The 50,506-nt window shown below is 46.3% G+C and overlaps 2 protein-coding genes and 1 long non-coding RNA gene across 10 annotated transcripts; 1 reads left to right on the top strand and 2 right to left on the bottom strand.

The window, feature by feature from the left end:
- Positions 1–349: 349 nt before the first annotated feature.
- On the bottom strand, positions 350–26,328 carry LOC101120029 (phospholipase A and acyltransferase 3-like). The gene is made up of 4 exons (XM_027959689.3): positions 26,267–26,328; positions 19,705–19,807; positions 13,561–13,829; positions 350–1,099 (listed from the first exon to the last, which is right to left on the bottom strand). Exons 1-4 carry the CDS (start codon positions 26,273–26,275, stop codon positions 1,019–1,021), a joined length of 462 nt encoding a protein of 153 aa, XP_027815490.1. The 5' UTR covers positions 26,276–26,328; the 3' UTR covers positions 350–1,018.
- On the top strand, positions 25,792–32,317 carry LOC121817565 (uncharacterized). Its single transcript, XR_006057538.2, has 3 exons — positions 25,792–25,950; positions 27,062–27,266; positions 31,341–32,317. It is a non-coding gene; the product is annotated as an uncharacterized LOC121817565 (long non-coding RNA).
- Positions 32,318–33,236: 919 nt separating this feature from the next.
- On the bottom strand, positions 33,237–49,888 carry LGALS12 (galectin 12). 8 transcript variants are annotated; one of them, XR_009597836.1, is made up of 10 exons: positions 47,861–49,888; positions 47,551–47,764; positions 46,427–46,546; positions 45,462–45,500; positions 44,844–44,870; positions 44,314–44,384; positions 44,142–44,231; positions 41,753–41,903; positions 40,291–41,265; positions 38,411–39,241 (listed from the first exon to the last, which is right to left on the bottom strand). XR_009597836.1 is itself a non-coding variant. In XM_060404060.1 (10 exons), the coding sequence occupies exons 2-10, from the start codon at positions 47,899–47,901 to the stop codon at positions 41,119–41,121; spliced, it is 900 nt and encodes a 299-aa protein (XP_060260043.1). In that variant the 5' UTR covers positions 47,902–47,949; positions 48,820–49,888; the 3' UTR covers positions 38,411–41,118. The 8 variants fall into 8 exon arrangements, 7 of the variants coding, with proteins under 7 accessions (XP_060260042.1, XP_060260044.1, XP_060260043.1 ...); XM_060404060.1 differs by having other exon boundaries at positions 38,411–41,265; positions 47,861–47,949; positions 48,820–49,888; XM_060404057.1 differs by having other exon boundaries at positions 38,411–41,265; positions 47,861–48,939; positions 49,605–49,888.
- Between the last annotated feature and the right edge of the window lie 618 nt (positions 49,889–50,506).

Raw genomic sequence — 50,506 nt, 5'->3', positions numbered from 1 at the left:
AAACACCCATTACTTGAGATAACCAGTGCTGGACTTTGTTTCCTACAGGTAAAGAACACAGCCCACAAAAAAAAGTGAGAGAAAATCACCAAAGAACCAGAGCACAGCCTGGCATCAGCAGGAACAGAGCCTCGCTGCAATCTCAACAGACTTCATGCCAGGCAGATCTTGATGCATGTCCTCTATAAAATCTTCCCTTATTGGGTTTTGTTTTTATTATTGTAAGAAAAATGAAATCCACAAACCAAACCAGAAACTGATAGCTCATGGTGTTTGGTGTCGAATTTGTGGTCTGCAAAGGAGAAGATTTAACTCCAGGACCAAAGATGCAGTCTCAGTCACTCAGAGCTTTGTGCAGCAAAGATTTTAATTTAACATAAAAGGATAGAGAAAGCTTCTGGCATAGATATCAGAAGGGGGTAGAAAGAGGGCCCATCTTACTAATTTAAGCAAGGCATTATATATTTTTCAACTGGCTGCTGAGAATAGATAAAAAGAAAACCTCAAGACTGAGAAAGTTTTATCCACCCCCTTTCCCGCAACATACATATTGAGATAACATTGGCCCAAGGCTAGTGTGGAAGAATGGGTTTCAAGCACTCCGTCCCTGGGAGAGATGTATTATTGTTGTGTAAGCAGCGAGGAAACAGGCTCCCAGGCAACATTTGTTACAATTTTAATGACTAACATAGAGACACAGAATCTGAGAAAACCATACCCAGGAGTAAGATATATTATGCTAAAAAGGCCAGTTTTGAAATGAAATAGATTGTTGCAAATTAACACAGAACTTTAAAATAAGCATGTCCTTGAGCAAGACGTATCAGAGCTCACAGGGCCTATGAGACTAAGGCAAAAGAATATGAAAAAGAAGGAAAGTTTACTTCCTCCTTAAAGGGGCCTTGGACTGCCTATCAACCTACCTATTAATTCTCTCAAAACTGTCTAGCAAAACAAGACTCCCCTGAATGTCTAATGCCACTGCTGACAAGACACTCCGTTCGGGTCATTGATTTTGCTAGTTTCTTGAGAACACGGCTCCAGCGAATATGGCTATCACACCCAGTGCCACGGTGATAGCTGCTGCAAAACGTCTGGCCTGCAAGAGAGAGGAGAGTGAGTCAGACTCTGTGTCAGTAAGCTGAGTACAGACTGTACATTCAACAAAGATGTTCAGCTCAGGGTGCTTCATGTGCCTCATAGCCTCTTTGACAAACTCAGGAGTCAACAAATATTGGCAGGGAAATGCAGAGAGGAGGGCAGCATGGGGAAGGAATTTGTGAATGGGGCAGCTGGCCAATGACATACACAGGCCTGAAGAGGGAAATTCCCTTCAGCCTGTGGGTTTTTAAAGCAGACATATCCCTAAAGGGTGACTGTGGAAAGGACAGGGAGATGAAGCCAGATGGTTGAAATCCTGGCTGATCAACAGGGAGCTCTTGAGATATGTATAAAGTTGATGAGGAATTGCTATTGAATCCTCAGTGAACTCTGACCTGGGTCCTAACAGAACCCTCACTTGTCTTCATCTTTCCTGTATCCCCAGTGCCCAGACCTGCCAGGCGCCAAGTGCTCTCTGCATGTTCTTCAATAAATGACTCAGCTATGAAAAAGAGTGGTGATGTTATATTTAAATTATTAAGATATCTTACTTATATTGCTTGTACTAGAAAAAAAAGAAACCTGCAAAAGTAAAAGTAAGTTTCAGGGTAAAAACAGAACATGTATCAAATTTCAATGCTTCCTGAACTCCAAATAAAAATAAAGTAAGACATTAGTTTTAGGCATAATTCCACTAGGACTCAGAGAACACTAAAGGCTAAGGCAGCTGTAGAAAAAGCTGAATATAAATCCTAAATACAGCAAGTCCCATACATACTAACCTGGTCAGTTCTGAGAGCACGTTCTTAAGTCCAGTTTGTTTGTAAGTTCAACAAAGTTAGCTTGGGTACCCAAGTAACACAATCAACTATACAGTACTGTACTGTAAAAGATTTATAATAGTTTTCATACAAAAAATACTAAAAAACAAAAACAAAGAATAAAGAATACATTTTTTTTCTTTACTTCAACTTAAATTCTTTATTAAGGCACTCAAAGATACTTATTGAAAGTGAAAGCATTAGCTGTTCAGTTGTGTCTGATTCTTTGTGACCTCATGGACTGCAGCCTGCCAGGCTTCTCTGTCCATGGAATTCTCCAGGCAAGAATACTGGAGTAGGTTGCCACTCCCTTCTCAAGGGAGATTTCCTAACCCAGGGATTGTACCCCAGTGTTCTGCATGAACGCAGATTCTTTACTATCTGCGCCATCCTTTTAATAGGGTTCTCATACATTAAAAAAAAAAAGATTTCCTCATTGATTTTTGGCTCACCGGGTCTTCATTGCTCTGTTCAGACTTTCTTGAGTTGCAGGAAGTGGGGGCTCCTCTCTGTCGTGGAGCATAGGCTCTAAGCTTGGGCTCAGTAGTTTTGGGCTCAGCAGTTGTGGCACACTGGTTGCTCCTGGACCAGGGATCGAACCTGTGTTGCCTGCATTGGCAGGTGTATTCTTTACTGCTGGGACCACCAGGGATGTCCCTCTGATATATTTTTAATCTTACAGTATAGTACTTTGAAAAGTACAGTAGTGGAGAACAACAGCTGGCATCCAGGGCCTGGTGTCACGTGAACAAGCAAGAAGAGTTACTGACTGGAGGAGGGAGAGGAGGTGGGAGATGGTGGAACTGAAGGATCATCAGCAATAGGAGATGGAGGGCAAGCTTCAGTGTCACTCTATCCTGACTTTGCTGGAACACAAGTTCGCATCTTTGAAAGTTCAAAACTTGAATGTTTATATGTTGGGGGCTAACTGTGTACAACAGAATCCCTGAAAAAGACACATATTGAGATCACCAGGTACTTCTGGAAGTGGGTGAAAGAGAGAGAGAGCTGAGGCCCCTCCCTCACTGCAATGAAAATCAGAAGATTTGGGGTCTGTAAACAGAAGCACATGTGAGGGTGTGGGTATCATATCTCCAAAAAAGGATTGAGGGGCCATACATATGTGAAAAGGAGACTCTTGGCCTTCCTGTTCCCTCTCCTCCCAGTATTTTACCCTCTACATAAGAGTCAGGAAAACTCTTCTGGGGAATCGGACTGGCCCAAGTGGAAACAATGAAAGGTGCCAATATGAGGGTTCTCAGTCTACTCCTATACAGACTATTAAATCAAGTGGGAGGGACTGTCCTATGACGGCGGAGGAATAGGACTGGGAGACCACTTTCGCCCCTACAAATTCATCAAAAGAACATTTCAATGCTGAGTAAATTCCAGAGAACAACTTCTGAATGCCGGGAGAGGACATCAGGCACCCAGAAAAGCAGCCCACTGTCTTTGAAAGGAGGTAGGAAAAAAATATATATATTAAAAAAAGAGACAAAATGGTAGGGACAGAGCTTCGTCCCGGGAAGGGAGTCTTAAAAAGAGAGAAGTTTCCAGACACCAGGAAACACTGTCACTGCTGAGTCTGTGGCGAGCCTTGGAAGCGCAGAAGGTAACATAACAGGGAGGAAAAATAAATAATTAAAACCTACAGATTACGAGCCCAGCGGTAACCCCCTAGCAGAGAAGCAGGGCAGACGCCTGCACTTGCCACTAGCACCTGCTGGGCAGGGAGGCAGGGGCTGGGCAGGGAGGCGCGGGCTGCATTGATTAGAGTAAGGGCCGGGCCTGAATGCCCCAAGGGAAATCTGAGCGACCTAACTTGGGCTAGCAAACCAGGCTGTGGGACAGCTACCACGCACAAAGCCCTAACCTAAGACACTTCCAGGCCCACGCACAGAACAAAGGACTGAACAGAACTAGCTGGCTGCAGACCATCCCCCTCCGGTGACAGGCAGCCAGAGCCAGAGGGGGCAATCGCAGCCCCAGAGAGACATTATCTACCAAACTGCAAGCAGGCTTCATTGCTAACTAAGACTTCTTGGGGTTCTGGACAGTCAACATCCGCCTGAGAAAGTGCGCCGGTTGTACACCCAGAAAACTGAGCGTCAGGGATGGAGGAGGCAATAAGTCAGTGACCGCACTCTCCAAACACCTCATCACCTGAGCTGGGAAGGGCACAGAAAGCAGGCCCAACCGAGTCTGTGCCTCTGAGGACTACCTGAGTGACTGAACCTGAGCGGCTTAGACCTGGATGGTGCATGCAGACCAGGGCTGGCCTCGGACGGTTCCCAGCGGAGCAACCTAGAGCCTGAGCAGTGTGGGCAGGGAGGGTACACGCGCCGTGAGTGGGGGCAGGCCCAGTGTGGCTGAGACACTGCAAGCACACGCCAGTGTTATTTGTTTGCAGTGTCCCTCCCCCCAACATTGCGACTGAACAAATGAGCCTAAAAAAAATGTGTCCACCACTGCCCCTTTTGTGTCAGGGCAGAAATCAGACACTGAAGAGACCAGCAAACAGAAGAAGCTAAAACAGAAGGAATCGCCTTGCAAGTGACAGGTGCAATAGATTAAAACCCTGTCGTTAGTACTGTCTACATAAGAAGGGGCCTATAGATCTTGAGAAATATAAGCCGGACCAAGGAACTATCCGAAATGAACTGACCCCACAATACCCACAACAACACCAGAGAAAGTCCTAGATATATTTTTGCTATTTTTAAGATCATTCTTTTTTTTAAATTAAAAAAAATTAAGTCCTCTATTACTCCTTTAATTTTCACTTTTATAACCTACTATTACTTTGCAAAAAAAAAGAAACCCTATTTTTAAAAGCAAACTTCATATATATATATATTTTATAATTTTTGTCACTTTTTTTCTTTTCTTTAATATTGTATTTTTGAAATTCCAACCTCTACTCTAGATTTTTAATCTTTGCTTTTTGGTATTTGTTATCAATTTTGTACCTTTAAGAACCCAATCTTCAGTACCCATTTTCACTTGGGAGCGAGATTACTGGCTTGACTGCTCTCTCCCCCTTTGGACTCTCCTTTTTCTCTACCAGGTCACCTCTGTCTCCTCCCTCCCCCTTCTCTTCTCTACCCAACTCTGTGAATCTCTGTGTGTTCCAGACGGTGGAGAACACTTAGGGAACTGATTACTGGCTGGATCTGTCTCTCTCCTTTTGAGTCCCCCCTTTTATCCTCCTGGCCACCTCTGTCTCCTTCCTCTCTCTTCTCTTCTTTGTATAACTCTGTGAACATCTCTGAGCAGCCCAGTTGTGGAGTGCACATAAGGAAGTGATTACTGGCTAGCTTGCTCTCTCCTCTTTTGATTCCACCTCATCTCATTCGGGTCACCTCTAACTCCCTCCTCCCTCTTCTCTTCTCCATGTAGCTCTGTGATCCTCTCTGGGTGTCCCTCACTGTGGAGAAACTTTTCATCTTTAACCTCGATGTTTTATCAACGGTGCTGTATAGAAGGAGAAGTCTTGAGACTACTGTAAAAATAAGACTGAAAACCAGAAGCAGGAGGCTTAAGTCCAAATCCTGAGAACACCAGAGAACTCCTGACTCCAGGGTACATTAATTGACAGGAGCTCATCAAACGCTTCCATACCTACACTGAAACCAAGCACCACACAAGGACAAACACGTTCCAGAGCAAGACATATCACGCAAATTCTCCAGCAACAGAGGAACACAGCCCTGAGCTTCAATATACAGGCTGCGCAAAGTTACTCCAAAACCATTGACATCTCATAACTCATTACTGGACACTTCATTGCACTCCAAAGAGAAGAAATGCAGCTCCACCCAGCAGAACTCCGACACAACATTCCCTAAACAAGAAACCTCGACAAGCCACCCATACGACCCCACTCACAGTGAGGAAACTCCACAATAAAGAGAACTCCACAAACGGCCAGAATATAGAAAGGCCACCCCAAACCCAGCAATATAAACAAGATGAAGAGACAGAGGAATACCCAGCAGGTAAACGAATAGGATAAATGCCCACCAAACCAAACAAAAGAGGAAGATATAGGGAATCTACCTGATAAAGAATTCCAAATAATGATAGTGAAAATGATCCAAAATCTTGAAATCAAAAAGGAATCACAGATAAATAGCCTGAAGACAAGGATTGAGAAGATGCAAGAAAGGTTTAACAAGGACCTAGAAGAAATAAAAAAGAGTCCATATATAACACAATAAATGAGATCAAAAACACTCTGGAGGCAACAAATAGTAGAATAATGGAGGCAGAAGATAAGATTAGTGAAGTAGAAGATAGAATGGTAGAAATAAATGAATCAGAGAGGAAAAAAGAAAAACGAATAAAAAGAAATGAGGACAATCTCAGAGACCTCCAGGACAGTGTTAAAGGCCCCAACATTCGAATCATAAGAGTCCCAGAAGAAGACAAAAAGAAAGACCATGAGAAAACACTTGAGGACATAATAATTGAAAACTTCCCTAAAATGGGGCAGGAAATACTCACCCAAGTCCAAGAAACCCAGAGAGTCCCAAACAGGATAAACCCAAGGTGAAACACCCCAAGACACACATTAATCAAATTAACAAAGATCAAACACAAAGAACAAATATTAAAAGCAGCAAGGCAAAGACAACAAATAACACACAAGGGGATTCCCATAAGGATAACAGCTGATCTAGCAATAGAAACTCTTCAGGCCAGGAGGGAATGGCAAGACATACTTAAAGTGATGAAAGAAAATAACCTACAGCCCAGATTACTGTACCCAGCAAGGATCTCATTGAACTATGAAGGAGAAAACAAAAGCTTTACAGACAAGCAAAAGCTGAGAGAATTCAGCACCACCAAACCAGCTCTCCAACAAATGCTAAAGGATCTTCTCTAGACAGGAAACACAAAAAGGGTGTATAATTACCTTAAACGTAAATGGGTTGAATGCCCCAACCAAAAGACAAAGACTGGCTGAATGGATACAAAAACAAGACCCTTATATATGTTGTCTACAAGAGACCCACTCAAGACAGGGGACACATACAGACTGAAACTGAAGGGCTGGAAAAGATATTCCACACAAATAGAGATCAAAAGGAAGCAGATAAAATAGACTTTAAAACAAAGGCTGTGAAAAGAAACAAAGAAGGACACTACATAATGATCAAAGGATCAATCCAAGAAGAAGATATAACAATTATGAATATATTTGCATCCAACATTGGAGCACTGCAATACGTAAGACAAATGCTAACAAGTATGAAAGGGGAAATGAACAACAACACAATAATAGTGGGAGACTTTATTTTATTTATTTATTTATTTTTTTTTAAATTTTTTTTTTAGTTTTTTATTTTTTAAATTTTAAAATCTTTAATTCTTACATGCATTCCCAAACATGAACCCCCCTCCCACCTCCCTCCCCATAACATCGTTCTGGGTCATCCCCATGCACCAGCCCCAAGCATGCTGCATCCTGCGTCAGACATAGACTGGCGATTCAATTCACATGATATTATACATGTTAGAATGTCATTCTAGTGGGAGACTTTAATACCCCACTCACACCTATGGATAGATCAACTAAACAGAAAATTAACAAGGAAACACAAATTTTAAACGATACAATAGGCCAGTTAGAGCTAATTGATATCTATAGGACATTTCACCCCAAAACAATGAATTTCGCCTTTTTCTCAAGCGCACACGGAACTTTCTCCAGGATAGATCACATCCTGGGCCATAAATCTAGCCTTGGTAATTGAAATCATTCCAAGCATCTTTTCTGTCCACCATGCAGTAAGATTAGATCTCAATTACAGGAGAAAAACTATTAAAAATTCCAACATTGGAGGCTGAACAACACGCTGCTGAATAACCAACAAATCACAGAAGAAATAAAAGAATAAATCAAAATATGCATAGAAACGAGTGAAAATGAAAACACAACAACCCAAAACCTGTGAGACACTGTAAAAGCAGTGCTAAGGGGAAGGTTCATAGCAATAGAGACATAGCTCAAGAAACAAGAAAAAAGTCAAATAAATAACCTAACTCTACACCTAAAGCAACTAGAAAAGGAAGAAATGGAGGACCCCAGGTTAGTAGAAGGAAAGAAATCTGTAAAATTAAGGCAGAAATAAATGCAAAAGAAACAAAAGAGACCATAGCAAAAATCAACAAAGCCAAAAGCTGGTTCTTTGACAGGATAAATAAAATGGACAAACCATTAGCCAGACTCATCAAGAAACAAAGGGAGAAAAATCAAATCAATAAAATTAGAAATGAAAATGGAGAGATCACAACAGACGACACAGAAATACAAAGGATCATAAGAGAATACTATCAGCACCTATATGCCAATAAAAGGGACAACGTGGAAGAAATGGACAAATTCTTAGAAAAGTACAACTTTCCAAAACTGAACCAGGAAGGAATAGAAAATCTTAACAGACCCATCACAAGCATGGAAATTGAAACTGTAATCAGAAATCTCCCAGCAAACAAAAGCCCAGCTCCAGACGGCTTCACAGCTGAATTCTACCAAAAATTTAGAGAAGAGCTAACACCTGTCCTACTCAAACGCTTCCAGAAAATTGCAGAGGAAGGTAAACTTCCAAACTCATTCTATGAGGCTCCACCATCACCCCCATACCAAAACCTGACAAAGATGCCACAAAAAAGAAAACTACAGGCCAATATCACTGATGAACATAGACGCAAAAATCCTTAACAAAATTCTAGCAATCAGAATCCAACAACACATTAAAAAGATCATACACCATGACCAAGTGGGCTTTATCCCAGGGATGCAAGGATTCTTCAACATCTGCAAATCAATCAATGTAATACACCACATTAACAAATTGAAAAATAAAATCATATGATTATCTCAATAGATGCAGAGAAAGCCTTTGACAAAATTCAACATCCATTTATGATAAAAGCTCCCCAGAAAGCAGGACTAGAAGGAACATACCTCAACATAATAAAAGCTATATATGACAAACCACAGCAAACGTTATCCTCAATGATGAAAACTTGAAAGCATTTCCCCTAAAGTCAGGAACAAGACAAGGGTGCCCACCTTCATCACTACTATTCAACATCGTTTTGGAAGTTTTGGCCACAGCAATCAGAGCAGAAAAAGAAATAAAAGGAATCCAAATTGGAAAAGAAGAAGTAAAACTCTCACTGTTTGCAGATGACATGATCCTCTACATAGAAAAGCCTAAAGACTCCACCAGGAACTTAGTAGAGCTAATCAATGAATATAGTAAAGTTGCAGGATATAAAATCAACACACAGAAATCCCTTGCACTCCTATACACTAGTAATGAGGAAATAGAAAGAGAAGTTAAGGAAACAATTCCATTCACCATTGCAGCGAAAAGAATAAAATACTTAGGAATATATCTACCTAAAGAAACTAAAGACCTATATATAGAAAACTATAAAACACTGGTGAAAGAAATCAAAGAGGACACTAATAGATGGAGAAATATACCACGTTCATGGATCAGAAGAATCAATATAGTGAAAATGAGTATACTACCCAAAGCAATCTACAGATTCAATGCAATCCCTATCAAGCTACCAGCGGTATTTTTCACAGAGCTAGAACAAATAATTTCACAATTTGTATGGAAATACAAAAAACCTCGAATAGCCAAAGCAATCTTGAGAAAGAAGAATGGAACTGGAGGCATCAACCTGCCTGACTTCAGGCTCTACTACAAAGCCACAGTCATCAAGACAGTATGGTACTGGCACAAAGACAGAAATATAGGTCAGTTCAGTTCAGTTCAGTTCAATTCAGTGGCTCAGTCGTGTCTGACTCTTCGCGACCCCATGAATAGCAGCACGCCAGGCCTCCCTCTCCATCACCAACTCACGGAGTTCACTCAGATTCATGTCCAATGAGTCAGTGATGCCATCCAGCCATCTCATCCTCTGCCATCCCCTTCCCCTGACCCGAATCTCTCCTAGCATCAGAGTCTTTTAAAATGAGTCCACTATTCTCATGAGGTGGCCAAAATATTGGAGTTTCAGCTTCAGCATCATTCCCTCCAAAGAAATCCCAGGGCTGATCTTCAGAATGTACTGGCTGGATCTCCTTGCAGTCCAAGGGACTCTCAAGAGTCTTCTCCAACACCACAGTTCAAAAGCATCATTTCTTTGGCGCTCAGCTGTCTTCACAGTCCAATACTCACATCCATACATGGCCACTGGAAAAAACGATAGCCTTGACTAGACGGACCTTTGTTGGCAAAGTAACGTATCTGCTTCTGAATATGCTCTCTAGGTTGGTCATCACTTTCCTTCCAAGGAGTAAGCGTCTTTTAATTTCATGGCTGCAGTCACCATCTGCAGTAATTTTGGAGCCCCCAAAAATAAAGTCCGACACTGTTTCCACTGTTTCCCCATCTATTTGCCATGAAGTGATGGGACCAGATGCCATGACCTTCGTTTTTCGAATGTTGAGCTTTAAGCCCACTTTTTCACTCTCCTCTTTCACTTTCATCAAGAGGCTTTTTAGTTCCTCTTCACTTTCTGCCATAAAGGTGATGTCATCTGCATATCTGAGATTATTGATATTTCTCCCGACCATCTTGATTCCAGCTTGTGCTTCTTCCAGCCCAGCATTTTCATGATGTAGTCTGCATATAAGTTAAATAAGCTGGGTGACAATATACAGCCTTGATGTACTGCTTTTCCTATTTGGAACCAGTCTGTGGTTCCATGTCCATTTCTAACGGTTCCTTCCTGACCTTCATACAGATTTCTCAAGAGGCAGGCCAGGTGGTCTGGTATTCCCATCTCTTTCAGAATTTTCCACAGTTTATTGTGATCCACACAGCCAAATGCTTTGGCATAGTCAATAAAGCCGAAATAGATGTTTTTCTGGAACTCTCTCGCTTTTTCGATGATCCAGCAGATGTTGGCAATTTGATCTCTGATTTCTCTGCCTTTTCTAAAACCAGCTTGAACACAATGGAACACAATAGAAAGCCCAGAGGTAAATCCACGCACCTGTGGACACCTTATCTTTGACAAAGGAGGCAAGAATATACAATGGATTAAAGACAATCTCTTTAACAAGTGGTGCTGGGAAAACAATGCAAGGAATGCAAACAATAAAAGAATGCAACTAGAACACTAACACCATACACAAAAATAAACTCAAAATGGATTAAAGATCTAAATGTAAGACCAGAAACTATAAAACTCCTAGAGGAGAACAGGCAAAACACTCTCCAACATACATCACAGCAGGATCCTCTATGACCCACCTCCCAGAATACTGGTAATAAAAGCAAAAATAAACAAATGGGACCTAATTAAAATTAAAAGCTTCTGCACAACAAAGGAAACTATAAGCAAGGTGAAAGGACAGGCTTCAGAATGGGAGAAAATGATAGCAAACGAAGCAACTGACAAACAACTAATCTCAAAAATGTACAAGCAACTCCTGCAGCTCAATTCCAGAAAAATAAACGACCCAAGCAAAAAATGGGCCAAACTACTAAATAGACATTTCTCCGAAGAAGACATACAGATGGCTAACAAACACATGAAAAGGTGCTCAACATCACTCATTATCAGAGAAATGCAAATCAAAACCACAATGAGGTACCATTTCACGCCAGTCAGAATGGCTGCAATCCAAAAGTCTACAAGCAATAAATGCTGGAGAGGGTGTGGAGGAAAGGGAACCCTCTTACCCTGTTGGTGGGAATGCAAACTAGTACAGCCACTATGGAGAACAGTGTGGAGATTCCTTAGAAAATTGGAAATAGAACTGCCATACGACCCAGCAATCCCACTTCTGGGCATACACACTGAGGAAGCCAGAATTGAAAGAGACACGTGTACCCCAATGTTCATTGCAGCACTGTTTATAAGCCAGGACATGGAAGCAACCTAGATGTCCATCAGCAGATGAATGGATAAGAAAGCAGCGGTACATACACACAATGGAATATTACTCAGCCATTAAAAAGAATACATTTGAATCAGTTGTAATGAGGTGGATGAAACTGGAGCCTATTATACAGAGTGAAGTAAGCCAGAAAGAAAAACACCAATACAGTACACTAACGCATATATATGGATTTCAGAAAGATGGTAACGATAACCCTGTATGTGAGACAGCAAAAGAGACACAAATGTACAGAACAGTCTTTTGGACTCTGTGGGAGAGGGAGAGGGTGGGATGATTTGGGAGAATGGCATTGAAACATGTTAAATATCGTATATGACACGAATCGCCAGTCCAGGTTCAATGCATGATACTGGATGCTTGGGGTTGGTGCACTGAGACGACCCAGAGGGACGGTACGGGCAGGGAGGTGGGAGGGGGGTTCAGGATGGGGAACACGTGTGTACCCGTGGTTGATTCATGTTGATGTGTGACAAAACCAATACAATATTGTAAAGTAATTAGCCTCCAATTAAAATAAATAAATTTATATTAAAAAATAAATCAAGTGGGAGGGTAAATTGAAAAATAATTCAGACATACGGGATCTCAAAAAATATCTTTTTCCATGCATCCTTTTTTAGGAAGCTGCTGAAGGAGTTTCCACCACAAGAAATGTGTAAACCAAGACAGGGCTTCCCAGGTTATTCATTGGTAAAGAATCCACCTACCAAAGCAGGAGACATGGGTTTGGTCGCTAGATTGGGAAGATCCTCTGGAGAAGGAAATGGAAGCCCCCCTCCAGTATTCTTGCCTGGGAAATCTCATGGGCAGAGGAGCCTGGAGGGCTAAAGTCCATGGTGTCGGAAAAGTGTCAGACACAATTTAATTATTCAACAATAACAACAAAACAAGAAAGAGGACATGAGATATGGAAGATGGTGCTCTGATGCAGGAGACAATAGAGGGAAATCTTTCTAGAATAACAGCAAGAGGAGCTCCCAAGACATTAACTGTACCCAGTGTAAAGAGTAACTGGTAGGCAGAAAAATAGTCCCCAAAGATGTCTAGGTCTTAATTCCATAATATGTCCTCATTCCTAATACTTGTAAATACATTATGCTTCATGGAGACAGAGAATTAAAATTGCAGATAGAATTAAGGTTGCTAATCAATTTACCTTAGAATAGAAAGATTATTCTGGATATCTAGGTAAGCCCAATATAATCACAAAGTTTCTGATGGAAGCGGGAAGGAGTAGAGTCAGTATCATAGTAATGCAATGGGAGAGAGACTCAACCAGCCATTTCCAACTTTGGAGATGAAGGGGAGCCACAAGCCAAGGAATGCAGGCAGCCTCTTGAAGCTGGAAAAGACTAGAAGACAGGTTCTCTGTGAGAGCCTCTAGAAAAGAACACAGCCTTGCTGACACCTTGATTTTAGCCCAGTGAGACCTGTTTCAGACTTCTGACCTCCAGAACTATAGGATAATACATTTGTGTTGTTAAGCCACTGAATTTCTGGCCATTTGTTACAGCAGCCACAGAAACTCATACAGCAACCAATTCAAGTTCGAGCCTGGCATGTAGAGTGAACTGTTGTCACCATTATCCTATATATCTTAAGGCAACTTCTGGGGGTTGTGGCCTAGCTGAGTAAGAGAAACAGCAGAGAAATAAGAAACTAAGAGACCATGGAGCTAGGGACACACTGAGGACCCACCTGGTCGCTGCGGGGGACCCCATAGCGCAGCTCATTGACGAAATGCTCGCAGTTCTGGCTGGTCAGGTTGTAGCCGAACTCCCGGCCCACCAGCTCCTCTGCCCGCCAGACGATTTTGCTGGGAGGGAGTGGCTTGTACTTGTTATCGTGCTTGTTGTTGACCTTGTATCCATCTTTCCCAACCACGTCACACAGCCGCTCTTTCTTTACTATGGCCCTGTTGGCCGCTGCATTCATGATACCGGATCCACCAGCTCCCGAGATTCCGCCTGTGGATTCAGGATGAGGAACATGATTGGTCCTGGGCCCGCCCTCAGCCTAGCATCCACCACATCCACAAGGGGATGAGCAGATGAGTCAGCGTCAGAGCTATGTAGCTTTGGATAAGACCCTTGTGGTCTCTGGTCCCTGGTTTTCTTATCTGAAATAAGGAGGAGTAAAATCCTATGATTTGCTGTGATGTTTTCCTTTCACATAGAGAAGCTGGCCTTGTACACCCTGCGACAGTTCAGTGGCCCTCTTGATTGTGCAATATGGGCCCTGAGCACACCCACTTCCCTAGGGGAATAGAGTGTGAATTTTTTTGTGATCCTGCCAAGGCTCCACTTCCCTGACACACACAAAGCTGATTACCGCAGAAAAGTTGAATGGGTTTGCAGAAGGGGATTCCATCTTTCTGGGAACAAAGGGACCAAAACCCCATAGCTGTTCCCAGAGGAGTGACACCAGGGAGGTCAAGGAAGGGTATATTCGCACAGCCCTGGTCAATGCTGAGGGGCTGGATTGTGCAACAGATTTCCAGGAGTGAAACTGCCTTGAAGAAAGGGATTTGGGGCCAATACAGGGGCCAGGATGATGTGGAGCAAAAGCTGGTGCCCACACAGAGATCTCTCTTGAGGTCACCAGCTTATATCATGTAGGGAGGGTATGATGACTGAAAACTGGGCTTGCATTAAAAGGGTGGGCCCCAGGGAACATCACAGAGGAGACTCATGTCCCTCAGAGAGCCTCTGTGGCCTTGCCATGATCAGGAACCCCAAGGTCTCTCCCAGTAGGGGAAGCATCCCATTACACGGGGCAGGACCCATATTGCACTGTGATGCCACATGACAGCAACAAGCAATGGTCAGAGGGTCTGATCAGAGTGAAGGTCCTGTTCTGCTTGGCTTTCTAAAGAGGACTGAACCCCTCTGCCCTGAGAACAACTCTGAGGTTTAGAAATCAAGGCATTCAGATTTCCTCCTAGTAGGGCAGGAGGTGCTTAACGGATTCAGTGAGGTAAATAGAAGATGATGCTGTGTTTGAGCCCCGAGTCTATTGAAAGGGTCAGCGTGGGGACTGGGTCAGGGGAGCTCTGGAGACTCATCCACCTTCAGCCCCTCGACAGGCAGGTAGGAGGCTGGGACTGGGGAGAGGCAAGCAAGGTGCCTGGGGCACAGAATTTCAGGAGGTTCCAGCTCCAGAGGTGCAAGTTCAGAGTCAACACCCAACAGTGAGGGCTTCCTCATACTCCACACACTGGGTGCCACCCTAGTGAGAGGGAGCACGGGCTCAGAGGCAGAAGCAATGGGTGCTGATTCTGGTTCCATCACTGCATGGTCTTCACATGTCACTTAACTTAGCTGAGCCAATGCTGGGAATCCACAAAGACAAGCTAAGATGGATTCATGAACACACATCAAGTTAGGAATTTAAGGCTCGTTTTAAAGGAATTATTTTTGTTTTTAAAGTTAGTCGTGAGAGACTATTTTCCTGGGCTCCAAATCACTGTGGATGGTGACTGCAGCCATGAAATTAAAAGACAGTTGCTCTTTGGAAGAAAAGCTATGACGAACCTAGACAGCATATTAAAAAGCAGAGACATTACTTTACTGACAAAGATCCACGTAGTCCTGTATGGATGTGAGAGCTGGACAATAAGAAAGGCTGAGTGCCAAAGAATTGATGCTTTCACACTTGGTGTTGGAGAAGACCCTTGAGAATTCCCTGGACTGCAAGGAGATGAAACCAGTCAATCCTAAAGGAAATCAATCCTGAATATTCACTGGAAGGACTGATGTTAAAGCTGAAGCTCCAACATTTTGGCCACCTGGCTCAAAGATCTGACTCATTAGAAAAGACCCTGATGCTGGGGAAGACTGAAGGCAGGAGAAGGGGATGACAGAGGATGAGACGGATGGATGGTTTCATGGACTCAATGGACATAAGTTAGAGCCAACTCTGGGAGATGGTGAAGGACAGGGAAGCCTTGTATGCTTCAGTCCATGGGGTCACAATCAGTTGGACATGACTGAGCAACTGAACAACAACATTAAAGAAAATACCATTAAACAATTGGAGAAAGGGCAGATGAATATGGCTAATAATCAATGACTGAAATTTGGGGAACCTCAGACTTCACAGCAGAGCATCAGGTTTAAAGGCAGGTGATAGAGTCAGAGCCAGGGTTTGAGTCCCACCCTGCGACTTTCTGCTATATGACTGTGGACAGGTTGCTTAACTTCTCTGAGTCCCCAGTTCCTTGTAGAACAGGTCCAATAATTTCCACCTGTGCCTACATCTGTGGACGAGGAGCTGCAAGGATTTAAGAAACAGATTAGGTAAGGTGCCTCCCCCAGTGCCTGGAACAGGGTTAGAGCCCAGCAAGTATTCGCTCTCATTAGTACTGGGTTGTTCTCTAAGTTTCCTTCCAGCTCTGACTTCCACCACTTTCTCAGTAGTGTGAGGTCAGTCCCCCTTGCCTCACCTATTTCACAAGATTCCTGTGAAGCTCCAATGAGAAGATGCAGATAGAAGCATCTTTTCCCTTTAAGGAGCATTGCTCACCCAGTGATGGGTGTCACACTATCCACCCAGATCCCTGTCATGCCTTCCCTGTCTCCTGTCCAACAGTGACACCCACTCAGCACAGTCAGTCAATACTGAGGCCCTACTATGTGCCAGGCCTTGTCTAAGGTGCTGAAGCCCTCCATGAACTTGACAGCGTACCTGCCCTCAATTAGTATACACTCTAGTGAATGGACACTGACAGTGTACAAATAGAAAAAATAAGATACTTTCAGGTTTTGCAAAGGCTATGGGGAAGATTAAGTGAAGTCACATAGGAGAGGATGACCAGGGGAGGCTGCCCTCGCTCAGGCTGGGGAGGGCCATGCCCAGGAATGGCCATTTGAGTTGAGACTTGAATGCTGAAAGGGAGGCAGCTGTGCTGAGAGCCAGGAAAGAGCATCACAAGCAGAAGGGAGACAAAAGCAAGGACCTCAGGAAAGAAGGATGCAAGGAGGCCAGTGAGGTCCGGAGACCCAAGAGGAGAGAAGAAGAGGAAGATCAGATAGGCAGTCTGGGCTAGACCATGCCAGGTTCAGAGGCCACAGCACAGATTTGAAACTTTTTCTATATGTGACGGAAATGGCAGTTGAAATGTTAAGGAGAGGAGTGACATAATCAGATTTATATATTAGAATGATTGTAGGGAACTAGGTTTAAAGAAGGTTGAGAAGTGCTTGCAAACGAGACTCTCAACCAGGGCTGAACATTCTTGCAAACGAGATGTTCTGCCCAGTGTAGGGAACTAGGTTTAAGGAAGATTGAGAAGTGCTTGCTAGCGAGACTGTCAACCAGGGCTGAGCATTCTTGCAAACGAGATGTTCAGCTAAAAATCCTGTTTGTTCCCATGGGAAAAGAACATTGCTTGCACACAAGGATGTTTCTCTGATTCCTCAAAAGGAACAGACCTTGGGACAAAACGGATTCTAAGTTGATAAGGAAGTTCCCAAAACAAAGTCTTAGCTGCAGTAAATAAGCCAAGGTAAAGGGTATCTCGCCCTGCGCCTGCGCACTGTATAGTCTCTGAATCATAGTGCTTGGCAGCTTGCCCTGTAGGGGGTTGTGCAAAAGATATAAAATAAAGCAGCTGTAAGAAGCAAGTGTTAAAATATAAAGATTTAAACCACTCTGCAGTGTTGGAGTTTCATTCCGTCGCCGGCAATGATCATGCTGGCTGCCCAGTGAAGGAAGGACAGACAATCGTGGACAAGAGGTAGAGAGACCAAGCAGAACTGCAGTAGCATCAGGTGAGAGAGCACGGTATCTTACCCCAGGCACATCAGTGGAGATGCTGAGAAATGATCAGATTGTGGGTCTGCTTTGGAGATAAAGCCAATAGGATTTCCTGATGGATTAGATAGAGGGTGAAAAGGATCAAGGATGATGTGTAGACTTTGGTCTAAGCAACTGAATGGTGTTGTCATCTGGAGCCCTCCATCTGAGGTGTATCAAGTTCAACATGCCACTTAGACACCTAAGTGAAGATGCCAAGTAGTCAAGAGGGTATACAAGCCTGAAGCTGAGCAGGATCAAGCCTAAGTTAAGGTTGCAGTCTTAGGGAGACATCGACAAGTAGAAGGTATTAGAATCCAGGGCAGAGGTGAGGGAGGAGTAAAAATGAGAGATATGGGAGAGAGGAGGAAGCCACCCAGCCCCCTCCCACAGGAGGCCACAAGGAAGGGCCTGGTGGGAAAGGAAGAAAGGCAGTGCCAGGGGAAGCATAGAGAGAGGTCACTCGTACGAAATGCTGCAGAGAAGCAAGGAGGCTGGAACAAAGATATTGATGAAGCCTTGATAAGAGCTGTTCCATGAGGGGCGTAAATACCCCCTGGTGGAACAGAAGAGAGGATGGGAAGTAGGGGCCAGCAATGGGCATGGCAGACAAGAGATCTACCCCATGGGAAGGTAGGTAGAGAGAATGTGTGGTCAAGGGAGTCTTTGTTTAACAGTGAGAGATATTCCAGTGGTTTCAAAGCCAAGAGGAACAAAACAGAAGGCAGGGGGGAATTTGAGGGTAAAATGCTTATGAAAGTAAGAGGAGGAGTCCAGGGCCCTAGTCCAACCCAGGGGCTGGCTTTATAAATAAGGGCAAAGGCAGATTCTGTGGATGTCGAGATTGGTGGTTTGGTTGATCAGGCTGGGGACAGTGACTTCTACCCTGGTTACTTTGATTTCTCTGTAAATGCAGTATGAGGTCACTGATTTTGCTACCATCCTAGGTCAGCAGAAGACACACCTAAGAATGTCCACAGCAGCTGCACACAGAGCAGCCTACACCTGGAAACATCCAATGCCAATCAGCAGAAGAGTGGTTAACAAATTGAGGGATTCCCATTGTCCGAGGACACACAGCAATGGAGAAATAAGAACAGCATGGGGGACTTCACGGGGCCAGTGAAAGAGCTGGAGACAAGAGTTGCCCTGAAGTTCTAGAATAGGCAAAGAAAGCAGGAGGACCTAGAGGAGTGGCTGCCTCTCAGGAGGGAGAGAGGGTCCTGAAGAGGCATGAGGGGCTCTTAAGGGCCGTGGAAATGTTCTAGGCCTTGATCTGTTCATTGTCACATGGATGGATACGTTGTAAAAAATTCATTGACTCTACACTTGATTGGAAAAGACTCTGATGCTGGGAGGGATTGGGGGCAGGAGGAGAAGGGGATGACAGACGATGAGATGGCTGGATGGCATCACTGACTCGATGGGCGTGCAGTTGAGTGAACTCTGGGAGATGGTGATGGACAGGGAGGCCTGGCATGCTGCAATTCATGGGGATGCAAAGAGTCAGACACGACTGAACGACTGAACTGAAGTGAACTGATACACTTGACTATATTGTGCACTTTACTGCATTTAGGTTTGTCCACAGTTAAATAATTTAGGAAAAGGGAGTGGGATTCCTCACAACAATACCCCAAGTTAAGAATTCTCAGTCAGTTTACAGATGAGGAAACTGAGGTTGGAGAATGAAACAAGATCCACAGTCACCTCTGCTGCCCAAACACCTGTGCACTTTCCAAGTGATTTATTTAATTAAGATGCAACTTAAAAGTTGAATGCATTTGATTCAAGGTCATAATATATAAAATGCATTATAGTAGAACTGCCCCATTGGAATCCCACCTCAATCTCTCTGCATACCCCTTGGGTTCCAAGGAGCAGAGTTTGAAAATCATGGCCCTACACCAAGATGTCTTCTTGTAGCACTCAGGAACTAACTGCCAGTTGTGGAGCAAGAAGAATGTTGGGGTCCCCGGTTACCCACAGCTCCCCCATCCCCTCTGCTTCCAGCCTCAGCACGGTGGAGGCCAATGGTGCCCTTACCTGAGGGTACCAGGTGGACCACATATCCGCTGCCAACGTAGATAGCCCAGTGAGTGACGGGTGGCCGGGAAATCTCAATCAGGTCTCCAAGCTGGGGTTCAGGCTGCAAAACCAAGAAGAAGGCTGTTAGAGGTGATGGGAGAGCTGGGAACCAAGGGTGGGGCTCAGCCCAGTGGGAGCAGCTCAGCAGCCTTCATCTCACAGCTCTCCTCGACGTCCTCCCGATCCCACCGGGCCATGCTGGTGTCCAGCCCACTTGACATGTCTGCCAGGCACTATGGGCCTGCCCACCTGTCATCACTACTTGCAAAGTGCACACCTTGCTGGGACTTCTACCTTATTATTACCCTTTCTAGTATATTATTTACTGAACGCTTAATCTGAGCCAAGGACTCTGCTGACCAGTTTTACAGGAATAGTTCAATAAATTCACACAACCCGCCTATGAGGTGGGCACTGTTGCAAACGCCATGTGTTGAAAGAATAAATCAAGGCTCAGAGATGGAAACGAGATTTTGCAAAACCGCACAGCCCCTGAGTGATGTGAGCAGGACTCAGTGCTAGGCCGCCTGATTCCCAGTCCATCATCTTGACCAACACAGTGACCGTCAGGTGTCGGGATCCAGCCCCCGCAGGATCCAGGGGTACCATCAGGTGAGACAGTGTTGGCGAATGAATGAATGAGAGAGGAAAAAATAGAAGCTGATGTTCCTTGGTTTACACAGAAAGCCAATAAAGCCCCAGACAAGGAACTTGCTCTGTTCATGGAGGCTTCACTCCTTTCGCTGGAGTGAAGACGCAGAGCCCCTCTAGTTGCAATGAAGATGCAGAATGCCTTCTCGATCGGGTCTTAGAAGCCCGGACAAGAAAGTGAATGCAGAGAGCCTCTGTGCTCCAGGGATCAGCCTGAAAAGGAGAGGGTGGGAGAAGGAGAAAGGGAGAAAGAATGATTGACACGGGTGACCAAGCTTTGGTGAGCGAGGCCCGTAACTTTGTTTTCAAAAGGAACTTTTGTACCTTGACTTGTACATAGAGGGAAATGAAAGATGCAAAGTCATACAGAGTCAGCCCAAACATTACATCTGTTTTGTCTTTATTGAAACCAGGATTTTTCATGCATACCTTTCCCATACACAATGTTGTGTACATTATCTTCTGGCCTTGGAGGCCTGTGGGCATTTTATGACCCTCTTTTGACAAAGGCTGCTCAACCAGAAAACTTATTTTCCCTTGAAGTGTTTTTTCTTTATATTTCTAATCTATGTCAGCCTCAGAAAGTATTAAACAGAGTTACATTCTCACAGAGCAAAGATGCAGCGAGTTACAACAAAGAAAGAACCAATTAGCTCAAAGGTCTGATGTGGTTAATTCCAAGGCTACTTCTTGTTTTTCTTACATTCCAACTATGTTAACTAATGCACTCCCAGGTGCACAGCAGATAAGAGATATGGGAACTTAGCAGCAAGCATTGGAACAATGCGTTCTTTTCAACAATGAAATCCTACACCAGCACTATTCTAATAGTTTTTAAGTCTTTGAATGGCTCTATATTTTTAGAATGTTTTAGGCTTTCCGTGCCTCTCACAGTTGGGAGGCTGTGAATAATCACATGCGTAGCTGCAAGAGTCTGGATAAACCTGTCAGAGAAGCTAGAGAGCCATCAGAGGGGTTTGATTTGAAATATTCCGCTCATGCCCAAGAGACTTATCAACTAGCCCTAAGTTGATTTTTTTCCAGAGAAAGGTGGTCGGGGATAGCCCCCTGTTAATGTCAGAAGAGTTGGTGAAAGGCACAAAATAGTAAGACAGACAGATTCTGGTTTTGGGGTAGATGCTCGAGCAGGTCCAAGGAGTCCCTCGAATCCTGATCTGCCTTTGCCTGTCAGGTCTTCTCCGCATGACCTTTGTCATGGGTGGGATCTCCCGTGGTGGCTCCCAGGAGTCAGGCAAGCACATGGGTTATCTGACTAGAGCTGCCCACCTGGGAGACCTGCAGAGGCAGCCAAATTTGGGGGCAGGGGGCACGGTATTCCACAGACACTCCCCTCCCTGACCCAGACCTGGCAGACAGATGGAGTCAGCCTCTGGCAGTAATGTCCCCCTGGCTGCTCATCAAGAGGGTAAGACTGAGTGCATGCATGTGTGACAAGCAAAGAAAACTCTCTCTGCACTGTGCTCACTCCTCTACGGTTTCCCACACTAAGCAGTTCAATCCTCGGTGCACACTGACTGGGTGTCCCACAGTTTAACTCAGTTCTGACACTGACGGCCCAGAGACAGCACAGACCCCACAGGCTTACTCCCAGAGACTGAGCTTCAGATGCCAGGTGCAAGTTGAAGTTGATACCTGCGCTCTGAACAACTGGCTGTTAATTGACGGTTTCCACAGACCCCTTCCTTGGGTTCAGTGGATTGCTGGAACAGCTCATAGAACTCAGGAAAACAGTTTACTTGCTAGAACACCCGTTTACTAGAAAATATGCAACTCAGGAATTCAGGGGGCAAGCTGTGAGGCGGTGGGGAGGGGTGGGGATTCAGAGCATCCTTGCCCACTCCAAGGAACTCTGCTCTCCAGCACCTCCATGCTCTCACCAACACCCCAGCTTAGCAGTTTTATGGAGGCTTTATTATATGGGCTCAGATTAATGCTACTTCCAGCTGTTTGATCACCCGGTTGGTTGAAAGGGGCTTCTTCTGAATGATGAAATACATTCCTCCCTCCCCCACTGCTCAGGAATTACTCAGGTTTTAGAAACTCTGTGGCAGGAACCTGGGACCAAGACTAAATATACATTTCTCATTACATCACAGTGGGAGTGTGTGGGAGTGAGAGTGTGCGTGCCTGCGCAGGGGAAGGTGGGAAGGATGCTGAAACGCTCCTCAGAGCCCCACCCTGTGATGAGAGCAGTGGCCCAGAGCCTGAGAGCACTCAGGAGAGCTTCAAGATCACCGTCATTCAATGTACTGTGGTCCCAGTACCAGACACTGTGCTAAGTGCTGCAGGTGGGGGCACTCTGATCTGGACTTCCCTCATCCAAACCAATCATAAATCTCTTTGGGACACCTGGAGACAGAGCTCCTCAGAGGTTGTTCCAGCCCTCTGTCTTTTCCCACTCACCCGTTGCTGTTTGGGGACAGACCCATAGGGGCCTGCCCACATCCCACCTCCAAACTCTGGCCTGACTGAGAGATTCCATCAAAGATGAGTCAGGAGTGTGGACTCCCCTAGGATAGCAATGATGGGCAGTGGGAATAGCCCATCACCACTCTACAGTGGCTGTGAAGCAGGGTCAAGGGCAGTTCATTTCTATTTATAGAAGTACTAAAACTGCCAAGAAGCACCCCATGTGGCAGGACAAATATTTTTTTTTTTTTTGCTGGAACTTTACAGACAAATCATGCTGTCTTACTGCAGTAAGTATAATTTATCTTCCTACAAGAAGTCACCTGACCTTACTGAGAACCGATTTCAGAACACTGGACAATGGTCACAATTTATGAATCTCATTTGTTTTCCAGAATAGAAGAAAAAAAAAGTACATTAATTGTTGGATGAGAGTTAGGAGGTTGTCAGGGATCCCCAGTGGAGAAGGAAATAACAACTCACTCCAGTTATTTTTGCCTGGAGAATCCTATGGACAGAGGAGTCTGACAGGCTACTGCTCATGGGGTTGCCAAGAGTCAGACACAACTGAGCGACTGAGCACACGGATCTCCAAAGGGGAATTTAACTGGGCTTTTCCATGAATAATCCAGGATGTAAAGGCAAGGCAGAGACCCAGCCCTCAAGGAGTTTATGGATTAGAAAAGAGACGTTTTGGAAAACAGTAAGTACAAAGCTAATGGTGGTGATGGAATTCCAGTTGAGCTATTTCAAATCCTGAAAGATGATGCTGTGAAAGTGCTGCACTCAGTATGCCAGCAAATTTGGAAAACTCAGCAGTGGCCACAGGACTGGAAAAGGTCAGTTTTCATTCCAATCCCAAAGAAAGGCACTGACAAAGAATCCTCAAACTACCGCACAATTGCACTCATCTCACACACTAGTAAAGTAATGCTGAAAATTCTCTACACCAGGCTTCAGCAATATGTGAACCGTGAAGTTCCAGATGTTCAAGCTGGTTTTAGAAAAGGCAGAGGAACCAGAGATCAAATTGCCAACATCCACTGGATCATGGAAAAAGCAAGAGAGTTCCAGAAAAACATCTATTTTGGCTTTATTGACTGCCAAAGCCACTGAATGTGTGGATCACAATAAACTGTGGAAAATTTTGAAAGAGATGGGAATACCAGACCATCTGACCTGCTTCTTGAGAAACCTATATGCAGGTCAGGAAGCAATAGTTAGAACTGGACACGGAACAACAGACTGGTTCCAGATAGGAAAAGGAGTACATCAAGGCTGTATATTATCACCCTGCTTAACCTATATGCAGAGTACATCATGAGACACTCTGGGCTGGAAGAAGCACAAACTGGAATCAAGATTGCCGGGAGAAATATCAATCACCTCAGATATGCAGATGACATCACCCTTAAGGCAGAAAGTGAAGAGGAACTAAAGAGCCTCTTGATGAAAGTGAAAGAGGAGAGTGAAAAAGTTGGCTTAAAGCTCAACATTCAGAAAACGAAGATCATGGCATCCGGTCCCATCACTTCATGTCAAACAGATGGGGAAACAGTGTCAGACTTTATTTTTTGGGGGCTCCCAAATCACTGCAAATGGTGATTGCAGCCATGAAATTAAAAGACACTTATTCCTGGAAGGAAAGTTATGACCAACATAGATAGCATCTAAAAAGCAGAGATTACTTTGCCAACAAAGGTCCGTCTAGTCAAGGCTATGTTTTTTCCAGTAGTCATGATGGATGTGAGAGTTGGACTGTGAAGATAGCTAAGCACCGAAGAACTGATGCTTTTGAACTGTCGTGTTGGAGAAGACTCTTGAGGGTCCCTTGGACTGCAAGGAGATCCAACCAGTCCATTCTGAAGGAGATCAGCCCTGGGTGTTCTTTGGAAGGAATGGTGCTAAAGCTGAAACTACAGTACTTTGGCCACCTCATGTGAAGAGCTGACTCATTGGAAAAGACTCTGATGCTGGGAGGGACTGTGGGCAGGAGGAGAAGGGGAGGACAGAGAATGAGATGGCTGGATGGCATCACAGACTTGATGGACTTGAGTTTGAGTGGACTCCAGGAGTTGGTGATGGTCATGGAGGCCTGGCGTGCTGCGATTCATGGGGTTGCAAAGAGTCGGACATGACTGAGCGACTGAACTGAATTGAAGTGAACTATGTAGTCAATAATAAGCAGCCAGTAGGTACACAGACTCGAGGAGTTCACTGTGTCCCAGGCAAATACCAATAAAAGGGGATGGGTGACCTTGACAAATTCAAAAAAATCGAAATCATTCCAAGCATCTTTTCTGACCACAATGCATGAAGATTAGGTCTCAATTACAGGAGAAAAACTATTAAAAATTCCAACATATGGAGGCTGAACAACACACTTCTGAATAACCAATGAAAAGAGAACTATATAGAGAAACAAGCTTGCAAATATATATATATATATATATATATATATATATATATATATATATATATATACCCAGCAGCAAAATTATCTACAGAGATACTTGGACTCATCTCACCTCCCCTTTCTTTCTCAAGTTCATGTCCAACTGAAAAGGCTGACCCTAAAATTTGTCTCTGAATTCAGCGCCTCCTCATCTCCCATCAACTGACTTGGTCTGGGGCAGCCCCATTCCTGCTTCTGTGACTCCCTCTGACCCTTGAACACCCACCCCCAGCCCACTTCCTGTCTCCATCTGGCAAACATATAGATGGACTGTTCACTCCATCCCTAAGTAATCTCAGATGTCTAAGACCACGGCCGGGGTACTGGCAACAGCAGACAGGGAAAAGGCAGAACATAAGCTGTGTCTCTACTTGGAAAGGAAATGGGGCAGGAGCCAGGCAGGGAGTAGCTCAGAGTGAGGCTTGATGCTTCCTCTCTTGAGAAATATGACACCTCTTCCCAGAATTGGTTGATTTTCAGTAAGGCAGGAATCTGGCTTGTTCCTTTCCAGTTGCGCACTAGGAAAGGAGTCTGCCCCACTGCTGAAACTTCTCTGATTCAGAAACTCTGGCTGCTTGGGAGAGAGCATTTCAGGAACAGATCGCTGAAATGCAAGTGCATTCTCTGCAGCAGGACTGATGCCTTGGGTGATGGAGGAGGCAGAGGAGGTGGGATGCACTCATCTCCCTTGTCCCAGGGTTGCCCCCTACGCTGCCACCCCAGCTTCCTCCCCACGGCCCCCAGAACACCCACCACTCCTCCCCACGGAAATCCCTACCCCTCACTGCGCTGAGTGCAGACAGGAAGCTCACTCTGCCCCAAGACCTCGCGGTTCCAGCAGGAAAAGGGAGTTTTAAACAACCAATATATTTGCCTATGAAAGCCTTCTCCAGACAGGCTCTGGGAAGAGCAAGACCCGGCCTTTACAGGAGGGGAGCTGCCCTCTCATTTGGAGTCAGTGGTGGGGAGTTTCAGGGGACTTACCGAAGCCATCGCAAGCCAGAGCTGCACTGCAATCTTTCCACTCTCACACCAGCTTCTATGTCAAAGCTAAGAATTCTGCTTTCGCTTTTCTTCTCTTCTAAAAAAAATACGAAGCTGTAAACTTTTTTTTTTAAAGGGAGACTATGATTTCCCCTAAGTGGAAAGGTCAATGATTACCTACCTCAAAATATAAAGTCGCTGGGACTTTAAAGCCCCCTGGAAGTAGAGTAGGAGGCCGGTGCTATCATCTGGCCTTGCTTGAGAAACCCAAGGTCTCTTCCAACAGAATCCTGGATGACCATTCCTACTCCAGGAAGAGGGGCATTTAGAGGCTCAGAGGTGCCAACCCCCTAGTACACCTTCTAGGCCATTGTAATGACTCTAGGAAATACTGGGTCAGAAGCCATGGGGTGGGCCAGATGGGGTGTTGCACTGCATGGGACAAGCCTTCAGGAGGTGGGTGCCTTGTGGCGTGTGGGACCCAGGATCTCGATGCCCCTGTAGGATGCATTTGGCTGCAAGAGGCAGAACTTAACTAAAACAGGTTTTGACAGCCTGGGCAGCCACTGACTCTGTAACAGGAAGACAGAGGCCGGCGACTCAGATCCATTTCAGTAGCTCGTCGAGGCCACTAAGGACCTAGGCTTTTCCATTGTGCTGGCGCTGTGTCCCCAGTGACAGCCTGCCTGGTCACCATGGCTGCAGCAGCCTCAAGGGGCACATTTTTTCCTGGTGATGTCCAAATGCACTAAAGGAAGATGTTTCTCATCACTTGTCCTTTTTTCCCCCCTCCAGGGAATATAGTATTTCTTATAACCCCCTGGCTGGCCTGCTCTCCCTCTTCACTGGTCAGAACTGAGTCACGCTTCCCCTTCCAAACCAATTGTGGGCAAAGAGAAAGGGGCTTCCAGAGCAGCTTCAGACCGCTCACGGTGCATCTGCTGGAGCTGGAGGGTCGCCTGCTGCCTGATGAACAGCAGGATTGTGAGCCTGGGAGAAGGTGAGTGACTGGTGTGTGTGTGCATCACGGGGAGGGATGGCTACTGACTATATGATCAACATATGGGATGCACTCACCTGCTTCTCATCTGGGTGGAAACCAGCTTATTTCAAGGCTACAAAGAGACAGGAACCAGTTCGCCAACAATCAGACAGCATCTGGCAGGAAAATCAGGAGCGATTGACTCACTGGGGATGGGAGGAGGATGCAGAGCAGGCTTGTGGATATGTAGAGAGCCTCCGAGTTACTGAAACTCAGTCAATTCCTGGAAAAGGTATATTTCTCAGAAAGCACAGGCCTGTGTGGCTTTGTTCTGTGCTGCTCTGCGCCTACATCCTGTCCCATTTCCTTTCCAAGTAGAGACACAGCTGACTGCCTTTCCACTGTCTGCTGTTGTCAGCGTCCCAGCTGAGGTCTTAGATAACTGGGGGCATTTGGGGATTGAGTGATGGAGATAGGAGGTGGGGGGGCAGTCAGAGGGTAGAGGGGGTCACAGAGGGAGGGACGGGGCTGGCCTGGACCAAGTCAGTGGATGAGAGATGGACAAGGCAATGAATTCAGGATAAACTTCCAGGGTGGGCACTGACTGGGCTTTGTGGTTGGATGCAGGTGGCAGCGATGGGGATGAGGGTAGGCAGAAGGAAAGGATGTGTTAGGGAGATGGAGGACTTAGGGTGGCCCTCTCTGGGGACTAGGAAAGCTGGAAGAGGGGTTGGAACAGGGGACATCATTCCCCAGATCAGGAATGTAGTGGGAACAGAAAAATGATTCATTTTTGCAGCTGGGGTGCCCTGGGGTGGAACACAGACCATGAGGAATGGGGTGCGGAAAGGGAGTCAGGCAGGACTGTGGGGTGCCTAGTGGGAGATGTGGGCAAAAGCCCGGCTTGGCTTCTTGGCACAAGTGACCTTGAGCAGGGCATCACCCTCTGGGAACCCTGGTTCCTGCGCCTCCACAATGGGATGATCCTCCCTTGTCAGGTTGTTGTGTGGGTGGAAGGGCCACGTGGCAGGTGTCCACCCCATTGCTGACAGCTGTGTGATCCCACAAGGTTCTGGTCCCTGGCCGAACTACCTGTTGGGTCACGTTAAGATCTCTCCAACTTGCATCTCTCAAGACATCAGCTATGAGAGAAGGGCATCCTGAGGGCAGGAGGGGACCCAAAGATGGGGCTCAGTGAGGCCACGGACACCAGGAGCACAGGGTGGTGGGCTTGAGGGTCTGTCCACATACTGACTGCCCAGCATTGCCCTGGGTGGGCCTGGTGCTGGGACATGTTGGGGAGATGCTGTACATGCTGTGTCATGAGCACACACATGCAGAAACATATCTGCACAGCCCCAGGCATATGAAGGTACACCTGAGTGAACATGGACTCAGCCAACACAGTCCCAGGACCCTCCCTCCTTTCCCATGTCTCAGCAGGGGTGGGGGCTGGTGCCCAAGACAAGTGCTTGCACCGTCCTGGTTGCCCATCACGTGATGAAGATTAAGCATCACCCCTTCTCCCCAAAGAAGCCACTCTATGCGAGACAGATGGCTTAGGTTCATGTTCATCTGGTTTTTCTAGAGCAGGCAGGCCAAATGCCTGGAGATCTGGCTGAGATTTTTTCAAAGTCGCTGTTAGACAGGAATGCGGTCCATCTGGTCCCTGAAAGCAAGGAAGGATTTTCTGTCTAAATGTCAGTTGTGTCCGACTCTTTCCAATCCCATGGCCTATAGCCTACCAGGCTTCTCTGTCCATAGGGATTCTCCAGGCAAAAATACAGGAGTGGGTTTGTCATGACCTCCTTCAGGAGATCTTCCCGACTCAGGGATCAAACTCAGGCCTCCCACATTGCAAACGGATTCTTGACCGTCTGAGCTACCAGGCAAGACCAAGAATGCTGGAGGGAGTTGCCTATCCCTTCTGCAGGAGATCTTCCCAACCCAGGAATCAACCCAGGGTCTCCTACTCTGCAGGCATTCTTTACCAGCTGAGCTACCCGGGAAGCCCTATTTCCCATTAAGTAGTCTTTTTATTTTTTAAGTTGGGTTTGCTGTTGTTCAGTCACTAAGTTGTATCTGACTCTTTGTGGCTGGACTGCTGCACGCCAGGCTTCCTTGTCCTTCAGTATATCCTGGAGTTTGCTCAAACTCAAGTTCGTTGAGTCAGTGATGCCATCCAACCATCTCACCCTCTGTCGGTTTATTGAGGTATCATTTACATACGGTAAAATTTGTCATTTTTAAGTCCAGATCTGTGAGCTTTGACAATTAGTATGTAACTACTGCCACAACCAGGGTAGAGAATATTTCATCAGCCCTCAAATGTCACTTGTAGTCAGCTCCTCCCCCCACCTAGTTTTGGGCAGCCACTACTCTGAATTTTGTCCTTTGCAGTTTGCCTTTTCCAGAATATCATGTTGATGGAATTTACCATATGGAGCTTTCTGGGTCCAGATTCTTTCATTTAACATAATGTTTTAAAAAAATTTTATTATTCATCAATGTTGTTTCATGAAACAGTAGTTTGTTATTTATTTTCACTGGGTAGTATTCCATTATGTGGCTGTCCTATAATTTTTACATTTTAATTTTAGCTTTAATTTTAAATTAATTTTTATTGGAGTATAGGTGATTTACAATGCTGTGTTAGTTTCTGCAGTATAGCAAAGTGAATCAGTTTTACAAATACATACACATATACCTACTCTTTTTAAGGTTCTGTTTCCATATAACTCATTACAGAGTACTGAATAGTGCTCCTTGTGCTATTCAGCAGAGCTTCCCAGGTAGCTCAGTGATAAAGAATATGCCTGGCATTGCAGGAGATGTGGGTTTGATCCCTGGGTTGGGAAGACCCGCTGCAGAAGGAAATGGCAGCCCACTCTAGTATTTCTTGCCTGGGAAATCCTGTGGACATAGGAGCCTGGTGGGCTACAGTTTTTCCATGGGTTGCAAAAGAGTTGGACATGACTTAGTGACTGAACAACAACTGCTATGCAGTTGATTCTTAATAGTTATCTAGTCTATCTCAGTCTCCCAAATTAAGCTTTGTTCCCCTTCTCTTCTGCTAACCACTAGTTTGTTTTCTATGCCTCTATTTCTGTTTTATAAATAAATTCATTTGTAGCTCAGTTGGTAAAGAATCTGCCTGCAATGCAGGAGACACTGGTTTGACTCCTGGGTCAGGGAGATCCTCTGGAGAAGGGATAGGCTACCCACTACAGTATTCTTAGGCTTTCCTGTGGCTCAGCTGATAAAGAATCTGCCTGCAATGCGAGAGACCTGGGTTTGATCCCTGGGTTGGGAAAATCCTCTGGAGAAGGGAAAGGCTACCTATGCCAATATTCTGGCCTGGAGAATTCCATGGACTGTGTATTTCATGGGGTTGCAAAGAGTTGGACATGGCTGAGTGACTTTCACTTTCACTTTTCATTTGTACCCTGCTTTTAGATTCCACATATAAACAATATCATATTTGTCTGTGTGTGACTTACTTCACTTAGTATGACAATCTCTAGGTCCATCTGTGTCACTACAGGTGGCATTATTTTGTTCTTTTTTATGGCTGAGTAATATTCCTCTGTATATATATACCACATCTCCTTTATCCATTCCTCCCTTGATGGACATTTATGTTGATTCCATGTCCTGGCTATTGTAAATAGTGCTGTAATCAACACTGGGGTGTATGTATCCTTTCAAATTATGGTTTTCTCCAGGTATATGCCCAGGAATCAGATTGCTGGATCATGCGGTAGCTCTCTTTTTAGATTTTTAAGGAATCTCCATACTATTCTACAATTTCCCTCATAGCTCAGTTGGTGGAGAATCTGCCTGCAACGCAGGAGACCTGGGTTTAATTCCTGGGTAGGGACAATCTCCTAGAGAATGAAATGTCAACCCACTCCAGTATTCTTGCCTGGAGAATCCCATGGACAGAGGAATCTGGCAGGCTATAGTCCATGAGGTCGAAAGAGTTGAACATGACTTAGCCACTAAACCACCACCATACTGTTCTCCATAGTGGCTGGGATGTACTACAGTTTGTTTATTCACTAAACTGATAGACATTTGGATTATTTCCAGGTTTTTTAATTAAAAGGATTTATGGGAGAAATATCAATAACCTCAGATATGCAGATGACACCACTCTTATGGCAGAAAGTGAAGAGGAACTAAAAAGCCTCTTGATGAAAGTGAAAGAGGAGAGTGAAAAAATTGGCTTAAAGTTCAACATTCAGAAAATGAAGATCATGGGATCTGGTCCCATCACTTCATGGGAAATAGATGGGGAAACAGTGGAAACAGTGTTAGACTTTATTTTGGGGGGCTCCAAAATCACTGCAGATGGTGATTGCAGCCATGAAATTAAAAGACACTTACTCCTTGGAAGGAAAGTTATGATCGACCTAGACAGCATATTAAAAAGCAGAGACATTATTTTGCCAACAAAGGTCCATCTAGTCCGGGCTATGGTTTTTCCAGTGGTCATGTATGGATGCGAGAATTGGACTGTGAAGAAAGCTGAGTGCCGAAGAATTGATGCTTTTGAACTGTGGTGTTGGAGAAGACTCTGGAGAGTCCCTTGGACTGAAAGGAGATCCAACCAGTCCATTCTAAAGGAGGTTAGTCCTGGATGTTCTTTGGAAGGAATGATGCTAGCGCTGAAACTCCAGTACTTTGGTTATCTCATGTGAAGAGTTGACTCATTGGAAAAGACTCTGATGCTGGGAGGGATTGGGGGCAGGAGGAAAAGGGGACGACAGAGTATGAGATGGCTGGATGGCATCACCGACTCGATAGACGTGGGTTTGAGTGAATTCTGGGAGTTGGTGATGGACAGGGAGGCCTGGTGTGCTGCAATTCATGGGGTCGCAAAGAATCGGACATGACTGAGCAACTGAATTCAACTCAACTGAACTGATGGAAGTATAACAACATAGATACAAAAAAGTGCACAAATGCTGAGTGTACAGCTTGATACATATTTCTTTTTAAAAAAAAACAACTGAAGTATACTTTTGATATATTAGTTTTTAATAAAGTCACTATGATCACGCAAATGTGGGTTTTTTGCATTGATATATATTTTCATTTCACTTGGGTAAATTAGGAGTGGGATTGCTGGTCATATGGTAAGAGTATATTTAAGCTAATAATAAACTGCCAAGCCACCAACCAGTCCCTGAAATAAGTCTGTATTTTGTGGACTTGTTCTTAAGGTTCTCACTACTCACCCTCTTGCTCCTGCTTCCATTGCTGTTCCTTCTTTCTCCTCCGTCTCACCATCACACATGCACACTCGGCCCACCCACTCCTCCCACCCCACCCCAGGCCCCCTCATAAACTTAACATAACATACACCAACCCTACAATCCAGAAATTTCACCTGTAGATGTTCACCTATTCACCTAAGTAAACAAACAATGTCTTTAGGTGAAGGAAAACCAAGAAAATTCATTACCAGCATCTGCTCTATAACAATTGCTAAAGGAAATTCTTCAGAAAAAAAGAAATGATACTAAAAGGAAATCTGGAACAACAGGAAGGAAGGAAGAACAACAGAAATTAAATATAATAGACCAGCGGTTTTCAGCTGGGGAAATTTAAAACCCCACCCCCTACCACCCTGGACATTTGGCGGTATAACTGTATTGTGTCCAACTTTTTGTGACCCCATGGACTGAAGCATGCCAGGCTCCTCTGTCCTCAGTATCTCCCAGAGTTTGCTCAAATTCATGTACATTAAGTTGGTAATGCTATCTAACCATGAGAAACAGTATCATATCTAAAGCACTTTAATATGCACCAAAAAACAGAACTCCAAAATAAAGAAAGCAAAACCAGATAGAACTGAAAGTAAAAACAGACAAACATGTAATTATAGCTGAAGACTTTAACATTCCTCTCTGAAAACCTGACAGGACCTGTAGATGGAAAACCAGCAAGAATACAGAAAAGCTGAACAATACCATCAACAAATTGGATCTAACTGACATTTATTGAACAATTAACATCAGAGTACACATTCAAGTGCCCACAGGCACTTGAAATTTATATTCTGGATCATGAGAAAATCTTGAAAATTTTAAAATAATTGAAATTATACAAAGTGTGTTCCTGACCATGATGGAGTTAAACTATAACTCAATAACAGAAAGATATCAGAATGATTGACAACACTGGGAATTAAATAACACACTTTTAAATAATCCACCCATGAAAGAGGAAGTCTCAATGGACATTAGCAAATATTTTACTTTTTTTCTGAGTTTTATTTTTTAATATAAATTTATTTATTTTAATTGGAGGCTAATTACTTCACAATATTGTATTGGTTTTGCCATACATCAACATTAATCCACCAAGGGTGTACATGTGTTCCCCGTCCTGGACCCCCCTCCCACCTCCCTCCCCATACCATCCCTCTAGGTCATCCCAGTGCACCAGCCCAAAGCATCCTGTATCCTGCATTGAACCTGGACCGGCAATTCATTTCACATATGATATTATACATGTTTCAATTCCATTCTCTCAAAATATCCCACCCTCCCTCTCTCCCACAGAGTCAATAAGACTGTTCTATACATCTGTGTCTCTTTTGCTGTCTCACATACAGGGTTATTGTTACCATCTTTCTAAATTCCATATATATCCCTTAGTACACTGTATTGGTGTTTTTCTTTCTGGCTTACGTCACTCGGTATAATCGGCTCCAGTTTCATCCACCTCATTACAACTGATTCAAATGTATTCTTTTTAATGGCTGCGTAATACTCCATTATGTATATGTACCACAGCTTTCTTATCCGGTCGTCTGCTGATGGACATCTAGGTTGCTTCCATGTCCTGGCTATTATAAACAGTGCTGCGATGAACACTGGGGTACACGTGTCTCTGTCAATTCTGGTTTCCTCGGTGTGTATGCCCAGCTGTGCGATTGCTGGGTCATAAGGCAGTTCTATTTCCAGTTTTTAAAGGAATCTCCACACTGTTCTCCATAGTGGCTGTACTAGTTTGCATTCCCACCAACAAGGTAAGAGGGTTCCCTTTTCTCCACACCCTCTCCAGCATTTATTTCTTGTAGGCTTTTGGATTGCAGCCATTCTGATTGGCATGAAATGGTACCTCATTGTGGTTTTGATTTGCTTTTCTCTGATAATGAGTGATGTTGAGCATCTTTTCATGTGTTTGTTAGCCATCTGTGTGTCTTCTTTGGAGAAATGTCTATTTAGTTCTTTGGCCCGTTTTTTGATTGGGTTGTTTATTTTCCCGGAATTGAGCTGCAGGAGTTGCCTGTATATTTTTGAGATTAGTTGTTTGCCAGTTGCTTCATTTGCTATTTTGTTCTCCCATTCAGAAGGCTGTCTTTTCACCTTGTTTATAGTTTCCTTTGTGTGCAGAAGCTTTTAATTTTAATTAGGTCCCATTTTTTTTTTTTTGCTTTTATTTCCGATATTATGGAAGGTGGGTCATAGAAGATGCTGCTGTGATTTATGTCGGAGAGTGTTTTGCCTATGTTCTCCTCTAGGAGTTTTATAGTTTCTGGTATTACGTTTAGATCTTTAATCCATTTTGAATTTATTTTTGTGTTTGGTGTTAGAAAGTGTTCTAGTTGCATTCTTTTACAAGTGGTTGACCAGTTTTCCCAGCACCACTTGTTAAAGAGAAAATCTTTTCTCCATTGTATATTCTTGCCTCCTTTGTCAAAGATAAGGTGTCCATAGGTGTGTGGATTTATCTCTGGGCTTTCTATTTTGTTCCACTGGTCTATATTTCTGTCTTGTGCCAGTACCACACTGTCTTGATGACTGTGGCTTTGTAGTAGAGCCTGAAGTCAGGCAGGTTGATGCCTCCAGTTCCATTCTTCTTTCTCAAGATTGCTCTGGCTATTCGAGGTTTTTTTGTATTTGCATACAAATTGTGAAATTATTTGTTCTAGCTCTGTGAAAAATACAGCTGGTAGCTTGATAGGGATTGCATTGAATCTGTAGATTGCTTTGGGTAGTATGCTGATTTTCAGTATATTGATTCTTCCAATCCACGAACATGGTATATTTCTCCATCTATTAGTGTCCTCTTTGATTTCTTTCATCAGTGTTTTATAGTTTTCTATATATAGGTCTTTAGTTTCTTTAGGTAGATATATTCCTAAGTATTTTATCCTTTTCGTTGCAATGGTGAATGGAATTTTTTCCTTAATTTCTCTTTCTATTTTCTCATTATTAGTGTATAGGAATGCAAGGGTTTTCTGTGTTGATTTTATATCCTGCAACTTTTCTATATTCATTGATTAGCTCTAGTAATTTTCTGATTGTATCTTTAGGGTTTTCTATGTAAAGGATCATGTCATCTGCAGTGAGAGTTTTACTTCTTCTTTTCCAATTTGGATTCCTTTTATTTCTTTTTCTGCTCCGATTGCTGTGGCCAAAACTTCCAAAACTATGTTGAATAGTAGAGGTGAAAGTGGGCACGCTTGTCTTATTCCTGATTTTAGGGGAAATACTTTCAATTTTTCACCATTGAGGATAATATTTGCTGTGGGTTTGTCATATATAGCTTTTATTATGTTGAGGTATTTTCCTTCTATTTTTGCTTTCTGAAGAGTTTTTTATCCTAAATGGATGTTGAATTTTGTCAAACGCTTTCTCTGAGTCTATTGAGATAATCATATGGCTTTTATTTTTCAATTTGTTAATGTGGTGTATTACATTGATTGATTTCTGGATATTGAAGAATCCTGCATCCCTGGGATAGAGCCCACTGGGTCATGAGGTGTGATCTTTTTAATGTGTTGTTGGATTCTGATTGCTAGAATTTTGTTAAGGATTTTTGCATCTATGTTCATCAGTGATATTGGCCTGTAGTTTTCTTTTTCTGTGGCATCTTTGTTAGGTTTTGGTATTAGAGTCATGGTGGCCTCATGAGATGAGTTTGGAAGTTTACCTTCCTCTGCAATTTTCTGGAGGAGTTTGATTAGGATAGGTGTTAGCTCTTCTCTAAATTTTTGGTAGAATTCATCTGTGAAGCTGTCTGGACCTGGGCTCTTGTTTGCTGGGAGATTTCTGATTACAGTTTCAATTTCCATGCTTGTGATGGGTCTGTTAAGATATTCTATTTCTTTCTGGTTCAGTTTTGGAAAGTTGTACTTTTCTAAGAATTTGTCCATTTCTTCCACATTGTACATTTTATTGGCATATAGTTGCTGATAGTAGTGTCTTATGATCCTTTGTATTTCTGTGTTGTCTGTTTTTGTCTCTCTGTTTTCATTTCTAATTTTATTGATTTGATTTTTCTCCCTTTGTTTCTTGATGAGTCTGTTTGCTGGTCTCTTCAGTGTCTAATTTCTGCCTTGGCACAAGGGGGTGGTGGTGGACACTCTTTTAGGCTCACTTGTTCAGTTGTGCTGTGGGGAGGGAGGGAGGCTGCAAACAAATAACTCTGGCATGTGCTCACAGTGTCTCATCCACACTGGGTTTGCCCTGGCTCACGGCGTGTGTGCTTTCCCTGTCTACACTGCTTAGGCTCTAGGCTGCTCTGCCAGGAACTGTCTGAGGCCGGCCCTGAGTTGTATCCACTTCCCCGGTCTAAGCCGCTCAGGTTCAGGTACTCGGGTAGTCCTCAGACATGCAGACTTGGTTGGGCCTGTGTTTTGTGCCCTTCCCAGGTCCGAGCAGCTCAGGTGACCAGGTGTTTGGCGAGCACGGTTGCTGCAACTTATTGCCTCCCACGTCTCTGTCGCTCGCTTTTCTGGGTGTACAACTGGTGCACCTTCTCAGGCGGATGTTGACCGTCCAGAATCCCAAGAGGTCTTGGTTCGCAACGAAGCCTGCTTGCAGTTTGGTAGATAATGCCTCTCTGGGGCCGCGATTGCCCCCTTCCGGCTCTGGCTGCCCTCGCCTGCCTGTCACCAGAGGGGGATGGGCCGATCTGCAGCTGGGTTGCTCTGCTCAGTCCTTTGTTCTGTGAGTGGGCCTGGCAGTGTCTTAGGTTAGGGCTTTTCACGTGGTAGTTAGCCCACAGTCTGGTTTGCTATCCCAAGTTAGTTCCCTCAGATTGCCTCGGGGCATTCAGGCCCGGTCCTTACTCTAAGCAATGCAGCCCATGCCTCCCTGCCGAGCCCGCTTGCTAGTGGCGAATGCAGGTGTCTGTGCTGCTTCTCCGCTGGGGGAGTTACTGTTGGGCATGTAATCTGTGGGTTTTAATTATTTATTTTTCCTCCCAGTTATGTTGCCCTCTGTGGTTCCAAGGCTCACCAGAGACTCGGCAGTGAGGGTGTTTCCTGGTGTTTGGAAACTTCTCTCTTTCTAAGACTCCCTTCCTGGGATGGAGCTCCTTCCCTACCTCTTTTGTCTCTCTTTTTATCTTTTATATTTTTCCCTACCTCCTTTCAAAGACAATGGGCTGCTTTTCTGGGTGCCTGATGTCCTCTGCTGGCATCCAGAAGTCGTTTTGTGGAATTAACTCAGCATTCAAATGTTCTTTTGATGAATTTGTGGGGGAGAAAGTGGTCTCCCCATCACATTCCTCTGCCATCTTAGGACCACCCCAGCAAATATTCTAAAGTGAACAAAAATGCAAACACAAAATATCAAAATTTGTGCGGTATGGGTAAAGTGCTGAGAAAAAATGTATTATCTTAAATGCTTATACTAGAAAAGAAGAAAAGTTTAAGTACTCTGAGCTTTCAACTGAAGAAATAGAAAAAAAGAGCAAAATAAACCAAAGCAAGTAGAAAGAAGGAAATAAAGAAGATAAAGGGAGAAATCTATAAAGTTGGAAACAGAAAATAGTAGAGAAAATCAATAGGGTCAAAGCTATTTTTCTGAAAATACCAATTAAATTGGTAAAGCTCTAGTGAGATGGACAAAGGAAAAAAGGGGAAAAGATTCAAATGACCAATATCAGAAATGAAAGAAGGGTTTTCACTAAAGACCCCACAGACATTGAAGAGATAAGAAAATCATATGATGCACTCTGTGTATGCATTACATTTGATGACCAAGATTGAATGTAGATTGGTACAGCCGCTATGGGGAACAGTGTGAAGATGCCTTACCAAATTAGGAATAAAATTACCATATGAGCCAACAACCCCACTACTGGGCATATGCTCTGAGAAAACCACAATTCAAAAAGACACATGCACCCCAGTGTTCACTGCAGCACCATTTATAATAGCCAAACATGGAAGCAACCTCGATATACCTTGGTAGATGAATGGATAAAGAAGATAGGGTACATAGGCATAATGGAATATTACTCAGCCATGAGAAGGAACGAATTTGAGTCAGTTGTAGTGAGGTGGATGAACCTAGAACCTGTTATACAGAGTAAAGTAGTCAGAAAGAGCAAATCAAATACTGCATAGTCATGCATCTATATGGAATCTAGATTACATGGACCAATTTCTTGAAAAGCAAACTAACAAAACCAACCCAATATAAAATACACAGTCTATTCCTGTGTCCTATTAAAGGAATTGAATTTTTAATTAGAAAATCTTCCAAATGGAAATATCCAGGTCTAGATAGCTTCCCCAGCAAATTTCATGAACAGTTTAAAGAAACAGTCTTAATTTTTACAAAATTCCAGAAAATAAAGAAGGGGACAGCACTTCTGAGAGGATACACAGATGGAAAATTAGCTCATGAAAAGATGCTCAATATCTTTAGCTGCTGCTGCTGCTGCTGCTGCTGCTGCTGCTGCTGCTGCTAAGTCATGTCAGTCGTGTCCGACTCTGTGCGAACCCATAGACGGCAGCCCACCAGGCCCCCTCCGTCCCTGGGATTCTCCAGGCAAAAACACTGGAGTGGGCTGCCATTTCTTTCTCCAACGCATGAAAGTGAAAAGTGAAAGTGAAGTCGCTCAGTCATGTCCAACCCTCAGTGACCCCATGGACTATAGACTTCCAGGCTCCTCTGTCCTTGGGGTTGTCCAGGCAAGAGTACTGGAGTGGGGTGCCATTCCCTTCTTTGCTTTAGCTGCTAGGGAAATACAAATTAAAGCCGCAATGAGATACCTCTACATATCAAGCATGGCTAACATATAAAATCCCGAAAATAACAAGTATTGATGAGCATGCAGAACAACTGGAAATTTCATAGACTGCTGGTGGAAATGTGAAATTCCCAAAGCTACTCTGAAATAACTCTGGAAAATAGTTTGATAGTTTCTTATCAGATTAAACATGCATTTACCACATAATCCATCAAGCCCACTGGTAAGTATTAAACCAAGAGAAATGAAAAGTTACATTCATACAAAGACTTGTATGCAAATGTTTTTAGCAGCTTTATTCATAATTGTCAAAAACTGAAAACCACTCAAATGTTCTTCAGTGGGTCAACAGATATATGGCGGTACAATAGAATCATACTGAGTGTTAATAATAAATAGAAATGGCTCAGTGTTACCACACAGCAACTTAGATCAGTACCCAAGGTACTGCTAATTGAAACAAACCAGTTTCAAAGGGTCGCATCCTACCCAATTCCATTCATAGGACATTCTCAAAATGCAAACTACAGTAATGGAGAGCAGATCAGTGAGTTGCTGGGGGTTAAGGGAGGGGATCAGAGAAGGAAATGGCACACCACTCCAGTACTCTTGCCTGGAAAATCCCATGGACGGAGGAGCCTGGTAGGCTGTAGTCCATGGGGTCGCTAAGAGTTGGACACGACTGAACAACTTCACTTTCACTTTTCATTTTCATGCATTGGAGAAGGAAGTGGCAACCCACTCCAGTGTTCTTGCCTGGAGAATCCCAGGGATGGGGGAGCCTGGTGGGCTGCCGTCTATGGGGTCGCACAGAGTCGGACACGACTGAAGCGACTTAGCAGCAGCAGCACCAGCAAGGAGGGGGTGGAGAAGGTATGATTACACAGAAGCAACACCAAGGAATTTTTTGGAATGATGGGAGTTATATATCCTGATTGTATTGGTGGTCATCAGGAAAGTCAATGTTACACATTAATTAAAAAATAAAATAAAAAGTATGGATAAACACTAGAAGTATATAAAATGGAATTCATACCTTCCAAATTAGCTTAAGAAAAAATGGGAGGGTGATAAAAGAGACTTTATCAATCCAACAGTAAGTATGAAAGCTGAAAATATAAGGACAAAATAGCAATAGTAAGTAGAACACACAAAATAAGATCATACAAATAATATCAAATATACCAGGAATCATAGTTGTGGACCTGTGACCAGGCACATGGTTATCTCACAGAACACTTCCGGCCTCCCTTGTAGACAGTGTGGCCGTGTAACTGAGTATTTGCCAATGAGACGTGAGAGCAAATAGCGTGTGCCAATCCCAGGCCTGGGCTTATGACATCAGGGGGCCCTTTTCCATGCTCTCTATTTGCCTTCTCAGCGGTTGAAATCTAGATTCAGTGGTGACCATGCTTCAGCCACGCAGGTGATGCTGATGCTCTGGGGTTGGTGGGATGACCCAGAAGGTCCACAGGGAGCAGACTTACCCACTGACCTGAACCATTTTCTGTTTATGTGAGAAGGAAATAAATATCTCAATTTTTAAAGCTGCTGTACTTTGGGGTACCCTTGTTAGGCTTCATTTGGAGTATCTACCTCCTTTTAGAGGCCCCTGAATGACGGCAGAGCCAAATCCCAGGCTCTCAGAAGAGGGAGCTGCAGAGTTTCCGGAGCCTTCACATTCTTGTGCCCACCTTCTGCTGTGGGGCCCAAAGCATCTGCAGACTCAGGCTCCTGGTTTCGCAGGTGAGCCAGGCCTGACATCGTGGGGACACTTTTAACAAGGGGAGGAGAGTGGGGTCAGCTGGTGGGGCCCTCGGTATAGGCAGGTCCTCTTCTCTGGCTGGACCCTCTGGCTCCCTCCTCAGTAGTGGACACAGTAGAGCTGGACGCTGCCACTGATTCGCAGCTCCCGTAGCTGCTCCAGGACCTGCTGGCCCAGGCTGGTGGCCCCCACGCCCTGCCCGTTGAGCGCCAGCTTCAGGCCTCCCTCCTGGCACAGGAGCAGCACCTGGTGCAGAAGGGCATGGGGTGCTGCAGGCTTCCAGACCCTCCCTTGCCTGCCTGATGCCCCACCCAGTGGCTTCTCCTTCCATCAAAGGACACAAGGAATGGACCCACGGGGCACCCAGTAGAGAAAAAGACGGGATGACGGAGGGGCCCAGGTTGTCATCAGCCCTTCCACAAGGATCTGCCCAGGACTTGGCCTCCGTTTCACCATCTGTAACAGGGGTTGCTGCCCCTGGAGAAGCGGTCTCAACCTCAGCTGCATTGGAGCCATTAGCAGGGCTTTTAAATAATGCTGAGACCAGGGCCCACTTTGATTAATTACATTAGTATTTCAGGGTGTGAGATTAGCCCCACTGATTTCCTGTCTTCTAGTGGCTCTGGCTCCACAAACTGCACCCCCACTTCCTGGACGTACCCCCACTCTCCTGGATGGGAGTGCAGCTCTGCGCTCCACCCCAGAGGGACCAGGGATCTGGGCTCTGACCCACCTCGAAGAATCGCTGGGGGTAGAAGAGGAAAGGGGCCAAGATCAGCTTCTTCCGGCCCCAGCGGGAGACCCAGGCCAGAGTTCTGTCTGCAAAGGACGCCCTGAGCATCACTGGAACATGGGCAGCCTCGTCTCGCAGACTGAGCGTGAAGCTGTGGGAAGGGGTCGGAGAAGGTGTTTGTGGGCTTGCTAAGTAAACACCAGGTGCTGTGCTAAGCAGAGAGGGCGATGGTACCCCACTCCAGTACTCTTGCCTGGACAACCCCATGGATGGAGGAGCCTGATAGGCTGCAGTCGATGGGGTTGCTAAGAATCGGACACAACTGAGTGACTTCACTTTCACTTTTCACTTTCATGCATTGGAGAAGGAAATGGCAACCCGCTCCAGTGTTCTTGCCTGGAGAATCCCAGGGATGGGGGAGCCTGGTGGGCTGCTGTCTATGGGGTCGCACAGAGTTGAACATGACTGACGCGACTTAGCAGCAGCAGCAGCTGTGCTAAGCCTTGAGGTCAGTGGCCCAGGGCTGACCTAACCTAAAGAAATGTTCTGGCTGGTCCCCAGTATTGTTCAACTTTAAAGTGTTACCATTTTCTAAAACTGAGAAGGTGTTCGAAACTTTTGGCTTCTTTTTTAAAAAAAATTCAGAAGATCTGGCATCAGAAGATCTATAGAAATATTCTTTCCACTTCACTACATTCCCAACCTGGTGCCTCACTGTTTACATGACCTGCCTGGCCTCTGAGGACATGTGAATTCATGGCCCTTGAGAGAGAGCAGTAAAATGATCTGTGTGTCAACTACTAATAACCATGTGACTCTGAGCTAAGATCTGGCTTCCTGTCTCCAAGTTTGGGAAGGAGCGGGGGTTCTTTTGTTCACTGGAAACTTTTTCATCTTCCCTGTTCAGGTGGGATTATCTTTCTCCTTTTTTTCCAATGGGGGAACTCAGGGCTCAGAGGGGGTGGAGTGGCTTGCCTAAGACCGCAGTTTATAAAAGGCAAAACCAGGAATCCAACCCAGTCAGGCCTGGTTTTTGAGGCCCATGCTGCTGAGTGCTGTGCTGCAAGCCTGCCTAGAATTCACAGACCTGATCATGAGCGTGCAGGGCAAGGGTTTAATCAGGTCAGTGACTTAAAAAAGAAGAACAAAACCGAAGGGGATAGGCCAGGGAAAATACTTGGCATTTTCCTTACTCCCCTGCTCCTCCACCACATTTGTGGACCACTTGCTATATGCCTGGCATAATCCCTAAAGCTGGACTGTTTTTACCCCCTTTTACAGACAAGGAAACTAAGGCACAGAAAGGAAAGGTCACTGCTGTGAAGCTGCTCAGATTTGAAGTGTCCTCAACAGAAGTCAAGGGCTTCCCAGGTGGCGCTAGTTGTAAAGAACCCACCTACCAATGCAGGAGACATAAGAGATTTGAGTTTGATTCCTGGGTCGGGAAGATCCCCTGGAGAAAGAAATGATGACCCACTCCAGTATTATTGCCTGGAGAATTCCATGGACAGAGAAGTCTGGCAGGCTACAGTCCGTAGGGTTGCCCAGAATCGGACACTACTGAAGCGACTTAGCACGCACGCATGCAACAGAAGTGAAACCCAGGAAATCGGGTCCAGAAACATCATGAGATCCAGTGCAGTTCCAGAAAGAAGGAAAGAAGGAGAGAAGGAAGGATGATGAGGAAGAAGGAAAGAAAAGAAAGATACTTGTCTTACTGGAGCCTGCATATTTGAGGAATGAAGTAGTAGCGCCCCCTGTAGGAGAAGTCAGGCAGCATCCATTTGACTAGAGTTCCTCTAAGTCCTCACCTCCCAGCGCAGGGCCTCCTTTCTGGGCTCCCCTGGCGGTGTTTCCTAAACCAGGGCACTGTGGGAGATCAGGTCCTCTCATCTGTTTGCGACTTCTAGAGTTGTACACTTTTATTCTCTAGTTTTTATTTTTTTGGCTGAGAGGCATTGAGGGAATCTTAGTTTCCTGACCAGAGAGCAAACCTATGCCCCTTCACTGCAAGCGCAGAGTCCTAACCACTGGGCTGCCATGGAAATCCCAGCCTGTGTCTTTAAAGGAACTTTCCCGAGGCTGCATGTGGGACCTGTGGTGAGAGGCTGGCTGGCCTGACCACACGTCCAGGCAGGGAAGACACTCCCAGAATTGGAGCTGCTGGTGCCACAAAGCCACCTGAGCCCTGGAACCAATCCCAGGTCAGACTTCCACAGGCTCTGTGACCTTGGGCAACTTACTTCTGCTCTCTGCTCCTCTGTCTCCTCACCGGGAAGGTGGGGACTAAGCAGTAGTGCTGGAGATCGAAGAGGTGATGCTTCTGAAGCTCGTGCCTGGCACAGATGCATCCTGTCCCCCACTCCCACCCCCAATTCTGCATACTTACTCCTTTGGCTCCGGTAAGACCAGTCCCCGCACTATGATGACCTGTCCAGGCCAGAGACCCTGGGGAAGGGCATGCGAGCAGGGCACCTCCTGAAGGAACACAGGAGATGACTGAGAGGCGAGGGCTGGGGGGGGGGGGATCTCACAGAAAGGGTTGGGGAGGGCTACTGCCCCGAGGAGCTGCTTCCTGGGCTGTCCTTAGGGGCCAGGGAGCACTGAGGCAGGTAAATCTCTGCCTCTGCGCCTGCAGCCAGGAGGAAACAGCTCTGCTCAGTTACTATACACCTACTGCAGGCCGGCCTCCTGTACTCTGCTCTCCCTGGCCTCCCCATCTCTTCGCCTGCCCCCTGTGCTATGAGCCCCTAATGCTGTGCTCCAAATGGGAATGGCTCATTCCTTGGTCTGCCTCCCCACCAGCCTGTAAACGGCTGGAGAGGTGCAGCTGATACGTACCTCCACCCTACAGCCCGGTGCTGGGCCTAGCAGGGATGACTATCAGAAAATCGTGTGCTGAATAAGTGGAGAATAGGCAAAATGAACCTGGAGCTTCAGCCTGAAGTTGCCGGTTCACCCACAACTTGCAATTCAAGGGGAAATCCTGGTGCTGGGGGCCATTTCCCGCCAGGTGGGGGCGCCCTCCCAGCCCTGATAGAGCAGGTGAGGGACTGTCCCTCCACCAGACGCAGGAGCAGAGGTCACTCACCAGCTCCGGGCTCCTCAGCAGGAAGGGCTGTCAAGGAAAGAAAGAGGGGACATGGAGGCCACGTGGTGCTCGCTCAAGGAAAGGGATCCTTAAAAGTTGGGGATACCGGGGGTTTGCTTCTCTCAGAGATAATACAGGAAAATGACTGGCCCTCCAGTGGGGCCCTCTTGAATTCAGGTGGACACTGGCTCTGGAATAACGGGGAAGAACTGGATGGAGAGTCTGTCATTCACTCACTGTGTGACCCTGGCTGAGTCCCTGGGTCTCATCTCCCTTCTGCCCTGCAGGCCAACCTGCTACCTTGCAGGGTTGCTGGAGCTCCATCTGAGATGGATCTGGTAGAAAGGCTGGGCCCTGCCCCCTCCAGGAAGTCGCCCACCCCATCCGTCCTCCCTAGCTGGCCCTGGCACCAGGGAGAGGCAAATCCAGGCTCCCATGGGCTGAGGCAGGGCCAGCTGTAACCATGGTGACTGTGCAGTGAGGGAGGGGGCAGCTGGGCCTTGTGCACTGTGAGCAGCAGTCCAGCGAGTGGCAGGTCCCGCTGGGGGCAGAGGGCGGGGTACTGGCTCAGCTGGGATGGCTGGGACAGCAAAGGCTAACCCAGCTCCCAAGACTCACGTGTCCAACCGGATACTCGCTGCCACCCTCTGCAAATGGCTGTCGGGAGAGAGAAAAAGCAACAGGCAGGATTCAGGACCGCTGCAAGTCTAGAGCTTTATTGATTTGCCTCCTGCCTGCCCTGCTGTGCCTGGGAAGGAGGGCAGAGGCCGGCTGTGGCCTTGGTAGCTCCTTCTCTCCCCAGAGGCCTTGTCAGGGCTTCTTAAACCTGGCATGTTGATCCAGCTGATTCCTGGGCCCTACCTCTGACTTACTAAATCAGGATCTCTGGTGGTGGGTCCCAGAAATCTGCACTTTTAAATCAGCTCCTCAGCTGGGAATGATACAGCCAGTGCTATGTTTGGGTCCCACAGCTCCAAGACTCCAAGTCATTTGCCTTCTGGCCACTGCTCCACATTGACCAGACTCCACGCCCAGGAGAGCTCAAATGGCAGCTCAGTTGGTAAAGAATCTGCCTGCAATGTAAGGGACCCTGGTTTGATTCCTGGGTCGGGAAGATCCCCTGGAGAAGGGATAGGCTATCCATTCCAGTATTCATGGGCTTCCCTGGTGGCTCAGATGGTAAAGAATCTGCCTGCAATGTGGAAGACCTGGGTTTGATTCCTGAGCTGGGATGATCCCTTGGATAAAGGAACAATTTCCCATTCCAGTATTCTTGCCTGGAGAACTCCATGGACTGAACACCTGGCAGGCTACAGTCCATGGGGTTGCAAACAGTCAGACATAACTGAGCGACTTTCACTTTCACGTCCAAGACAGACTTCTGCCCCAGGCTCTTGGGCCCCTCTTCTGTGGTCACCTCGTCCCTCACCCCCGCCATGTCCAACACCTGGATGGATGCCCCCCACCTTGGCTTTAATTGGTGTCAGGACTTGTCTGGGATGGAAGGGGGTCCCAGGCTTGTCCAGGCATCAGGGGAAGTCAGAGGCTGCTGCCACCCAGGCCTTGGCCCCAGAGGAACTTACGTTGATGTTCAGGAATCCAACAGCCGTCACCGAGATGTCGCCAAATATGCCCAGGGTGTCTACCCGAGACAGCGGGAGCCGGTAGCGGTAGTGGAGGAAGTGCTGTCCATTTACACTCACCTGGAGAGACAGACGAGGCTGAGACCATACTGACGTGGCAGACGTCCACTGAGTCTCTTACTGGAATTTTCCTCTTTTAACTTCAAACCAACTCTAGGAGGCAAGTATGTTTTACAGACAGGTGCCCAAGGCTTGGGGGAACTTAAGTAGCCTCCCCAAGGTTGTGGAACTGGCAGGCAGAGCACGTTCAATGCCCCGCCTGGCCCCTGACACACCACACTGGCCCCCTTTAGCCTCTCAGCTGACCTGCCAGCAGCCGCAGCAGCCCTCCGCCTGCCCCATGCACAGGAGAGGAGACTCAGGGGCTCTGGGACCGCTGTCCCTCCCTGCAGTGCTGGCTGGCACCAGCTCCCTCCGCCCTGGAGAAGTCTGAAGATCCTTCTGGCAGGAGTTTGCATCAGCAGTGAAAGCCTTGAGGCCAGGTTTCTCTCTCCCTTCCCTCCCCACTCTTCTGTGTGAGGGGGAGAATGACAGTTCCTTCCTCATGGGTGGTTGTGAGGAGTCAGTGAGCTGAGAACAGCGCCCGGCATCTGCAGCGCTCTCTAGATGCCCCCGGTGACAGCGGCAGCACCATGGCGTCTGCTGAATACCGCCATGTGTGCCGGGCCAGGTGAGCCCAGAGCAGCTTGGAACCGGGCTTGGCAGCTCCTTGGTCCTCTGAGTACTGGACTCTGTGCTCCATCCCTCCAAATACCCCTTAACACAGTGACAAGGGGAATGGCTGAAGGAAAGGGAAGCAGAAGGACACGAGTTCTGGACTCCGTGATGTCCCCTCCCGTGCGTGCTAAGTCGCTTCAGTCGTGTCCGACTCTTTGCAACCCTATGGACTGCAGCCCTCCAGGCTCCTATCTATGGAATTCTCCAGGCAAGAATACTGGAGTGGGTTGCCATGTCCTCCAGGGGATTTTCCCGACCCAGGGGTCGTCTCTTGCATCTCCTGCATTGGCAGGCAGGTTCTTTACCACGAACGCCACCTGGGAGCCCTGGTGTCCCCTCCTGCTCACCTTCATCTCCTCATTTCCAAAAAGAAACAGGAGGAGGAAGCTGGCCCCTCTCTGCAGGGCCACGTGGGGCCACCGGGCCTCAACTTGCCAGCGCCCACGGTACAGGGTATTGCAGATGACGTGAGGTTTGGTGGTGTGGAAGCGAGGGTTGAAGTGGATGGCGATATCTGGCCGGGGGTGCAGGCTGCAGCCGCACTGGAAGTCCACCTGGAACCTGGCGGGGCGGTGAGGCTCTCAAAGGGCACCTCTGGTCAGAGTCTCCCAGAGACCCTGAAGGCAGAGAGGAAGCCCCGTGGAGAACTCCCCTTACCTGCGTGCATTTAGAGGGACCGCTCCCTGGAGCATGACCATCTTGCCTGCTCGCAGGCCACCAAAAATTGTTGTGACATAAGGAATTACCTGAACAAAGAAGAAACTCATCCATACCAGGTTGGAGATAGGGCCTAGGGACCCCTGTGTTGAGGGTGGGATGGGGAGGGAAGAAGAACAAGATAACTGTACCACCCCAAACAGAAAAAGTCTTGATGGGAAAAAATAAGTTTTCTCTGAAATGTGCTCTTTCATTTCCTCTCCTTTCTTGGACCTTCACAACACCCAGGCCACACTGCACGGGGGAAGCCAGATTCAGCTCCACTGCCCCCTTGGAACACCAGCCCAGCCCTCCTCTCAGCTCCCAGGGCACAGTAGTGACCGCACTGAGGTTTGCAGTCCCCTGGCTGCCACCCTGGCCTCCAGCAGCCTGGTGTCCAGGCTCCCCGATGACTGCTTATAGGCCAGAGCCTGGGAACTGGGAGGCAGAGGGATGGACACGCTGGGATCTGAGCACAGACCCTGGCATGGATGCCTGATAGTGACGCAGTCTACCTTCTCAGCTCGCCTTTGCCCCTGGTATTCCTAAAAGACGACGCACACTTTTACCGCTTCTGGCCCTTTCTGGGACTGTTTCCTCAGCCCTCCCTCCACCTTGTGAAATCTGACTTGACTTCCCAGGCTTTGATTGCTTCTCCAAGGGTCATCCACTTTGGTGCCTGAATTATCCCTTCCCTCACTGTGCTCTCTGCCGCCATGGCTAGTTAGGCCCTTGGCCGACTGCCTTAGACGGAGCCCTATGGCTGGGAGGCACAAGCCCCTCAAAGCCAAAGTCCTGTCTTTAGCTTCTACAGGCTCAGTGCCTAGCCTGGCACAGAGTGGGCTCTAAAGGGGTGTCTGCAGAATAAATGTGAACTTGCCCAGGTACACACTGGGCAGCGTCACAAGATGGGCTCTTACCCAGTGTTCTCCAACTCCCAGCAGCTTTCAGAAGCCCAAACTGCCGAGATGAGCTGAGACCCAGTAGGTCTGCCTTCCAGGTGGGAGCTTGCAGCTTGCAAAGCAAGGGGCCCCTCAAACCTGGGGAGGATCGGGAGGCCCTGGCTATCAGAGCACCCACAGCTTAGCTGGGCTCAGCATGCCAGTCCCTCCCACTTCCCAAGCTCTGGGCTTGGCCTGTAATTAACTGAGCTGAAGCTGTTCTCCTGAGAGGAGAGGACCAAGTAAAGAGAAAGTGATAATTAGTGCTCATTAGTGGGAGGGTGGGTCTCCTGGGAGCTTATTCTTCTATAATGCACTGTCAGGCTTCAGGAAATCTGCAGGGCACTGGGCCAAAGGAGGAGTCCAGGAAACCTGATTGGGAGGTTCTGACCCGACTCCCAGGCTAGAGATGAGACTGCCCTTCCTAAGTGATCAGGGTCCCCCAGCGAAACTACAACCCTCCCTCCCCTGCCCCACCACCAAGGCCCTCTTAGCCACCCACTGTGGAATAGGAGACAGCACTGTCTTCAGGCTCTACTGCTTTTAAAACGCAATCTCCCCACGAGCTCATTGACAAGCAAGGGGAAATGAGCTGGCAGTCACTCTAAGCTCAGGAGGGCCTTCCAAGAGCCATGGGCAGTGGCTGGGGAAACAGGGTCCATGACTCAGGGCCTCTCCAGCCCCCTGCCAACCTGGGAGACCGGGCCCAGCTGGAAAGGGGAGCCCTGAGACCCAGGAGGTTCCAGACCTGAGCGGCTGCTCACCGGGTGGAAGACTGGAGGCTGCAGGATGAAAGTGTCAGGAAGCGGGTCCAGTTTCTCTCCAGGTGACATGAGGGTGGGGTGGGGCGCCTGGGGCAGTTCTCCCCGCTGTCAGTCTCACCTGCACCGGGCAGGGTCCGCTGTCTACCCCCAGTGCCCCACCCCAGCTCCAGCCCCACCGACTGGATTGGGTGTCAGCAGACGTCCAGGTCGAGGGGTGCGAAGCGTGCAGTAACTAACCTCAGGGTCTGAAGCACGCAGCCTGTTGCAGAGGGAGGCCAAAAGCTGGTTCCTTAGAAGCCAGCAGGGGGTTGTGGTTTCCGGGGCGGCAGCCGGAACCCTCCAGGGTCAGAGGCAGAGTTGGTGGTACATGTGGGCAGGTCCCAGGAGAAGCTCCGCCCCCAACTTCCTGGCCACCAATGGGGGGCTTCCCCTTCCCTCCCCGCAAAAGGTTTCTACCTCTCTCCCTCCTTTTCTGCCGCTTTCCCCACTCTTCTCCTTTTGGCAAGTTTTATAGTCCTCTGGGGCTCCATTTCAGCAATGGCTGGAAATGCCAGGGCCCAGCTGGGTCACAAGGAAGTGGGATGGAGAGAGGTAAGAACAGGCAGGGTGAGAGGAGGCCCTCTTTGGCCCAGAAAAGGCAGGTGAGCAGAGGGGAGCACACAGCTACACCAAAGGAGACCTGGGTTCTTGCTCAGCCTCTGCTATAACGTGCTGTTCCCCAGGACAAGTCACTTACCCTCGCTGGCGCTCCTTTTGATCGATTACATATAGAAAATGTGATCACAGTAGCCTGTCTTTTGTCTTGCAGGGAGGTCTGTATCCGGGAGTCGGTCTAGATTTCTGTGTGTTTTTTTTTTTTAAGCTACCCTATTCTCCTCTGGTAGAGAAGGAAATAGCAACCC

Source organism: Ovis aries, chromosome 21, assembly GCF_016772045.2.
Source record: "Ovis aries strain OAR_USU_Benz2616 breed Rambouillet chromosome 21, ARS-UI_Ramb_v3.0, whole genome shotgun sequence".
Classification (NCBI taxonomy): domain Eukaryota; kingdom Metazoa; phylum Chordata; class Mammalia; order Artiodactyla; family Bovidae; genus Ovis; species Ovis aries.
This window is presented reverse-complemented; position numbering and strand designations above follow the sequence as displayed.

What these genes read in the sequence shown, in the direction of transcription:
- LOC101120029 (XM_027959689.3), bottom strand. An exon ending in GGTCCACCTGGTACCCTCAG is followed by an intron (nt 13,830 to 19,704) that starts GTAAGGGCACCA and finishes CTGAATCCACAG; the next exon opens with GCGGAATCTCGGGAGCTGGT. An exon ending in GGGTCCCCCGCAGCGACCAG is followed by an intron (nt 1,100 to 13,560) that starts GTGGGTCCTCAG and finishes TCTCTCTTGCAG; the next exon opens with GCCAGACGTTTTGCAGCAGC.
- LGALS12 (XM_060404057.1), bottom strand. Translation starts at nt 48,114, where the DNA reads ATGAAAGAGCACATTTCAGAGAAAACTTATTTTTTCCCATCAAGACTT. An exon ending in TTGGAAATGAGGAGATGAAG is followed by an intron (nt 46,547 to 47,550) that starts GTGAGCAGGAGG and finishes CTGTCTCTCCAG; the next exon opens with GTGAGTGTAAATGGACAGCA. An exon ending in ACCCCCAGCGATTCTTCGAG is followed by an intron (nt 41,266 to 41,752) that starts GTGGGTCAGAGC and finishes CTTCTGCACCAG; the next exon opens with GTGCTGCTCCTGTGCCAGGA.